Below are 53,164 nucleotides of genomic sequence, written 5' to 3'. Positions count from 1 at the left end.
CCATCTCTATATAAAATACAAACATTGGCCGGGCACATTGGCTCACATCTATAATCCCAGCACTTTGGGAGGCCAAAGCGGGTGGATCACCTGAGGTCGGGAGTTTGAGACCAGCCTGACCAACATGGAGAAGCCCCGTCTCTACTAAAAATACAAAATTAGCTGGGCATGCTGGCACATGCTTGTAATCCCAGCTTCTCTGGAGGCTGAGGCAGGAGAATTGCTTGAACCCAGGAGGTGGAGGTTTCAGTGAGCTGAGATTATTGTACCACAGCACTCCAGCCTGGGTAACAAGAGCAAAACTCCATCTCAAAAAAAAAAAAAAAAAAAAAAAAAAAGGCCAGGTGCAGTGTCTCACGCCTGTAATCCCAGCATTTTGGGAGGCCAACGGGGGCAGATCACTTGAGGCTAGGAGTTCAAGACCAGCCTGGCTAACATGGTGAAACTCCGCCTCTAAAAAAAAAAAAAAAAAAAAAAAAATAGCAGGGCATGGTGGCTCATGCCTGTAATCGTAGGTACTCGGGATGTTGAAGCACGAGAATCACTTGAACCTGGGAGGCAGAGGCTGCAGTGAGCCGAGATCGCGCCACTGCACTTCAGCCTGGGTGACAAAATAACACCGTGTCTCAAAAATAACCATCCAAGCAAGCCAGAAAAAAACCCACTTGTGGGTCTCTCCTTTACTTTTTAAAAAATTAATTTATTGTCAGACTTGACATTCATTAAGCGAGTAATCTTTATTTTATTTTATTTTTTCAGACAGGGTCTCACTTTGTCACCCAGACTGGAGTGCAGTGGGGTGACATCACAGCTCACTGCAACCTCTGTCTCCAGGGCTCAGGTGATCCTCCCTGCTCAGCCTCCCGAATAGCTGGGACTATAGGTGCGAGCCACCATGCATGGTAAATTCGTGTGTGTGTGTGTGTGTGTGTGTGTGTGTGTGTGTGTGTGTGTGTTTTGAGACAGAGTCTTGCTCTGTCACCAAGGATAGAGTACAGTGGCACAATCTTGGCTCACTGCAACCTCCGCCTCCCAGGTTCAAGCGATTCTCCTGCCTCAGCCTCCCGAGTAGCTGGAATTACAGGTGCCCACCACCACACCTGGCTAATTTTTGTATTTTTAGTAGAGACGGGGTTTCACCATGTTGGCCAGGCTGGTCTTGAACTCCTGACCTCGCGATCCACCTGCCCGACTCCCCAGGCTGTTCTTGAACTCCTGGCTTCTAATGATCCACCTCCAATCAGCCTTCCAAAGTGCTGGATGACAGCGCTGAGCACCGCCCAGCCAAGAAATTCACTTTTATTGCATGTGGTGTTATTACATTTAATTTATAGTTTCATAGTTTACACTTTTACCACCCTCCACATCTAAAGATAGCATAAGCCTGTTTGACTAGTCTTAATTCACATAAGCGCCTGTGGTTTTCTAAAGCTAATGAAATAGAGCTCCTTTACAAGTTGATCTTTAGGAATTCCATCACGAGGGAGAAAGTGTTACCTACCTATAAAATAAATATATAAACATAGACGGTGCAATCATGGCTCTTAGAGTTTTCATTTAAAATTTACAGCTATGAGGCCAGGCGCGGTGGCTCAGGCCTGTTATCCCAGCACTGTGGGAGGCCGAGGCGGGTGGATCACGAGGTCGAGAGATCGAGACCATCCTGGTCAACATGGTGAAACCCCGTCTCTACTAAAAATACAAAAAAAATTAGCTGGGCGTGGTGGCGCGTGCCTGTAATCCCAGCTACTCAGGAGGCTGAGGCAGGAGAATTGCCTGAACCCAGGAGGCGGAGGTTGCGGTGAGCCGAGATCCCGCCATTGCACTCCAGCCTGGGTAACAAGAGCGAAACTCCGTCTCAAAAAAAAAAAAAAAAAGAAAAAAGAAAAATAATAATAAAGGAAAAAAAGGAAAAAAAATGCAAATTTCTGTGTTCATAAGTAAAACTTTATTGAAACACGATCGTGGCATTTGTTGACAAAAAGAATGAAACTGTAAAAAAGAGGTAAATTCTGAGCCAAGTATGAGTGACCACTGCCCTAGGCACAGTCTCTCTCTCTTTTTTTTTCCTTTGAGACAGAGTCTTACTCTGTCACCCAGGCTGGAGCCATCTCTGCTCACTGTAACCTCCACTCTCTGGTTCAAGACATTCTCGTGCCTCAGCCTCCTGAGTAGCTGGGATTACAGGTGTGGGCCACCGCATCGGCTAAATTTTGTATTTTTAGTAGTGTCGGGGTTCCGCCACATTGGCCAGGTTTGGTCTTGAACGTCTGTCCTCAGGTGATCCGCAGGCCTCGGCCTCCCAAAGTGCTGGGATTACAGGCGTGAGCCCCTGTCCTCTGCTGGCTCCCACCCTGTGGAGTGTACTTTCATTTGCAACAAATCTCTGCTTTTGTTAACATTTAGTCTTTCCTTGCTTTGTCTGTGAGCTTTGTCCAATTATTTGTTCAAGATGCGAAGAACCAGGACACCTTCAACAGGTAACAGCCCACAGGCAGTAGTTTGTGACTTATTGAAAATTATTTTTCAGGCCAGGTCTGGTGGCTCACGTCTGCCATCCAAGCACTTTGAGAGGCTGAGGTGGGTGGATCACTTGAGGTCAGGAGTTTGAGACCAGCCTGGCTAACATGGTGAAACCCTGTCTAGTCCAAAACCACAAAATTAGCTGGGCGTGGTGGCGCATGCCTGTAATCCCAGCTGCTTGGGAGGCTGAGGCATGAGAATCACTTGAACCTGGGAGGCTGAGGTTGCAGTGAGCGGAGATCGGGCCATTCCACTCCAGCCTGGGTTACAGAGTGAGATTCCATTTAAAAAAAAAAAGGGGCCGGGTGCTGTGGTTCATGCCTATAATCCCAGCACTTTGGGAGGCCGAGGCGGGCGGATCACAAGGTTAGGAGATCGAGACCATCCTGGTTAACCCGGTGAAACCTCGTCTCTACTAAAAATACAAAAAATTAGCTGGGCGCAGTGGCACGTGTCTGTAGTCCCAGCTACTTGGGAGGCTGGGACAGGAGAATCGCTTGAATCTGGGAGGCAGAGATTGCAGTGAGCCGAGATCATGGCTCTGTACTCCAGCCTGGGAGACAAAGCGAAACCTCGTCTTAAAAAATAAAGAGGCTGGGCATGGTGGCTCACGCCTGTAATCCAAGCACTTTGGGAGGCCGAGGCAGGTGGATCACAAGGTCAGGGAATCGAGACCACCCTGGCCAACATGGTGAAACCCCTTCTTTAAAAAATAAAGAGGCTGAGCCGGGCGCAGTGGCTCAAGCCTGTAATCCCAGCACTTTGGGAGGCTGAGGCGGGTGGATCACGAGGTCGAGAGATCGAGACCATCCTGGTCAATGTGGTGAAACCCCGTCTCTACTAAAAATACAAAAAATTAGCTGGGCATGGTGGCGCGTGCCTGTAGTCCCAGGTACTCAGGAGGCTGAGGCAGGAGAATTGCTTGAACCCAGGAGGCGGAGGTTGCGGTGAGCCGAGATCGTGCCATTGCACTCCAGCCTGGGTAACAAGAGCGAAACTCTGTCTCAAAAAAAAAAAAAAAAAAAAAAAAAAAGAGGCTGGGCGTGGTGGCTGACGCCTGTAATCCAAGCACTTTGGAGGCCAAGGTGGGTGGATCACCTGAGGTCGGGAGTTCAAGACCAGCCTGACCAACATGGTGAAACCCCGTCTTTAAAAAAAAAAAAAAGAAAGAATAAAAGAAAAAAATGGCCGGGCGCGGTGGCTCAAGCCTGTAATCCCATCACTTTGGGAGGCCGAGGCGGGTGGATCACGAGGTCAAGAGATCGAGACCATCCTGGTCAACATGGTGAAACCCCGTTTCTACTAAAAATACAAAAAAATTAGCTGGGCATGGTGGCGCGTGCCTGTAATCCCAGCTACTTAGGAGGCTGAGGCAGGAGAATTGCTTGAACCCAGGAGGCGGAGGTTGCGGTGAGCCGAGATCGCGCCATTGCACTCCAGCCTGGGTAACAAGAGCGAAACTCCATCTCAAAAAAAATAAAAATAATAAAAATAAAAAGAAAAGAAAAAATAATTTTTTTTCCTTCAGGAACGGTAAAATTAGGATATAATTTTTTTCTGCAAGAGCACAAATTTGATTGGAAGGAGTTAAAGCGCATCGTATACCCAGACCGTGACTAACACTTCAATTACCATCACTATCCGGAAACTGAGGTAAGAGGACCAGTTAAGGTCAGGCCCAAGGTCATCGTCTGGGCCGGGCTCCAGTTGGGCTGGGCTGCAGCAGAACTGTACCCCACCCCAAATTCCACGAATCTTTTTTTGCAGGATTGGAGTCACCTCGGTGGTTGTAGTGGCCACAGATCGCATCCCTCCCGGTTAAGTCCAGGAGAATCTGGAAATCCGGAGGGCAACCAGGCCAGAAGGTGCTGTAACTAAGATTGACCAACCCCAGCGCGGGAGGCGGGACGACAGTCACTGATTTGCCAGCGTGACGCCGGCCTGCGATTGGCCAGTGCCGTCCTGGGCGTGTCGGTAAAAGGGGCTGCGACTGTTTCCCATAGGCTAGCACAGAAAGGGGCGAGGCAACAAGAGTACAAAGTTACCAATCGGCATGCGCGACGTAACGCAATTCTCTTTCCGATTGGTCCGTGAAGCTCGGGAGGGCGTGTACAGCTTCGTTCGGAGATCAACCTTGGGATAGAACGCCTGCCTTTTATTGGCCAATACTCTTTGGGGCGGGCAATGTGGCACTCTGAGGCTGCCTGCGATTGGTCTACGCGGCGCGGCGCGAGGCGGGCCTGCGGACAGCAGATCCTTATGCGATTGGCCGGGACGCCGGAGGGGCGGGCAATTTGGGATCGACGGTGTCTCGCAACTGGTCCGCGCAGCGGGAACGGAGCGGCACGCCGGCTCCTGGACTTCCGGGGACGATGGCGCGGGGCAGCTGGCGCCGGCTGCACCGTCTGTTGTCCGCGGGGCAGCTTCTGTTCCAGGGGCGCGCTCTGCTCGTCACCAACACGCTGGGCTGCGGCGCCCTTATGGCGGCCGGGGACGGCGTGCGCCAGTCCTGGGAGATCCGTTCCCGGCCCGGCCAGGTTTTCGACCCGCGGCGCTCAGGTGAGGACGACACACTGCTTAGGCCTTCACCCCGGGCGACCTTTGATCCCGACACCAGACCTGCGGGCCGTGACCCCTGACCCGTGGCCTCAGTCCCCCGCAGGACCCTTGCCCTTACTGCGCCTCTCCCCGGGTCTCTGTCTTCCCGCAGCCCCGGGACTCCATCACCTCCCAACCCCCGGGGGTCTCTGCCCGCTACCTAGGAGCCTCTGGAGGCGCGCCTGCTGGTGGGGCTTGTAGTGGAAGAATGCACGGGTGGGATCTTCCCGTTTTCCCGGTGAGGCTGAGGCTCGGGGATGGCACTGGGCTTACCCAGGCCTTAGCCAGGGAGGGAGGGAATGGACTGGGGAATTTCCCGGCCCGACCCAGCCCCCTGATTTACACTCTTATAGCAAGCATGTTTGCGGTGGGCTGCAGCATGGGTCCCTTCCTGCACTACTGGTACTTGTCGCTGGACCGCCTATTCCCTGCGTCCGGCCTCCGAGGCTTCCCAAATGTCCTCAAGAAGGTCCTGGTGGATCAGCTGGTAGCCTCTCCCGTGCTGGGCGTCTGGTACTTCTTGGGTAAGGAGCCTCCTAACCCTTGGCTCTGCCTCTCATAGGTCGGGAGGGGTGGGGCCAGCTTTGTGTTAAGAAGGTTAAGAAGGTTGCAGAGGTGCCTTTCCGATGTGCCCCGTGTTTGGGTGGCCCTGAACTAGGATCCAGGTCACAGTGGGGACAGGACAGGCCCGGCCGATGTGAACGCTGGCGAGTGTAGGAGGGACCAGGACAGTATCTGATGGGGCCGCCCTGGGCGGGAGGCTGAGAGCATTTCCCAAAAGAGGGCACACTCAGTTGAGACGTGAAGAGGGAACCGGCGGGCAGAGAGAACAGCTAATGCAAAGGCCTGATGCCCGAAGGAAGAGGAATTGAGGCTGGACTCCATGGGGTGCAACCGTCCCAGCCCTAGGCTCGGTAAAGACAGCGGTATTCATAGAGGAGTCGCTCATTCTCCACCTCCCAGCCTGGCTTCCTGGTCTGTGATGGAAAAGTAATAAAAATGCCTCGTCTTCAGGGTGTGTCTCCTTGGGGCACGTGTTTGCATGTTTATAACCTCTCTGTCACTGGGACTGACTTGCTCTGTTTTGTCCCTACACCAGCCACTTGATTCTCTGTCTATCCCATCTGAAAGTCCCTGTCTGTCTGTCTGGGGTGGGGGCTCTCAGGGGTCCAATGCCACCCCGCCATCGTGAGCCCCTCTTGTCATCTCAACAGTACTTCCTGGCCTCTAACATTCTCATTTCTTGGTTTCCTTCCCAGGCCTTGGCTCCCTGGAGGGTCAGACACTGGGTGAGAGCTTCCAGGAGCTGCGGGACAAGTTCTGGGAATTCTACAAGGTGGGAGCGCCCGCCCCTTGCACGTCTGGCCCCGCCCCTCACGGCTCTGGCCCCGCCCCTCATCGTGCCCCGCCTCTCCCCTAGGCCGACTGGTGCGTGTGGCCTGCAGCGCAGTTGGTGAACTTCCTCTTCGTGCCCCCCCAATTCCGAGTCACCTACATCAATGGCCTGACGCTGGGCTGGGACACATACCTGTCCTACTTGAAGTACCGGGTGAGTATGGTGGGCATACCAGGCTCAGGGGATACAGGGACGGGGAGGACAGGGCTCAGGAGGGGCCCGGAGGGATGAAGCAGGCTTCTGACCGGATGCCTTGTCTTGTGTGGACAGAGCCCAGTTCCCCTGACACCCCCAGGCTGTGTGGCCCTGGACACCCGAGCGGACTGAGCTGTCTGCTCCCTGGGACCGGATGCCAGACTGCCTCCTGGCGGACCACACGCTCTGCCAGAAGGGGAATGGGTCCCCGCAGCAAGCTGGGGTCCCGGGCCGCGTCCCAGCGTCCCTCCAGCTCCCGGGCACTGGGCTGAGCTGCCCTTTCCAAGCTCACTTCTGGGACTCAGTTTCCCCAGCTAGAACACACCGGTGAAGATGGATGATCATCCCCTAGCCCTTCTCAGCAGGAGCCTCCTGCGACCTGTGACCAAGATGTCCCATCTTCAGCACGGGGCCCACCCAGCCAACCAGTCCCGAGCACCAGCCCGGCAACACTGCCGTCCCGGTGGCTCTGGGCCAAGCCGCCAATCCGGAGCTGCCTCAGGTCCTGCGACCAAGGGGGCGATGTGGCCCATCCCCTCAGAGCAGGCTCAGGCCTGGAGTTGGCCCCCAAAAGTTTCAGGCAGGGCCGGGAAGCCTCTGAGTTTCTTCCCTGGTCGTGAGCTGTAGACAATCTTAATTCTTTCTGTCGTGTAATTGAAACTGCTGGCTGGGTGCAGTGGCTCACACCTGAAATCTCAGCCCTTTGGGAGGCTGAGGTGGAAGCATCGCTTGAGGCCAGGAGTTGGAGACCAGCCTGGGCAACATAGCAAGACCCTGTCTCTATTTATATTTACAAATAAAAGTAACAAAAGCGAATGTTGTGGATGATCAAAGCCAGGGTGGGCAGGGCCCGGTGCTCACAGGGACACGCGTGGTCCATTCGCTTTATTGGATGTATGTAGTGTTTCATGATGTCTCCTAAGGAGCTGGGGGCACGTTTGACACTCATGAGGTCAGAACAGGTCTGGTGGGCAGGGGGGTCCCAGGGCAGTGAATACCCACAGCACACCCCCCACCAAAAGAAAAACCTTGAGGGAGAGGAGCCTGGCAGGCCAGACTCTGACCCCCATGGTCCGCACAGGGAACCCCCCAACAGCGGCCTCGGCCCACCGCAGCAGAGCCGAGGGGCTGGCAGGCCTGGCCACCTCCCATCGCCCGATCAGCCTGCTATAGGGTGTCATCTGGCCCCCTCTTCACAACCGACAACTGTGGATGGGGGTGAATTTAAAAAAAAGGTGGGGGGGGTGTCAGGAGGGGGAGGGGTGAGTTCACGAGGCCACGACACACCACAGTGGCTGAGCGGGGAAAGGGTTATATGTACAGGACGGGCAGGGCTGGGGTCGGGCAGGGGAGCCCGGGCCCCTGCGGGACGTCTTCAATAAATAAATAGCTACAATAATAAATAAGGGCAGCGGGCTAAGTTGGGAGTGGGGGTCTTGTGCCCGTGGCTGGTGGGGGCCGGGTCAGGCCTGGGGAGGTGGGGAAGGTGGGGGAGGTAGGGAAGAGGGGCAAGGGGGCGGAGGGGCTCTCAGCAGGCGCAGTCCTGGTGCGGCGGCACCTGCTGGTCACTGAGCTGCGGGCCCTGCTTGGCGCCTGTGACTGCAGGGTCCGCAGTGTCCAAAGACTCTGACATCTTCTCACAGATGACGTCCACCAGGCGCTCAAAGGTCTGCTTGACGTTAATGTTGTCCTTGGCGCTTGCTTCAAAGAACTCGAACCCTGTGGTCAGGGAAGGCAGGGATGAGGATCCTGGCCACGCCCCACGCCAACTCCTAGAGATGCCTCTCTGAGGAAAGGGAACACCTGGAGAGCCTTGTGCCAAGCCGCTTATTGAAGGTACTGACAAGTCCTGCAGGGAAGCCACATTGAACTGGGTCGACTGCATTTCCTTTTTTTTTTTTTTTTTTTTTTTTTTTTTGAGACAGGGCCTTACTCTGTTGCCGAGGATGGAGTCTGGTGGCGTGATCATAGCTCACTGCAGTCTTGAGGGCTCAAGTGATCCTCCCCCTCAGCTCCTAAAGTGCTGGGATTACAGGCGTGAGCTACCGCAGCGGGCTTCCTGCCCTTCCTTCCTAAAATTGTGTCTCACTGTCCTTAGGGACCTGGCAAGACATGGCCAGCCCCATGCACTGGGCCTGGAAGCCTCTGACACTCAGATCCAGACGTGACCTCCCCCGGCTCACACACCCTCTGTGGCTCCCTATTGCCCTCCAAAGAGTCCCAGCCTCTCAGCGCATGGTTGAGGCCCTCTGTCATCAGCCACATTTCCTCCAGCTGATCCTCATGTTCCAGTCATGTGAAACTTACCAAAACACACAGGATCTTTCTCACCACAAGCCTTTACCCAAGCTGTTTCTTCTGCCGAAAACACCTTTCTTCCAAGCACTAGAGTCCACTGCCCGCCTCTCCAGGAAGCCTGGCTCCTACCATGGGCTCCTCCTGCCCGGGTCCCTCCCTCCACCCCAGAGGTCCCTCGAGGCACCCCTACCTGCCTCTCAAGCCCAGCAATACCCAACAAAGCGTTGGATGGTGAGTATCAGAATAAATCTGTGACTTTCTGCACAGTGAACTCCTACACAGCCCTCAGGATCCAGCTCAAATAGCCCCTGGATGAAGGCAAGTCTGCAGAACGTGTGAATGAATGACCTGGCTTAGCTGTAAGACCTTGGGTGCATGCCCTCCCCTCTCTGGACCTCAGTATCCTTTTTCTAGCCTTGTGGGTCTCCGGCCCGGCCGGGCACTCACCAAGGTGGTCAGCGAGCTGCCGGCCACGTTCTGACGACACCACCCGCTCATCCTCCATGTCACACTTGTTTCCCACCAGCAGCACCTGCGCGTTGTCCCACGAGTAGGTCTTGATCTGGGTGGACCTGCAGGAGGCAGCGATGGGGACAGGTTAGGGCGTCCAGGATCCCAGCTCCACCCTCAACGGGCTGGTGTGGAGCCTGTATCCTTGTCCCAAGACCCTGAAGCTTGGCCCTCCATCCTCCCGACCCCGTGCCCCTCGTTCACCCCACTCCAGCCCCCAATCGACCCATGATTGTGCGTTTGGGGTTTATTTGAGATGGATTCTCTCTCTTGTTGCCCAGGCTGGAGTGCAATGGCACAATCCCGGCTGACTGCAACCTCTGCCTCCCGGGTTCAAGTGATTCTCCTGCCTCAGTCTCCCAGGCAGCTGGGACTACAGGGGTGCATACCATGCCTGGCTGATTTTTTGCTATCTTTAGTAGAGACGGGGTTTCACCATGCTAGCCAGGATGATCCTGATCTCCTGACCTCGTGATCCCCCAGCCTCAGCCTCCCCAAGTGCTGGGATGACAGGCGTGAGCCACCGCACCCAGCCGTGTTATGGGTTTTTTCCTCTGAGATGGAGTCTGGCTCTGATGCCCAGGCTGGAGTGCAGTGGCGCAATCTCGGCTCACTGCAACCTCCGCCTCCTGACTTCAAGTGGTTCTTGTGTCGGCCTCCCGAGTAGCTGGGATTACAGGTGTACGCCACCACTCCTGGCTAATTTTTGTATTTTTAGCAGAAATAGGGTTTTACCATGCTGGCCAGGCTGGTCTCGAACTCCTGACCTCAAGTGATCCACTTCATCCTCCCAAAGTGCTGGGATGACAGGCGTGAGCCACTGCACCCGGCCCAACTGACCCATTATTGAACATGGCAGGCTCCATCCTTCATCGTAGCCTGTATCCTGCCAGTAACACACTTTTCCTCTCTCTGGCAATACTGCTGCCTCCTCCAGGGAGCCTTCCTGGAAATGCCAGCTTCCCGCATCTCCCAAGAACTCCTCATATGCTCTTTCCTCCCTCTGGGTGTTTATTCCAGAAAAGTTACCTGCCTTTTTTTGGAGACAGCCTGATTCTGTTACCCAGGCTGGTCTTGAACTGTACGCAAGCAATGCTCACCCACCTCAGTCTCCTGAATAGCTGAGATTACCAGCATATGCCACTACACCCAGTGAGAAAGCCCCGTTTTCTTTTCTTTCCTTTTTTTTTTTTTTTTTAATTGTAGAGACAGGGTCTTGCTATGTTGCCCAGGCTGGTCTCGAACTCCTGAGCTCCAGTAATCCACTTGCCTTGACCTCTCAAAGTGCTGGAATTATAGGCATGAGCCACCCAGCCCAGAAATCTTTTTTTTTTTTTCTGCCAATTTTTTTTAAATTGCATTTTAGGTTTTGGGGTACATGTGAAGAACATGTAAGATTGTCGCATAGGTACACACAGGAAATCTTCTCTTTTTTTGAGATGGAGTCTCACTCTGTCACCCAGGCTGGAGTGCAGTGGCGCCATCTCGGCTCACTGCAACCTCCACTTCCTAGGTTCAAGTGATTCTCCTGCCTCAGCCTCCCAAGTAGCTGGGACTACAGGTATGAGCCACCACGCCTGGGTAATCTTTTGTGTTTTTCGTAGAGGCGGGTTTCAGCATGTTAGCCAGGATGGTCTCGAACTCCTGAGCTCAAGATCTGTCCACCTCGGCCTCCCAAAGTGCTAGGATTACAGGCATGAGCCACTGTGCCTGGCCCAGAACTCTTTTTTTTTTTTTTTTTTTTTTTTTTGAGACGGAGTTTCGCTCTTGTTACCCAGGCTGGAGTGCAATGGCACGATCTCGGCTCACCGCAACCTCCGCCTCCTGGGTTCAGGCAATTCTCCTGCCTCAGCCTCCTGAGTAGCTGGAGTTACAGGCACGTGCCACCATGCCCAGCTAATTTTTTGTACTTTTAGTAGAGACGGGGTTTCACCATGTTGACCAGGATGGTCTTGATCTCTCGACCTCGTGATCCACCCGCCTCAGCCTCCCAAAGTGCTGGGATTACAGGCTTGAGCCACCACGCCCGGCCCAGAACTCTTTTGTTTTTGTTTTTGTTTTTGTTTTTGTGAGACGGAGTTTCGCTCTTGTTACCCAGGCTGGAGTGCAATGGCGCGATCTCGGCTCACCGCAACCTCCGCCTCCTGGGTTCAGGCAATTCTCCTGCCTCAGCATCCCGAGTAGCTGGGATTACAGGCACGCGCCACCATGCCCAGCTAATTTTTTGTATTTTTAGTAGAGACGGGGTTTCACCATGTTGACCAGGATGGTCTCAATCTCTTGACCTTGTGATCCGCCCGCCTCAGCCTCCCAAAGTGCTGGGATTACAGGCTTGAGCCACCGTGCCCGGCCCAGAACTCTTTTTTTAAAGAGTTTTTACTTCTGAGCAGAAAATGGCAATGTTTGCCACTCTCACCTACGCCAGCTCTCCTTAAAGTTTCTGTCTCCACCCGACACTTGCAGCTATATTTTTTTCTGTATGTTTACAGTTTTACTTTTCTATCTGAAATCCTTCCCTGACCCCTATCTTTTATTTATTGATTGATTGATTATTTTTTAGAGACAGAGTCTCACTCTGTCACCCAGGTTGGAGTGCAATGGCACAATCTTGGCTCAGTGCAACCTCCGCCTCCTGGGTGTTCAAGCGATTCTCCTGCCTCAGCCTCCCAAGTAGCTGGGATGACAGGCGCCCACCCCCCCACCACACCCGGCTATTTTTTTGTACTATTAGTAGAGACAGAGTTTCACTATGTTGACCAGGTTGGTCTGGAACTCCTGACCTTGTGATCTGCCCCGCCTCGGCCTCCCAAAGCGCTGGGATTACAAACATGAGCCACCACGCCTGGCCTTTTTTTTTTTTAAGCAACTTTGTCTCAGAGACCATGGTCCCAGAATGAGTGTGGAAGGCCAGGAGCAATGGCTCATGCCTGTAATCCCAGCACTTTAGGAGGCTGAGGCAGGCAGATCACTTGAGCCAAGGAGTTCAAGACCAGCCTGGGCAAGATGACAAAACCCCATCTCAACTCAAAATACAAAAACTTAGCCAGGTGTGGTGGTGTGCACCTATAGTCCCAGCTGCTTGGAAGGCTGAGGCAGGAGAATTACTTGAGCCCAGGAGGTCGAGGCTGCAGTGAGCCCTGATCGTGCCGCTGGACTCCAGTCTGGGTGACAGGGTAAGACTCTCTCTCAAAAAAAAAAAAAAAAAAAAAAAGAGTGAGCGCGGGTACACTCACCAGTCCTGGACAGCATTGAAGGATTCTTCATTGGTGATGTCATACATGAGGATGAAGCCCATAGCGCCCCTGTAGTAGGCGGTGGTGATGGTCCGGTATCGCTCTTGCCCTGCTGTGTCCTAGAGAGGAAGAGATGAAGGTCAGAGAGGACCCACACATCAGGCCCTCAGAGAGGAAATGAGCTCTGATATCACCCAGTTCAGCCCCCTGGGAGAAGTAAGAGCTTGCTCAGAAGCACAAAGTGTCAGGAAGAGCAGGTTGGGTCACAGTGCTCAGAGTACATGAGTGCTCCATCATCCCACAGAGTCATTCGACACACATGTCCCACGCCGGGTGCTGTGGCTCACACCTGTAATCCCAGTATGATGGGAGGCTGAGATGGGCAGATGGCTTGAACCCAGGAGTTCCAGACCAGCCTGGGCAACATAGCGAGACCCCCATCTCTACAAAAAAATATAAAAATGAATGCAGCATGGTGGCTCACAGCTGTAGTCCCAATACTCAGGAGGCTCAGGTAAGATGGTGGCTTGAGCCCAGGAGGCAGAGGTTGCAGTGAGGTGAGATCACGCTATTGCAGTTCAGCCTGGGCCACAGAGTGAAACCCTGTCTCAAAAAAACAAACGGGGCCAGGCACGGTGGCTCACACCTGTAATATCAGCACTTTGGGAGGCTGAGGTGGGCAGATCACGAAGTCAGGGGTTCGAGACCAGCCTGACCAACATGGTGAAACCCCGCCGGGCGTGGTGGTGCCCCCCTGCAATCCCAGCTACTTGGGAGGCTGAGGCAGAAGAATCACTTGAACCCGGGAGGCGGAGGTTGTGGTGAGCCAAGAGCGCACCATTACACTCCAGCCTGGGTGACAGAATGAGACTCTGTCTCAAAAAAAAATAAAAAATAAACAAACATGGACAGGACGATGATCTTTGCCACACCCTGAACCGGACACTGAGGACACAGTTGTTAACAAATGGGCAGAAATCCCTGCCTTGCTAAGCGACACCCCAGTGCTAGAAACAGAAAATAACAGTGTAAATGTAGCTCCTATGTTGGAGGGTGACAAGGACCAAGGAGAAAAATCAAGCCAGACAAAGATGGAGAGAATAGAACTGTAGGTTTAAAAACTAAAGGAAATTAGCTGGGCATGGTGGCGCGTGCCTGTAATCCCAGCTACTCAGGAGGCTGAGGCAGGAGAATTGCCTGAGCCCAGGAGGCAGAGGTTGCGGTGAGCCGAGATTGCGCCATTGCACTCCAGCCTGGGTAACGAGTGAAACTCCATCTCAAAAAAAAAAAAAAAAAAAAAACCAAAGGAAGCCGGACTCAGGGGCACACGCCTGTACTCCCAACTACTTGGGAAGCTGAGGCAGGAGGATCACTTGAGCCCAGTTCAAATCCAGCCTGGGCAACAGAGTGAGGCTCTGTCTGTTGAAACTAACAAGGCCAGGTGGGATGGCTCATGCCTATAACCCCAGCAGGAGAGGCTGAGGTGGGAGGATCGCTTGAACCCAGGAATTCAAGACCAGCCTGGGCAGACATAGCCAGACCCTGTCTCTACAAAAAAGAAAAAAACTTAGTAGGTGTAGTGGTGCAAGCTTATAATTCCAGCTACTTGGGAGGCTTAAGTGGAGGAATGGCTTGAGCCCAGGAAGTCGAGGCTGCAGAGAGCCATGATCATGCGGCTGCAATCCAGCCTGGGTGACAGAGCAAGATCACCCTGTCTCAAAAAAAACAAAGAGAATGGTGATGAAGTTGCCTGGGCTCAGTGGCTCACTCCTATAATCCCAGCACTTTGGGAGGCCGAGGCAGGTGGATCACGAGGTCAGGAGTTCAAGACCAGCCTGGCCAACATGGTGAAACCCCATCTCTACTAAAAACTACAAAAATTAGCCAGGCACGGTGGCAGGCCCCTGTAATCCCAGCTACTTGGGAGGCTGAGGCAGGAGAATCCTTGAACCCGGGTGGCAGAGATTGCAGTGAGTCGAGATCACGCCACCACACCGCCGCTTGTGAGGCAGAGTGATACTCCATCTCAAACAAAAAAAGAGAATGGGGACCAAGGTCCACCTGAAACCTCATACATGGAAGAACCTGAAGATGGGGAAACCGAGGCACCAGGGTTAGGCACTTATGGGAGAACAGAGGTGCTGTCTGTGTCTGCCGCTGGCACATAGTACTTGATAAATGCTCAGTGTGGAAGTGACTCCAGCCAGGAAACAGATAGATGAGGTTAGGGCTGCTTTTCCAAAGATGGGAACCTGAGCGAGCCGGGAGGGAGCCCTCCAGCTGGGACCCACCCAGATCTGCAGCTTGATCCTCTTGTCATTTCGATAGATGGTTTTGACCTTGAAGTCGATGCCCACGGTGCTGACGAAGGCAGGGGTGAACGAGTCGTCGGCGTAGCGGAAGAGGAAGGACGTCTTGCCCACGCTGCTGTTGCCGATGATGAGAATCTTGAACATGTAGTCGAAGTTCTGGTCCGAGGACTCCTTCTGCCCATAGCGCGAGTCTGTGGCGGATGCCATCTGGGGATACCGGGTATAGCAGAGCCGTGAGGGGGGCACCCTCCATCCTCATGTGTCCAAGCCCAGGCAGAGGATGGGGAGAGCTCCAGAAAGGGGCCGGTGTATGGAGACCACACTTATCCCATCAGGAGCCTCAGTATTCATTGATGGTGCCCCCAGCAGAGGGCAGCCTGTGACCTTGAAATCCTGAACGTTTCAGAAGAGGGGCTAAGAGGGTCGCGGATGGGGACACCCCAGCCTTCCAAGAGGCCTGTGCCCCGGGTGGGGCTGTAACCCTAAACCCAGGGCTGAGCCCAGAGTGGGTGACTGCGGCTGGCCCCGCCCCCTATCAATCTTTCATGGTCTCAGAACACGGCCTCGCAGCCGCACGTGCACACGCGCGCATGGCCCCTGGAGGACGCGCATCTGCAGCCACCTCTCTCCCCAAACCTCCAGGCCAGAGAGCTCCGGCCAAGGCTGCCGAATCATATGATACAGGCGGGGCATGCACACGCTCACGTGCACACAGCCTCAAACACGCTCGTCCGCACATACAGGAGTGTGTAAACGCACTGGGGTGCACAGGACAAAGACACAGACACCTGCTTGCACACCGATTCGCCTATAAAAATGTGCAAATCACCCGTGCGCACAGGCCCCTCCACACATGCAGGCGTGTGCACATCACCCACAGGGACACGGATCCCCGTGCTTGCATGCAGAGACACGCATGCACAGGCGGTTCACACATCTTTACATCTTTCTCCACACGCGTGCAACATGCACACACGTAGGCCCGTGGGGGTCACACGAGCATATCCAGGTACACACGCAAGGGTACACACAGACCCGCTGACACAGGCGGGCGCGCACACGCGTGTGCACACCACGCGCACGCGCACGCAAGAGCCTCCCGCGCGCACAGCTTCTCGCAAGGCGCTTGCCTCCCCTCCCCCTCCGCCGCAGAGCAGGGGGGTTGGGGGGGTAGTCATGAGAATCAGGCAGGAGCGGGGCGCCCGGGCCCTACCCATTCCCAGCCTCGCGACCGCCGCATCCTTCCCCCCATTCAACGCCGGCCAACCTCGTCCCGCACCTCCACCAGCCCGTCAGTCAAATGAAGGTTATGCAGGTGCTCGGAGCCGCTGCACACCCGGCCGCCCAGGAGCTCACCTTGCCCTGCACCGATGCAACGGCGACCCTAGCGGCGGTGGCTTTTCTGGCGGTGGCGGTGACGGGGCCCCCTGTGCGGTGATGTGGGGCTGCGCGGCGGCGGCAGCGGCTCAGGCCCCTGCAGTCCTCGGTGACGTCCTGCAAAGGGAGGGGCGGGGCCTCACATGCAGTTAAATTCGTGACGCCATCCGGAGGCGGAGCCGCGCGCAGAGCGGTGGCCCATTGACGCACGCAGAGCCAGATGGGGCGGGGCTCCCGAGAAGATTGACGCGCCAGTGGGGCGGGCCTAGCGTGCGTATTCACCAGGGGTGGGAGCGGCGCGGGGGCCGACTCCGCCTCGGGGAGGCTTAAGCCCTCGAGCGACGGGCCGACTAGCCAATCAGCGACTGTATGCTCCCTCCTCCTGTCCAATGGTGGCTTCTGGGCGATTGAAGGGCCGAGAGGCTGAGGCCTTGGCTGAGCCCGGGTCTTCGAGGGGCGGTTCCCTTCCCGGCCCGCGCCCACCCCAGGTCCAGGGGACTCGAGGCCGCAGTCTAGTCCAAGGTGCCGTGACCTCTGTTAAATGCCCCCGACTCCCAATTGCGGAAAAGAACAACCGAGGCCCAAGAGATGTTCTATGCCCTCACATATATGGAGTTCAACATAAATACGAAAGAATAACCAGGGATCAAGGGGGGGCCCCTGTCCCATTGCCGAGGCGTGAGACCCCCCAAAGAGGGCGGGGCTAGTGAAGACTCCACCCCTCCCCTGTGTCTGAGGTTTTAAAAAAAATAGAAGAAGTAGAGGTCAAGAGAGAGACCCCTCTCCAGCATTCCCAGAAAAGGAGCAAAGAGCAGATGGACTCTCTGGGAACCCCCTCCCCTCCCTGCGCCCCGTCATCAAGGGGAAGATTCGAAAAAAAACGTTTAGTAGGGAAGGAGAAGCGACCTGTCCAGGAAACCCCTTAAAGCCTGCGGTAAATGCCCCGGGAAGCCTCCAGCCCTTCAATGCTCAGGTCCAAAGACCCGGGGCCTGGAAGAGCCCCTCCCTCCATCCTGGGAAAGCAAACCCCAGAGAATGGAGCCTTTTGGGAGCTAAGATGCTCCTCCGTGTGTATTTTTCCTCCAAATCTTCAAGGGAAAAACTCAGAATGCGGGGAGGGGAGAGGAGCCCGAAACCCCAGCGCCCCCATTCCGGGGCTCCTGCGCCCCCCACTCCAGTTTTCAAACCCTCCAGGCCTGTGTGGCCCCCGGAAGAGTCCTGATCCTCTAGATTCTCCCCCTCCTCCCGCACGGTAGGCGGGGCCGGAGTTGGGGTTGGGGGGGAAACTCGTTCCTGTTTATAAAAAGCTCGCCAGCTGCGGAGGCGCTGAGAGACCAGAATAACTTAGCGCCTCGAGGCCCAGCCGCCGCCAACCCGGTCCCCAGCCCGCCCCCTGCACCCTGGAAGTACTGGGGCGCCCCTCCCACCCCCCCCTTCCCGTCCCCTCTCCATTTGCATTTGGGAAATTTTTGTTTTCTTTTTAGGGTAACATATTGCTCCCTTCCCCACCTCCCACCCCCACCACTAGGACTGCGTATAAAAGTATCACGAATCCACTGCGGAGAAACCGGGAACGTTGAGAAAAACAAAAAATAAAATAAAAAGAAATCCACCGCCCATCCTCCCCGCCCTCGCGCCCACGCGGACACCCCCAGTCCAGTCCGCGCTCTGTGGGGGGCTCCCGGGGAGAGGGTCCAGGCTCGGTCTGCGGCCCCCTTGGAGGGGAGGAGGTTTTAGGCTGCTCGGCACCCCCCACCCCGATCGCCCAAAGGCACGCTTCCTACATGGGTGGCGCTCTCAGAAATACCTCCTGCCTTTTTTTCCCAGGAAGGGAAAAGTCAGCCACGAGAACGTGCAGAAGCTTCTGTCACTGACTTAGTATTTTCAAGTAAAAATAGCCGGGGACGGCGGCTCACGCCTGGACTCCCACCATTTTGGGGGACCAAGGCGGGAGGATCGCTGGAGCCCAGGAATTGGAGACCAGCCTGGGTAACATAGGGAGGCCCCATCGCTACAAAACCATTTTAAAATTAGCTGGGTGTGGCGGTGCGTGCCTGTGGTTCCAGCGACTCCCCAGCCCGAGGTAGGAGGATCCCTTGAGCCCAGGAGGTCGAGGCTGTAGGAAACCGTATCGCGCCACTCACTGCACTCCAGCCTGGACGTCAGAGTGAGACCCTGTCTCAAAACTAATTACTTGGCCGGGCGCCGTGGCTCACACCTGTAATTCCAGCACTTTGGGAGGCCGAGGCGGTTGGATCACCTGAGGTTAGGAGTTCGAGACCAGCCTGGCCAACATGGTGAAACCCCGTTTCTACTAAAAATACAAAAATTAGCCGGGCATGGTGGCAGTCGCCTGTAATGCCAGCTACATGGGAGGCTAAGGAGAATCGCTTGAACCCAGGAGGTGGAGGTTGCAGTGAGCCAAGATCGCACCATGGCACCAGAGCAAGACCACGTCTAAAAAAAAAAAAAAAGAAAAACAGGCCGGGCGCGGTGGCTCACGCCTGTAATCCCAGCACTTTGGGAGGCCGAGGCGGGTGGATCACGAGGTCGAGAGATCGAGACCAACCTGGTCAACATGGTGAAACCCCGTCTCTACTAAAAATACAAAAAATTAGCTGGGCATGGTGGCGCGTGCCTGTAATCCCAGCTACTCAGGAGGCTGAGGCAGGAGATTTGTCTGAACCTGGGAGGCGGAGGTTGCGGTGAGCCGAGATCGCGCCATTGCACTCCAGCCTGGGTAACAAGAGCGAAACTCCATCTCAAAAAAATATATATATATTTAATTTAAATTAAAGAAGAATGCAAGCCCTTGATTGTCCAGAGCAGCATTGGGCTCTGGGATTAGAAATGGATGAGCTAGAGGAGGGGCTGTGGGCTTGGGGCATTTTCTGTGTGGCAGGGGACACAGAGCCAGTGGGAGAAGGGGCTGTGCTTCCCTGCTGGCCCCACTCAGAGGGAAGTCTAGAGGCCTCCCTGAGGCCATGCCCGACTTCTGCACTACACAAATAAAAATAAAAATTTGGCCAGATGCAGTGGCTCACACCTGTAATCCCAGCACTTTGGGAGGCTGAGGCAGGAGGATCACTCCTTGACCTTCAGGTCAGGAGTTCAAGACCAGCCTAGCCAACATGGCGAAACCCCATCTCTACTGAAAATACAAAAATTAGCTGGGTGTGGTGGTGCCTGCCCCGGGAGGCTGCTGAGGAGGCGAGGCATGAGAATCAAAAGAATCAGAGAGGCAGAGGCTGCAGTGAGATGAGATCGTGCCATCACTGATCTCCAGCCCGGGTGACAGAGGGAAACACTGTCACACACACACACACACACACACACACACACACACACACGGGTCAGGCGTGGCTGGTGGCTCACGCCTGTAATCCCAACACTTTGGGAGGCCGAGGCGGGTGGATCTCTTGAGGCCACGAATTCGAGACCAGCCTAGGCAACATGGTGAAATCCTAGCGGTATGTGGTGGTACACACCTGAAGTCCCAGCTACTCGGGAGGCTGAGGCGGAAGAGTCACTTGAACCAGGGAGGTGGAGGTTGCAGTGAGCTGAGATCACGCCACTGCACTGCAGCCTGAGCGACAGAGTGAGACTCTGACAAAAAAAAGAAAGAAAGAAGAAAGAAAAGGAAAGAGACGAGACCAGGTGCGGTGGCTCACACCTGCAATCCCAGCACTTTGGGAGGCCGAGGTGGCTGGATCACAAGGTCAGGAGTTTGAGACCAGCATTACCAACACGGTGAAACCCCGTCTCTCCCAAAAACACAAAAATTAGCTGGGCGTGGTGACAGGCACTTGTAATCTCAGCTACTCCGGAGGCTGAGGCGGGAAAATCTTTAACCTGGGAGGTGGAGGTTACAGTGAGCCAAGATCGCGCCATTGCACTGCAGCCTGGGCGACAAAGCAAGACTCCGTCTCAAAAAGAAGGAGGAGGAGAAGGAGGAGGGCGAGGGGGAGGAGGAGGAGGAGGAGGAAGAAGAGGAGGAGAGAAAAGAAAAGTAATATGAATATCTTATAACGGATGGAGAAAAAAAAAACAAAAGAAGATAAGTCAAAAGTGGATAATCTATGGGTGGTTATAACATAATTTTATTTCCTTCTTTATACATTTTCAGTTTTTTCCAAATTTTCTACGGCGAACCTGTATTACTTTGTAAGAGGAGTGGAGGCGGGGATCTTGAAACAAACAACAACAAATCCTCCAAATCTCTGCCGTCTAACGTCTGGAAGGAAACACACCAAGTTCGTGATCCCGGATGGCTTTTAGTTCTGGCAATGTGGAATTTTATCATTAACTGTGATTAGGATGAATTCGGAGTGGTTATAATATTTACCGACGAAGCCAGCTGCTCTGGAAGCCGAGGGCGGCTGTGATGACGCCTGTGTCTTGTATAAATTTTCAGGCACGCGAGGAGGGCGGCAGAGGGGAGGGGCGGATACGGAGGCTTCGGGAGGCGGGGATCGAACCCGGGGCTCGAGCACGGTGCCGCCCACCAGCAGGACGAGCTGTTCCGGGCGAGGTGCGGTAGGTGGGAGCGTCGGGGCGGGGGGATGCGGCCCTGCGACCCACCCAGCAACTCCCGGCAGGCGCGCCCCGCCTGTCGCCCATGCTCGCCACCAGGGGGCGCCGCTGGCTAACATTGGGTGCCCAGAGGGTGACTTTGAGCCGGGCAATAGGACCGCTCTGCGCCTCAGTTTCCCCATCCGCGAAACGGGTCGGAAGCTCAATTTGGTCAGTCAAATGTCTTAAGATGTAAAGATTTTGCCGGGCGCGGTGGCTCAAGCCTGTAATCCCAGCACTTTGGGAGGCCGAGGCGGGTGGATCACGAGGTCGAGAGATCAAGACCAACCTGGTCAACATGGTGAAACCCCGTCTCTACTAAAAATACAAAAAATTAGCTGGGCATGGTGGCGCGTGCCTGTAATCCCAGCTACTCAGGAGGCTGAGGCAGGAGAATTGCCTGAACCCAGGAGGCGGAGGTTGCGGTGAGCCGAGATCGCGCCATTGCACTCCAGCCTGGGTAACAGGAGTGAAACTCCGTCTCAAAAAAAAAAAAAAAAAAAAAAAAAAAAAAAGATGTAAAGATTTTATTTAACCCCAAAGAAATGCTCAGTACCCCAAATGTCTAGGATATTTCAGGGAGGTCACAGGCAGCAACCCCCAACCTCCAATCAGCGTTTGTGCAAGTGCTAGGATCAGGTTACAGAGGGGGAAACTGAGGCTCAGAATGGGCTAGGATGGCAAGAAAGCCTCTGGGGCCTCCCTCCCTCTAGGGGGTGCCTGAGGCAGCTTCAGGAATCAGGAGACTTAGAGACCTGCTAGGGAGGAACAGTTGTGGGTTTTGTTCCTAGGGAAGGAGGAATGTGTGCGGGACCCAGCCTGGGGTCCCGAGGACAGAGAAAGCAGGGAGTTCCTACATCCAGAGACACCGAAGAGAAAATATAGCGACTTAAAGTAACACCTGGTGCATAGGTTAAATCAGTCTTCAGAGATATGCCAGGCACAGCGACCTACCTTCCCTCCTTCCCTCCTTCCCTCCTTCCTTCCTTTTCCTTGCTTTCTCCCTCCCTCCCTCCCTCCCTCCGTCTTTCTTGAGATGGAGTTTCGATGGTGTCGCCCAGGCTGGAGTGCAATGGCGCTGTCTCAGCTCACCGCAAGCCTCTTGAGCTCAAGCGATTCTCCTGCCTCAGCCTCCCGAGTAGCTGGGATTACAGGCACGCGCCGTCACGCCTGACGAATTTTTTTGTTTGTTTGTTTTTTGGGTTTGGGTTTTTTTGTTTTTTTTTTTTTGAGACAGGCTGGAGTGCAATGGCGCGATCTCGGCTCACCGCAACCTCCGCCTCCCGGGTTCAGGCAATTCTCCTGCCTCAGCCTCCTGAGTGGCTGGGATTACAGGCACGCGCCACCATGCCCAGCTAATGTTTTGTATTTTTAGTAGAGACGGGGTTTCACCGTGTTGACCAGGATGGTCTCGATCTCTTGACCTCGTGATCCACCCGCCTCAGCCTCCCAAAGTGCTGGGATTACAGGCTTGAGCCACCGCGCCCGGCCACGCCTGACGAATTTTTGTATTTTGAGTAGAGACGGGGTTTCACCATGTCGGCCAGGCTGGTCTCAAACTCCTGACCTCAGGTGATTTGCCCGCCTCACCCTCCCAAAGTGCTGGGATTTCAGGCGTGAGCCACCGCGCCCAGCCTCAGAGCCCCCTCTCTTTCTTTCTTCTCTTCTTTTTTTTTTTTTTTTTTTTTTTTTTTTGAGACAGGGTCTTGCTGTGTTGCCCAGGCTGGAGTGCGGTGGTGCAGTCATAACTCTCTTCAGCCTCCAACTCCTGGGCTCAAGCGATCCACTTTGTCTCAGCCTTCTGAGTGGCTGAGACTACAGGTGCACACCACCATGCCTGGCTAATTTTTTATGTTTTGCAGATACCGGGGTCTTGCTATGCTGCCCAGGCTGGTCTCAAACTCCTGAGCTCAAGCAGTACTCACACCTCAGCCTCCCAAAGTGCTGGATTACAGGCATGAGCCTCCACACCTTGCCCAACCTCCCTTTTCTGCCTCCTTCCTGCTCCCTACCACAGCTTCGGAAACCACATCGGGTATGAATGAAGCTTTGGTGTCGAAAATGCCCCCATTTGCAGTCTCACGCTCTTGCAGAGAGCTGCGTGGTAGAAGCAGGTGGGGAGATGCCTTCGGAATGGTCTCCTGACTCCCCACCCCTTGTGCGGGGCTGCTACAGAGGCATAAAGCTGGCACGAAGTCAATGGGCAATAAATATTTGATAAAGAAGGAAAGAATTAAATGACAGATTGGCTCAAGTGTGACCACGGGAGAGGGTGGACAAGAGGCTCTAGCAGACACCACCTCTCCACGCCACGGAGAGAAGCCTGGGAGAAAGACCCCAAGGGCACTGTAAGCGGCTGCCCCTTAGGGAGCTCTTTTAGGCAAGCCTGGGGTCAGAGTGGACCCCAGCCAGGTGCCTCCGATTAGATCCTGAGCGCTGCCTCAAAACCAAGAGCTTGATTGTCTCCCTCAATGGGTGGGAACGTGAAGCAGGGACCACATGGGGCATCTTCCTGGAAAGTCTGCTTGCAAGTCAGAGGGTTTCACCATCCCACGGCCCTCACGGTTCACGCAGGGCTGGCCCTAAGTCCTCTGGTTGTCGAGGGGTAGGTCCCCAGGGTCTGGGCTGGCTTCGGGGGGCAGTTCAGTGTCAGACAACTCCAAGGCCTCTTTGTCTAAAGCTGGCTCTTCCCCCTCCTCCTCCTCCTCCTCTGCCTCCTCCAGAGGCAGCCCAAACTGGAATCTGTCAGGCCCGCCCTGCTCGGGGTTGGTGAGGCTGGAGGGGCTTCGGGGGATCTTGCTCTGGTACCATTCTCGATTGTCCTCCAGCGTGCCCAGCAGGTCCTGTGCGTCTGGGTGGACCAGGTCAGCCCAAGTCTCCCACAGTGGGTGGGCAATGTAGTCAATGAAACCCACCTGTGAGGGACGGGGTGGGACAGGTAGGCATCTGGTGTGTCACAGCGACCCCTAGACCCAATCCAGCCTCCAGATCTTTAGTCAGGTTGTTCCTTCTGCCTGGAATGCCACGTCCCAACTCCTACTCATCCTTCAAAACCCTCTTCAAATAACCCATCCTCTAGAATGCCTCTCTTAGCCCTTCTGGCCTCCTCCAACCCCAACCCTGACCCCACAGGGCTGACTGTATATGTGGGATTGGCTCAGCCCCTCCCTCTCTCCTCCCTCCCAGTGTCTACCAGCTCAACCCAGTCCCTTGCCGACCTGGGACTTCTCCACTGAGGCCGTGTGCTTGTCACACATGGGGCTGATGTCCAGGCCCGACTCACGCTCGCGGTCTCCCTGCTGGAAGAACTCGGCCATGATGCGGTCCGTCCACTGGCGGTACAGGGGCAGCGGCTTGGTGGGGTTGCTCAAGTCGGCACAGTGCACCAGGCTCTGCAAGACCTGCAGAGATGGAGGCTCGGGAGGGCACTGGCAGGGCCAGCCGCGCCGAGACCTGCCCCCTCCCCTCCACAGACAGGCTTGGTGCCACGGACACATCCATCCTACAAGTGGGGAAACTGAGGCCAGGAGCTGAAGAAGTGGTTGAGACACAGGCATGTGACTCTTGCCATTTCTTCAAGTTTGGAATGTAGTTGTTGCCACTTCATAAATGAAGCTGAATGAGAACCGCAGATATGGACGTCCTTGCCCACTTTTTTTATTTTATTTTATTTTTTGAAGTTTCGCTCTTGTTACCCAGGCTGGAGTGCAATGGCGCCATCTCGGCTCACCGCAACCTCCGCCTCCTGGGTTCAGGCAATTCTCCTGCCTCAGCCTCCTGAGTAGCTGGGATTACAGGCACGAGCCACCATGCCCAGTTGATTTTTTGTATTTTTAGGAGAGACGGGGTTTCACCATGTTGACCAGGATGGTCTCGATCTCTCGACCTCATGATCCACCCGCCTCGGCCTCCCAAAGTGCTGGGATTACAGGCTTGAGCCACCGCGCCCGGTCTTTTTTTTTTTTTTTTTTTTTTTTTTTTTTTTTTAAACTAAGAAAGAGTGAGACAGGGTCTCACTCTGTGATCCTGGCTGGCGTGCAATTGCGAGATCTCAGCTCACTGCAACCTCTGCCTCCCGGGGTCAAACGATCCTCCCAGCCCAGCCTCCCGAGTAGCTGGAACTACAGGCGTGCACCACCACATCCGGCTAATTTTTATATTTTTGTAGAGACGGGGTTTTGCCCAGGCTGGTCTCGAACTCCTGAGTTCAAGCAATCTGCCCATCTCGGCCTCTCAAAGTGCCAGGATTACAGGTGTGAGCCCCCGAGCCCAGACTTCTTTATTTATTTTTGAGACAGAGTTTTGCTCTTGTTGCCCAAGCTGGAGTGTAATGGCTCAATCTTGGCTCACCCCACAACCTCCGCCTCCCCAGTTCAAGTGATTCTCCTGCCTCAGCCTCCCAAGTGGGATTACAGGCATGCACCACCATGCCCAGCTAATTTTGTATTTTTAGTAGAGATGGGGTTTCTCCATGTTGGTCAGGCTGGTCTCAAACCCCCAGCCTCAGGTGATCCACCCGCCTCGGCCTCCCAAAGTGCTAAGATTACAGGTGAGAGCCACTGCACCCAGCCTAAGACGGAGTCTTGTTCTGTCGCCCAGGCTGGCATGCGATGCCATGATCTCAGCTCACTGCAACCTCCGCCTCCTGGGTTCAAGCGGTTCTCCTGCCTCAGCTTCTTGAGTAGCTGGGATTACAGGCACGTGCCACCACGCATGGCTAATTTTTTGTATTTTTAGTAGAGACGGGGTTTCACTATGTTGGCCAGGCTGGTCTTGAACTCCTGATCTTGTGATCCGCCCACCTCGGCCTCCCAGTGTGCTGGGTAAGCCACCACACCCGGTTTTTTTGTTTGTTTGTTTGTTTGTTTGTCTGTTTTCAGAGACAAGGTCTCACTCTGTTGCCCAGGCTGGAGTGCAGTGGTGCAGTTACAGCTCAGTGCAGCCTCTCTAACTCCTGGCCTCAAGCGATCCTCACACCTTGGCCTCCCTAAATGCTAGGATTACAGGCCTGCACCGCTGCGTCCAGGCTTCTCTCAAACTAAATGTGTTAGAAGCCTGGCTAAAAGTGTTTTTAATGTAAAACCAGAATTTGAAAAGGAGGCCCCAGTGCCTGCCCAGCTGCGCACCTGGATGCGATCCGGATAGTTGTCCAGAAGGAGGACGCCGAGGCTTGTCACCTTCTTCGTCTCTACCATGGTCTTGAGGTCGGCCAGGAGGTTCATGTGCTTGGACATGTCCGTGGCCAGCACCTGGGGGCAGGCAAGGGACAGTGACAGGCACGAGGACCCTGCCCACCCCGACCCTCACTCCCAACCGCCAGACACCACTCCGGCTCAGAGAGCCCGCTGGGCCTCAGCATCCCCATCTGTGAAACGGGAGGAGCCAATGGCATTCACTGCAAACCCTGCTCGCAAGAGGGGCTCAGCCAGGGACCCCTTTTGGGAGGTCGTTTGGGTTGGCCATGAATTCCACATGTGTGACAGGGTGTAGGAGGGAGGTGATCAAACCTGTGTGTCTGGGACTTGTCAGCCCAAGTCTCCCACAGTGGGTGGGCAATGTCATCAGTGAAACCCACCTGTGGGGCGGGTGGGGCAGGTAGGCATTTGGTGAGTCACAGCAAACCCTAGAACCAATCCAGCCTCCAGATATTTAGCCAGGTTGTTCCTTCCGCCTGGAATGCTGCTTCCCAACTCCCACTCATCCTTCAAAACCCTTTTCAAATAACCCATCCTCTAGGATGCCTCTGTTGACCCTTCTGGCCTCCTCCAACCCCGACTCTTACCCCACAGGACTGGTTAGAGGCTGAGGTGACTTGTGCCTGAGGACAGTGGGGAGGATGAGGTCTGTGCAAAGGTCCTGGGGCTGGGAGAGTTGGGTACATGGGAGAGACTTATAAGAGGGGCTTGTGACTGGAAGAAGTCATGAGAGATGGACTCGAGATTGAGGAGGCTGAGGGCCTCTGGCAGCTGGAGAACCTTGTTCAGAGGTCATCGGAGCCACAGGGGAGTTTGCAGCTCACTGTGAGAAGGGATGTGACTTCAGACCCCTCAAACTTCCATGTGGCCGCCATGTGCCCTGGAGAGCTATTTCTAACTCTGAGCACAGATGTTTAAAAACCAAATTAACCTGGCCGGGCATGATGGCTCACGCCTGTAATCCCAGCACTTTGGGAGGCCAAGGTGGGCGGATCACCTGAGGTCAGAAGTTTGAGACCAGCCTGACCAACATGGTGAAACCTCATCTCTACTAAAAATACAAAATTAGCTGGGCGTGGTGGTGCACGCGTGTAGTCCCAGCTACTCAGGAGGCTGAGGCAGGAGAATCGCTTGAACTGGGAGGCAGAGGTTGCAGTGAGCGGGGATCGCGCCACTGCACTCCAGCCTGGGTGACAGAGCAGGACTCTGTTTCCAAAACAAAACCAAAAAACAGCTTAACCCAACGTGTGCAGAGTCAGCCCAGCCAGGAGTGACTCAGATGTGGTTCACAGGCTTCTCTGAGAATCAATGGTCTCAAAACTTCTCCCCAAATCTCTCATTTATCCCAAATGTGGTCCCCCCACCACTCAAGACCCCAACTCAGGGCGGACGCGGTGACTCACACTTGTAATCCCAGCACTTTGGGAGGCCGAAGCGGGCGGATCACCTGAGGTCAGGAGTTCAAGACCAGCCTGGCCATCATGGTGAAACCCCATCTTAAAAAAAAAAAACCCGAGCCGGGCGCAGTGGCTCAAGCCTGTAATCCCAGCACTTTGGGAGGCCAAGGCGGGTGGATCACGAGGTCAAGAGATCGAGACCATCCTGGTCAACATGGTGAAACCCCGTGTCTACTAAAAATACAAAAAATTAGCTGGGCACGGTGGCATGTGCCTGTAATCCCAGCTACTCAGGAGGCCGAGGCAGGAGAATTGCCTGAACCCAGGAGGCGGAGGTTGTGGTGAGCTGGGATCGTGCCATTGCACTGCAGCCTGGGCAACAAGAGCGAAACTCTGTCTCAAAAAAAAAAAAAAAAAAAAAATCAAATGAACAGATGTGCTTAAATTTTTTTTTTTTTTTTTTTTTAGACAAAGGCTCACTCTGTCGCCCAGGCTGGAGTGCAGTGGCATGATCTCAACTCACTGCGACCTCTGCCTCCCAGGTTCAAGCGATTCTCCTGCCTCAGCCTCCCAAGCAGCTGGGATTACAGGTACATGCCACCATGACCCGCTAATTTTTGTGTTTTTAGTAGACACGGTGTTTTCACAATGTTGGTCAGGCTGGTCTTGAACTGCTGACCTCAAGTGATCCACCTGCCTCAGCCTCCCAAAGTGCTGAGATTACACGTGTGAGCCACCCCTGCCCAGCCTTTTTTTTTTTTTTTGAGACGGAGTTTCGCTCTTGTTACCCAGGCTGGAGTGCAATGGCGGGATCTCGGCTCACCGCAACCTCCGCCTCCTGGGTTCAGGCAATTCTCCTGCCTCAGCCTCCTGAGTAGCTGGGATTACAGGCACGCGCCACCATGCCCAGCTATTTTTTTTTGTATTTTTAGTAGAGACGGGGTTTCACCATGTTGACCAAGATGGTCTCGGTCTCTTGACCTTGTGATCCACCCGCCTCGGCCTCCCAAAGTGCTGGGATTACAGGCTTGAGCCACCGCGCCCGGCCTTTTTTTTTTTTTTTTTTTTAAGATGGAGTCTCACTCTGTCGCCCAGGCTGGAGTGCGTGGCACGATCTCAGCTCACTACAGCCTCCGCCTCCTGGGTTCCAGTGGTTCTTCTGCCTCAGCCTCCCAAGTAGCTGGGACTACAGGCATGCACCACCACGCCCAGTGCATTTCTGTATTTTTAGTAGAGACGAGGTTTCACCATGTTAGTCAAGCTGGTCTCGAACTCCTGACCTCAGGTGATCCGCCCACCTCGGCTTCCCAAAGTTCTGGAATTATAGGCGTGAGCCACTGCTCCTGGCTCCACTGCTCCTGGCTCCACTGACCCATTTCACTGATGAGGAAGCGTAGACTCAGGGTGAGGGCGTGCCTGGGACATGCCCGCCATGCCAGTATCGCCCCACGCTGCTGTCTGTAGATGAGGAAGAAGCGCCTGACCTCCCCTCCCCGCCTCCTGCCCCGCCCTCACCATGTCAATGACCATCCTGCGCAGACTCAGCCGCTGCTTGGTGCTGAGGTTCTGGAAGATGTCGCAGTTTTCTGCCTGCAGCAGCTTGAAGCCCACAGCCAGGTGATGGTTCTCTAGCACCGAGGCGTCGTTGTACATAAGCGCCAGCTCTGAGTCTGTGGGGGTATGGGACTGAGGCCCCCAAGATCCACCCACCCCACCCACTCTACCCACAGGCAGCTTTTGAAAATTCTTAGCGAACTCCGACCCATGCGGTGAAGGCCCAAATCTAGCTTGCCCTCCTGTAAGAAACCATCCAGCTTCCTGGCCCTTCTCTGACTGCAGGGCTGGGGGTATCAGGGTTTCACCCTGCCTATCCAAGACTGAGAAGTATCCTGAGGGACTCACTATGGCCAGAGACAGTGAGTGCTCAGTGATGGTTTTTTCTTTTCTTTTCTTTTTTGAAATGGAGTCTTGCTCTGTCACCAGGCTGGAGTGCAGTGGTGCGATCTCGACTCACTGCAACCACTGCCTCCCCGGTTCAAGCAATTTTCCTGCCTCAGACTGCCAAGTAGCTGGGACCACAGGCATGTGCCACCACACCCGGCTAATTTTTGTATTTTTAGGAGAGACGGGGTTTCACCATGTTGGCCAGGCTGGTCTCGATCTCTTGACCTCGTGATCCACCCGCCTCGGCCTCCCAAAGTGCTGGGATTACAGGCGTGAGCCACCGCGCCCGGCCCTTTCTTTCTTTCTTTTTCTTTCTTGACAGGGTCTTGCTGTCACCCAGACTGGAGCACAGTGGTAAGATCACGGCTCCCTGCAGCCTCAACCCCCTGTCCTCAGGTGATCCTCTCATCTCAGCCTCCTAAGTAGTTGGGATTACAGGCGTGTGCCACCACCGTTGGCTATTTATTTATTATTTATTTTTATTGGAGAGACAGGGTCTCACTGTATTGCCCAGGCTGGTCTTGAACTCCTGGCCTCAAGCAATCCTCCCACCTCTACCTCCTACAGTGTTGGGATTACAGGTGTGAGCCATGGCGCCCAGTCTCTCAGTGCCGGTTAAATAAACCACCGAGTCTGTCTTACTGGACTCTCGGCTCCTTGAGTGAGGGGCTCCACTCTCACCCCCAGCACTCCAGGGCTTACACACAAAAGGTACCCGGTAACTGCCTGTCAACTGAGTGTTTTAGACTCCTCATGGGATCCTAAACTTTAAGATCTTGGCGGAACTGGCCCGGCGCAGTGGCTCACGCCTGTAAATCCCAGCACTTTGGGAGGCTGAGGTGGGCAGGTCACTCGGACCAGCCTGGGCAACATAGTGAAACCCTGTCTCTACTAAAAATGCAAAAATTAGCCCCGCATGGTGGTGCATGCCTCTAATCCCAGCTACTCCAGAGGCTGAGGCTGGAGAATCGGCTGAACTGGGATGTGGAGGCTGCAGTGAGCCCATATCGTGTCACTGCACTCCAGCCTGGGTGACAGAGCAAGACCGTGTCTCAATAAATAAATAGCCAGGCACGGTGGCACACACCTTTAATCCCAGCACTTTGGAAGGCTGAAGCGGGCAGATCACAAGGTCAAGAGATCGAGACCATCCCGGCCAAGACTGTGAAACTCTGTCTCTAATAAAAGTACAAAAATTAGCTAGGTGTGGTGGCGTACGCCTGTAATCCCAGCTACTCAGGAGGTGGAGGCAGGAGAATTGCTTGGACCCAGGAGGCGAAGGTTGCCATGAGCCGAGATCATGCCACTACACTCCAGCCTGGTGACAGAGTGAGACTCCGTCTCAAAAATAATAATAATAATAATAAGTAAAGATCTTGGTGGAACCAGATCAGCTCTGCCACAGCTTGTTACTCTCTCATTTATTAAGCACCTACTGTGTACCCAGGCCTGCTCCAAGCCCCTGAAGGGAGGGAAGACTGTCATAGTCATTTCATAGACAGGGAAACCGGGCTGAGGGCAGGTGGGAACCGCCTGAGATCCCGGCGGGCAGCGTGGAGGCAGGGCCCGCCTCCCCTCCTGCACCCACTCCCCACTCCTACTTACTGGTGTTAATCAGAAACTGGTTAGAGACCCCGGGATGATCCACATCGTGGATGGCGCTTGCAAAGAGGGCAGCCAGGATTTCCAGGTCTGTGAACACAGCCTGAGTGCGCAGAGGGCACAGGCGGTGAGCGGCGGGTTCTCTGAGCCCTGCTCCCGCCCGCCTGCGTGCAGCCGCGGCGCGGTACCTCGAGGGCGGGTGTAGCCAGCAGCACGTGCGTGGACTGGGCCACGTCGGCGGCGTGGAGGCTGTTGTGATAGGCCACGTCAGCATGGTAGTGACCCTCCAGCAACAGCAGGTAGGTGGCCAGTGTGTCTGCTGGAATCTGGAATGTCTTCAGCAGGTCCCGCTCCTGGTCCATCACAGACCCGGGCTCAGGGCCTTGGCCTTGCGGCTGCAGCACATGCTATTCCTTCTCCTCTCTTCTGAACTCCTATCCATGCCTCAAGTGCCCACTCCTCTGAGACGCCCTCCCTGCTCTCCTGAACTCCTTCACTCCCTGTTCTTTGGTGGGCCAACCCTACAGGACTCGGGGTGTCTGTCTCCAGCTCTTCTCTCCAGATTTCTCTCCTCTTCAGGCCCAGGGGCCAGGGCTGAGGCTTCGGGACAACAAACTGTTCACCAGAGTGAACTCCTATTCATCCTTCAATACCCTGCTCAAATTATCCCCTTCAGAAACGTCAGGGAGGATTTGAAAACTGAGTGTCCCTGAGGTCTGGCATAGGAAGAGGTGAAGGAAAGCCCAGGAGTTTTTCCTTGGAAGCCAAGGGCAGGGTAGGTACCTGAAAAATGCTGAATATGATAGCTGTGAGCGGCCGGTTCCCACTTAGCTCTGCCACCTTGAATACGTCAAGTCCCCACTTGTTGGTGTCTTCTAGCTCCTAAGATGTGAAGGGCTAGAGCTCAATTAACCCCAGCCCAACTTCCGCAGACGCTAGAGCCTCCATCCTCCCACCCCAGCTTCCACAGTGAGCCCCATTGCCCAGTATATAGGTGGGTAAACTGAGGCCCAAGATAGGACATCCAGACCAAGCCAGGGACCAAACTTTGATCTTGGCATTGTGGTTGGAGACCCACCTTGGCCAGCTGCTCCTCCTGCTCAGTCTGGACCCCAAAGCGTGGGACGGTGGCTGAGGAGAGGCTGGCATTCTGGCAGAGCCCATGTAAGCCGCTGATTTGGGACACGGGCTTCGGAGGCTCCTCGGCGGTCACCGTGGGCAGCTCCACCTCAGTCTGCTGGTCTGTAGATGGGGCAGGGTGAGGCTCAGAGAAGCCCATTCCACCTGCTGGGATGGTCCTGCCTGGCCTCAGGACCTGAACTTCGCAAAACCCCAGGATCAATCTATTTCCCTTTCTATAGGAACCAAAGTAAGTTTGGAGTAAGGACCCTTTCGGCCGGGCGCAGTGCCTCACATCTGTAATCCCAGCGATTTGGGAGGCGGAGGTGGGCGGATCACTTGAGGTCAGAAGTTTCAGACCAGCCTGAGCAATATGGTGAAATACCATCTCTACTAAAAATACAAAAGTTAAGTCCGGGTGCAGGGGCTCACGCCTGTCATCCCAGCACTTTGGGAGGCCGAGGAAGGCGGATCACCTGAGGTCAGGAATTTGAGACCAGCCTGGCCAACATGGTGAAACCCCGTCTCTACTAAAAATACAAAAATTAGCTGGGTGTGGTGGTGGGAGCCTGTAATCCCAGCTACTCGGGAGGCTGAGGCAGGAGAATCGCTTGAACCCAGGAGGCGGAGGTTGCAGTGGCTGAGATCGCGCCATTGCATTTCCATCTAGGCAACAGAGCAAAACTCTGTCTCAAAAAAAAAAAAAAAAAAAAAAAAAAGACCTTGTCCTCCTTGTAGCTACCTACCCCTCTCCTCTGTTCACAGCTGATCTCAGTGAACCCTTCTGCTAGGCATGGCCCCCCTGGGTGCCTGGGGCTCAGCATTTCCCCCCAAACAGTTCCTTCCATCTCCCAAGCCGGTGTCTGGATCCCTGCACCTCTTCCTAGGCAAATTTCTACTCATGCTTCAAAACCCCGGCTTTAATATCCCCTGCTCCTGGAAGATCCCTTGTTTCTCCCTCTGATCCAGCCCTGACTCATGGGGCTGAAGGTGTCTGTGTCTGGCTGTATCTCCTCATCTCCCGAAGACTGAGGTCTAGAATAGAAATCTTTCTCTCTCTTTTTTTTTTTTTTTTTTTTTTTTTGACATGAAGTCTCACTCTGTTGCCAAAGCTGTAGTGCCGTGGTGCGATCTTGGCTCACAGCAACCTACACCTCCCGGGTTCAAGCGATTCTTCTGCCTCAGCCTCCCGTGTAGATGGGACTACAGGCGAGTGCCACCAGGCCCGGCTAATTTTTTTTTTTTTTTTTTTTTTTTTGTATTTTTAGTAGAGACGGGGTTTCACCATGTTGGCCACGCTGGTCTCGAACTCCTGACCTCGTGATCCACCCGCTTCGGCCTCCCAAAGTGCTGGGATTACAGTGAGCCACCGCGCCCGGCCAGAAATCTTTCTTCCTCTAGTTTCTTAGTACTCCTATAATCTTGTCCAGGCAGTGACTCAACAAAGCTCACCCAGGAAGGTCTGGGAGATGTACTCGGACACCTGGTTCCCGGAGCGGCTGGTTTCAGACAGGTGGGTCAACTCCCGGTTCAGGATCCGCTTGAACTGGGGTGGAGGGAAGGTGCAGACAGTGACCATGGGGCCCCGTGGGCCGAGGCAGCTGGGCTCAGCGATCTGCCCCTGCTCACCTTGTTGGAAGCCATCTCCCCCACCGAGTGCCGGGTCTGTAGAGTCTCCAGCTGATCCAAGCACCAGTCCAGCTCGTCTAGCGTCTCCAGTGCCAGCTTCTGCCCCGTGTCCTCTGGGAGCCGAGGCAGTCAGGGGCCTGCCCCACCCCCGCTCGGGGGCCCCAAGCCCCTCACGCCTTCGTCTCTGCATCCGGACCCTGAAACTGGGGTCCCCCAGGACCCCAGGACTCAAATCCCAGATCTGTCCCCTAAGTGACTGTGTGACCATGTGACCATGAGCAGGTCTGTGGGCCTCAACCTCCCCATATGTAATAAGGTTGTGGCGGGGTCCATCCCCGAGGTATTATTGTTTGATTTTTGCGGGGACGGGGCTATAATTAGCCCCAGTCTAAGGGCTCATGGACTGGGGAGGTCACTATGGAAAGGAAACTCCCAGCTGTCCTCAGCCGGGGAGGGAAGGAACCCATGCATTACCTGCAGGCGGAGGGGGCTGATGGCTGGATGAAAGGTTTCCGACGGGTCCCTGCCTGCCGTACAGCAGCCTCAGGCGTGGATGCCCCGCCCATCTCGCTCCGCCCCCAAATCCTCCAGGTCCCGCCCCTTCCACCCACGTGGAGGTGCCAGAGCCCGAGCCTCAATTTGAAGCCCGCTTTCTGCCAGGCCCCGCCTCTGCCCTCTTCCGGTCCCGCCCCTCCCCGCCCACCTTGTCTCTGCCAGCTCCGCCCTCTCCCCGCCCACCTTGTCTCTGCCGGCTCCGCCCCCGTCCCGCCCACCTTGTCTCTGCCGGCTCCGCCCTCGCCCCGCCCACCTGGTCTCTGCCGGCTCCGCCCCCGCCCCGCCCACATCGTCTCTGCCGGCCCCGCCCCCGCCCCGCCCACCTGGTCTCTGCCGGCTCCGCCCCCTCCCCGCCCACATTGTCTCTGCCGGCTCCGCCCCCGCCCCGCCCACATTGTCTCTGCTGGCTCCGCCCCCGCCCCGCCCTCTACCTACTTGGCGGCTCCTCGGCATTGCTGGTGGGCAAGGACTGCCACGTTGCTCCGAACCGTCCGCAGACTGGCCAGGACCTGTTGGGAGGCGGTGGTCGGCGCTGGGAAGAAGAGGTCGGATCCGGAGAGGATCAGGGCAGGGAGGGCAGGGGATACCCACCTGGGCAAAGGGCGTCACAATCATGTCTTCTCCATGTCTGCGAGGAGACCGGCCATCAGGAAGAGCTCTCTCCCGTCTTCCAGCTTTTACCCACACCACGCCCTCAGCTGAAGAGGCCCTGCTCTCAGGACTTCTCCAGGCGCCTTCTTAGTCCCTGGGCTCCCCTCATGTGACCCTCCCTGAGACCCACCAAAGCCCCTCCAACCGTTCAATCACTTTATTGGCATCTTATAAATGAGGAAACTGAGTCCCAGTGGCAAGTAGGTATTTCCCTTTTCATTATGTCTACCAGGAAGCTCAAATCAAAGTATTTCTTCATTTGCTGCTAATTGGCCTTAATGCGTTTGTTTTTTGAGGCAGTCTTGCTCTTTCACCCACCAGGCTGGAGTGCAGTGGTGCAATCTCCGTTCACTGCAACCTCTGCCTCCTGGGTTCAAGCGATTCTCATGCCTCAGCCTCCTGAGTAGCTGGGACTACAGGTGCGTGCCACCACGCCTGGCTAATTTTTGTATTTTTTAGTAGAGATGGGGCTTCACCATGTTGGCCAGGCTGGTCCCAAACTCCTGACCTCAAGTGACCCGCCCACCTCAGTCTCCCAAAGTGCTGGGATTACAGACGTGAGCCACTGTGTCTGGACGACCTTAATGTTTTTGGATTACCACCCCCACCCCAACAAAAGGCCAAGTTCTCTACACACTTGATTGAGTAAATGAGCTGCCTGGCAAACTCCTACTTAAACTTCAAAACCTTCCTTAAATGGCTACTTGAAGGAGCTTGCTGAATAGAGGAACAAAGGAAGGAGGGAGGGTAGAGGAGGTGTCATCCCACCAACCCCAGGCTCACAGGTCGCTGGCCACAGAGGAGTTCCGCGACATGGCCTTGGGTGAGAGATCATAGTCGCTATCTGAGCGGTACAGGAAGGACTCGCGCCTCTGGCTGTGGTGGACAGGAGCCTGCACGACCCGGCCCAGGCCAGGGCTGGACTGAGGGTCCAGGGCGCTCCTCCCACTCGAGAGCCCATTTTCCAGGTCAAAGCTGAAAGGAGAGAAGGCATGGTCAGAGACCAGGGTCATGACAACGGGGTGCTGGGTTGTGGGCTGCCCCTGGTCTGGTGAGTCTTCCTGGGGTTGCTTGGCAGTGAGGCAGGTGTGATTTCTAGCCTGTTCACCCACCCCCAGCCTCACCGTCAGGAACCCTGCACTCACACTTTGGTCTTCAAGTCTACACTGGACTCCAGGACCTGAGTTCCAGATCTTCCTCACAGTGGCTGTGTGGCTCTGGACAGGTATTGCCTTTCTCTGGACCTCAACCACCCTGTTTCTTTTATATTTTTTCTTTCTCTTTCTTTCTTTCTTTCTCTTTCTTTTCTTTCTCTCTCTCTCTCTCTCTCTCTCTCTTGCTTGCCCACTCTTTCTTTTCTTTCTTTTTTTGACAGGTTTCCACTCTGTCACCCAGGCTGCAGTGCAGTGGTGTGATCCTAGCTCACTGCAGCCTCGACCTCCTAAGCTCAAGCCATGCTCCAGCCTCAGCCTCCTGAGTAGCTGAGACTACAGGTGCACGCCTTGGCTAATTTTTAATTTCTTCTGTAGAGACCGGGTCTCACTATTTTGCTCAGGCTGGTCTTTAGCTCCTGGCCTCAAGCAATTCTCCCACCTCAGCTTCCCAAAATATCGGGATTACAGGCGCGAGCCACTATACCTGGCCTCTCCTGTTTTGTTTTGTTTTGTTTTTTTCTTTCCTTCTTCTTCTTTTCTTATTTATTTATTTATTTATTTTTTGAGATGGAGTCTCTGTTGCCTGCGCTGGAGTGCAGTGGCGGTGCGATCTCGGCTCACTGCAACCACCGCCTCCCGGGTTCAAGCAATTCTCCTGCCTCAGCCTCCCGAGTAGCTGGGATTACAGGTGCGCGCCACCACGCCCAGCTAATTTGTGGGGTTTTTTTTAGTAGAGACGGGGGTCTCACCGCATTGGCCGGGCTGCTCATGAACTCCTGACCTCGTGATTCACCCTCCTCGGCCTCCCAAAGTGCTGGGGTGACAGGCGAGAGCCACCGCGCCCGGCCTCCCCTGCTTCTAGTATGTGCCTGATGTAGCCCATCCCTGAGAGCTCTTCGAGGAGGTTACAGCATCCGAAGACTGCCGCTGGATGCCCATACTGCAGAGACAAACTGAGATCTGGCTCCTATGGTAGACACGTGGACTGGAAACAGTTTCTTGGGCTCTACTACCTGGAGGAGACCGGGGTCCTGCCTAGGTCCTGCGCGCGTTAGAGAGATCCCACTCCCGGCCAACTTGACCACACCCTTGGCCACCTGCCACGCCCCCAGAGCTCCAGGCTCCACCCTCAGCCCATAAGGCTCCGCCCCATGACCATCGACCACGCCCCCAGCTCGCAGCGTCCTGCCCTCGGCTCCCCAACTCCTTGACTTCATCGTCAGCCTCAACGTTCCGCCTGTTCTCTTCCACCTCCAGGCCTTTGCACAGGCCGTGCCCTCTGCCCGGAGCACCCTCCTCCTTCTCCACACCACCTGTCCGGTTCTACCCTCCGGCCACACCCTCGGGCCCCTCCTCTTTGGGCTGAGGGGTCAGAGAAAGGGCTTAGGGCAAGGACTGGGGCGCAAGAAGGGAAGATGGTGACCTGGGGGTGGGGTTTTCAAGAAGAGCGGGCGGAAGCAGCACCGACAGGAAGACACCGGGGACGGCCCGAGGCTCTGGGTTCCCGGCCGAGGACCAGTGTCCAGCTGGTTCGGGCCATGAACTTAGGGTCAAAGGTCACCCTATCCCCGACCACGGGCGGGGTCGGCACCCCCGCGTCGGCTCAGATCTGGGTAGAGGTGGGAGATTCGGCAGCATTCGGTCCGGCTTAGTCAAGTAGGACCGGGTCTGAGTTGGATCTGATCACATCGAGTTGGGCTTGGTCCAGAAGAGTCTGTCAAGAGTTCGGGTGGATTCGCTTACGTCCGGCTGAGCTCGGGAGAGTTCGGATAAGTTCGAGTTTGTTCGACTAAGTCCGGTTAAACTCGGTCTACTTCGAACAAGTCCGGGTGACGCTCGGGCCGAGTCGGGCATATGGGTCACGTCCGGCTACACTGGGGTTAGTTCGGGTATCTCCGACTGCGACCCGCCGCGCTCGGCCTATTCCGTCAGGCTCCGGCGGATTTGGCGGCACCGCTAAAAGCCCCCGGCAGGCCGAGGGGGCGGGGCTTCTTAACCCTTCCCTGCCCAGTCTGGGGCTCGCCCTGGGCGCAGTGGCGCTACCGGAGAGGAGACGCTCTTAGGGGCGTACTGGAAGCGGCGGATACCCCAAATCTGCCCCTCGAGGGGAATGCGGGTGGCGAGACATGCGGGTGGCGACCCCCTACTGCTCTCTCGCCTCTCCCCCACAGGAAAACGCGCCTACAGACAAATAGGGAAACTGAGGCCAGGAGCGGCCACAAGGTGTGCAAATCCGGATCCTGGGCGCGGAGGGTTAAGGGCTGGGTCCGGTTTTTCTTGGGGCGGGGGAGGCTGTTTTTCTTTCTGCTCTAAACTTAGCCAGGAGCGGCGGGGTCAGGCTGTGGTTCCATGACGCGGGCGGCTCGGGGGTAGGGCGCCCCGGCTGTGGGAACGGCGCGGCTGCCTTTTGGCCAGGCGGGTAAACTGAGGCAGGGAGGTCGGACTTGGATTCGTTCGGGTCCGGCCTGCGCAGGGCCCACCTTTGTTCATCCTCACTTCTGGGTACGCGCGATGCGCCCTCGTCGCCCCTGCACTCTCTCCAGCGCCTTCAGAAGGGACCGAGCTTCGCTGGTGTTTGGTGCCCCAGGTCGCTCTCGGAACCCCCACTCCCCTACTCCCCGGCTGAAATGGAATCACCAGGAACCACGATCACGCCGTCTCCTTCCAACCCCAGCTGTGACCTGACAGGGGGGACCTCCCCTCTCAGCCAGACTGCGTGCCAGACTTACCAAGTGGGTGCCAATTCGGCGCGGACCGAGCGCAGGGTGCCAGCCACAGTCGGCGCCCACAAGCCCCACTCCGAACCCCAGCCTCGCCGGTATCCCGCCCCACGAGTTCACAGCCGTTTCTGGAAAGGCGGGGATTCGAACCCAGAGGAGTGCACCGAGTGCTTAGAGGATAGATACAGCGCAAGCAGCTGTGGGGAGCGGGCGCGCGCTCAGCCTGGGGCTCCCGAACACCCTGCCTCGAAAACCCCATCAATTCAGGTCTTCCTCTGTGATCACCCAGGGTTCCTTGTGAGGTCCCCAGGACATCTCTTTGCTGGCACGGGGACGGGATGGTGGCAGGAGGAAACGCCAAGGGGAGGAGTGCCCCTTCCCCCTCCTCCCACTGCCCGGACGCACAGCCTGCCTGCCCCAGGCCAGCGAGGGTCAGGAGGAGACGTGAGCCTCAGCCCGTCCCACTCTGGGCCGCACAGCTGGAAGCGGACAGACGGCTGGTCCCCTGGGCCTATGTTCAGGCAGCGGGTGGAGACAGACAGAGACAGAGAGGGACAGAGTCGCCAACTGCAAGACAGAAGTAGAGTGGAATAGGGGGAGAAAGATACAGAGAAAGCGAGGGAGACGCAGAGCGTCCATGCTCTGACCCCGGCCCCGGCCTCAGCTGTCCCTGCCCTTGTCCCTGTCCCTGCCCTTCCCACCTCCGCACCGGGCGTCCCGGTGACCCCGCCAGGCCCTCTGTCCCGCCTCACCACAGCGGATGGGCCACCGTGAAGCGCCGCTGCAGGCGGATGCTCTGATTCACCAAAAGCTTCCTGAAGAGCCCCGGGGAGCCGCGCGGGGAGCCCCGAGGGGAGCCGGGCCCGGGGGCCGGGGCGGGCGCGGGGGGGCCCTGCATCGCCAAGACCGCGTGGAGGCTGGACCGAGAGCCGGCTGCGCGGGACCTTTTCTGGACAGCTGCAGGGGCGGGGCCCAGCGGGGAGGGGGCAAAGGGCGCATCGGCCCCGCCTCGCGCTGGGACGGCTCCATGACGACCCTCGGGACAAACGGGGAAACTGAGGCATAGAGTCAAACGCAACTCTGCTCCTTTTTTTTTTTTTTTTTTTTTGAGACAGGATTTCACTGTGTTGCCCAGGCTGGAGTGCACTGGCACAATCCTAGATCGTTGCAATCTCAACCTCCTGGGCTCAAGGGATCCTCCTACCACGGCCTCCCGAGTAGCTGGGATGCACGCCCGCACGCCCCCACGCCCAGGCTAATGTATTTTCTGGAGAGATGCGGTTTCCTTATGTTGCCCAGGCTGGTCTCAAACTTCTGGACTCAAGTGATCCTCCTGCCTCAGCCTCCGAAAGCGCTGAGATTACAGGTGTGAGCCATCGTATCTGGCCCAACTACACCACTTTAGAAGGCTGCCCCTAAGATCCCAGAGCCTGGGTCTTTCTCAGCCTTCCTCTGAACACCCATGGCTAGTGAAGCTTGCTGGGCTGATAACTCCTAAAAGGTATAAAATGAGGGAGTCAGAAAGGAAGGTGCCGAGAGAAACAGCTGTCCTGCATTCCCAACGTTTCCAATCGTCCTCTACCCATTTTTCAGATGGAGAAACTGAGGCCCCATGCCACCAAACAGCCCACCAGAAACTATAAACCCTTAATCTTTGCCAAGTGGGGAAACTGAGGCTTCCATGGAGGCGGTCACAGGCATGGGGCTTTGCTGCAGGGTAGTGAGACTCAAACTCAGGTTCCCCTCTCCCAGCAGTCCTCCACGCGAGTCCCCACGTGACCCCCCCCCCCATCTGCTTTGACATTCCCCAGGCCCTGTCTCTGGATGTCTTCGCCTCTCCTGCTGTCTCATCCTGGACAAACATCCGCACACCACCTCCGCCAAGCCTTCCGTCCTGCGAAGCCTCAGCCGCCCACCCCTGCCCTCGGAGGGACCTCACTGTCCCAGGATTGCGGCGGGGGCGGCGGGGGGAAACTCTCGTGTCTGGGAAGATTCCCAGAGTCTGTACCAGGTGCTCTACCCTTGGAATGCTGGGATCGGGCTGGCCCTGTTCCAGTCTGCAGAAAAGGAAACCAAGGCTTAGCGTGTGTCACACATGGAGGAAGGACCCAGAAACATCCCTGTCACAGGCAGAGGCCCGGGGGACCTCCCAGCAGCTGAGGCCCGACCGTGCCCCTTGCTGTGGAACAACCTCTGTCTCTCAACCTGAACCTTGCCTCCAGGGAGCTGCCCCAGTCTTGATGTCCCCAAACACGGTACCCATGTTTCTGGCAGTCCTGGAGAAGCCACATTGATCAGGGCTTCCATTGGAGATCCTGAGTCAACCCTGCTAAGGCCAGATACATGCGATTCTCCCCATTGTACAGATGAGGAAACAGAGGCTCTGAGGAGCGGTCACACAGCCCAGAAAGACAGAGAGTCTCAGGTATCTGGCCAGGAAGCCCCCCTAACCCCCCACAGCCTTGCAACCAGACACCTGGTGGGAACCAGACCTCTCTGTTCCCAAGACAAAAATACCATCTGTGGCTGCTGGGGCAGACCTAATTATAGCCATCCCTAGGGGACAGAGGCTGCTAGGATTGGCCTAGTGGGGACACTGGAGCCAAGGTCTGAGCAGTCTTGACACCACCTCCCCGCCACTGTGACCGGGGTGACAATGGTTGCATGTCCCCAAGGAGAAACTGAGGCACAGAGCGATTCAACCCCTGCCCCAAAGTCACAGACAAAATAGGAGGCTTTTGATTTGCAGTAGCTTTGAAGCTCTCGTGAAAAAAAAATAAAAATAAAAATAGGAAGCTAAGACTCATGACATAAACAGTGCTTCAAACACACGCGGCACTCAGCCAACAGCCGTGAAGGTGAAAGTCATTGGATTTTCAGAGGCAACCTATAAAGTGTGGATAACTATTCCCATTTCGAGGATGGGGCTACTGAGGCACAGAGAGGCGCAGTCATTTGCCCAGGGACACACAGCCATAAGGTGCAAGACTGGAATCATTGGAACCCAGGCAGACAGTGTTCTTCCCAGCCTGGGTCCTCCCCCTCCGAATGTGTTAACTCACTTCATCCTCTCTGAAGTCCCAGATATAACTCTCACGTTAATATTTTATCAATACTTTTACTATTAATGTTTCACTCATAGACTTATTTCTAACAGGAAGGTGTTTTTTTTTTTGAGACGGAGTTTCGCTCTTGTTACCCAGGCTGGAGTGCAATGGCGCGATCTCGGCTCACCACAACCTCCGCCTCCTGGGCTCAGGCAATTCTCCTGCCTCAGCCTCCTGAGTAGCTGGGATTACAGGCACGTGCCACCATGCCCAGCTAATTTTTTGTATTTTTAGTAGAGACAGGGTTTCACCATGTTGACCAGGATGGTCTCGATCTGTCGACCTTGTGATCCACCCGCCTCGGCCTCCCAAAGTGCTGGGATTACAGGCTTGAGCCACCGCGCCCGGCTAGGAAGGTGTTAATTAATAGCTGTTGGGATGGAGAAACCTGGCCCCTACTTGATCCTGGGAGGCCCTCGAAGCCTCACTGGGAAAGGGACAGAAGCTACAAGAGGTTTGGAGAGAAATGCCCCACCCCGACCCCATCCCTGCATTACTGCATGACCAGGAGAGCTGCCCAGTAGCCTCAGGTGCCTTGATTTTTATTTTATTTATTTATTTATTTATTTATTTATTTATTTATTTATTTTGAGACGGAGTTTCGCTCTTGTTACCCAGGCTGGAGTGCAATGGCGCGATCTTGGCTCACTGCAACCTCCGCCTCCTGGGTTCAGGCAATTCTCCTGCCTCAGCTTCCTGAGTAGCTGGGATTACAGGCACGAGCCACCATGCCCAGCTAATTTTTTGTATTTTTAGTAGAGACGGGGTTTCATCATGTTGACCAGGATGGTCTCGATCTCTTGACCTCGTGATCCACCCGCCTCGGCCTCCCAAAGTGCTGGGATTACAGGCTTGAGCCACCATGCCCGGCCTGATTTTTATTTTTAATTGTAGTTTATTGTATATATATTTTTTGAGATGGAGTTTCACTCCTGGTGCCCAGGCTCTCAGCTCACTGCAACCTCCGCCTCCCAGGTTCAAGTGATTCTCCTGCCTCAGCCTCCCAACTAACTGGGATTACAGGGATGTGCCACCACGCCAGACTAATTTTTTTTTTTTTTTTTTTTTTTTTTTGTAGTTAGTAGAGATGGGGGTTTCACCATGTTGGTCTAGCTGGTCTTAAACTTCTGACTTCAAGTAATCCACCTGCTTTGGCCTCCCAAAGTGCTGGGATTACAGGCGTGAGCCACTGTGCCTGGCCTTATTTTTTTGAGACACAGTTTCATTCTGTCACCCAGGCTGCAGTGTAACGTCTCGATCTTGGCTCACTGAAACCTCTGCCTCCCAGGTTCAAGCAATTTTCCTGCTCCTGCCTCAACCTCCCAAATAGCTGGGACTACAGGTGCATAACACCATGCATGGCTAATTTTTTTCTTTTCTTTTCTTTTCTGTTTTTTTGAGACAGAGTTTCGCTCTTGTTACCCAGGCTGGAGTGCAATGGCGCGATCTCGGCTCACCGCAACCTCTGCCTCCTGGGTTCACGCAATTCTCCTGCCTCAGCCTCCTGAGTAGCTGGGATTACAGGCACGTGCCACCACACCCAGCTAATGTTTTTTGTTTGTTTGTTTGTTTTTGTTTTTGTTTTTGTTTTTGTTTTCGTTTTGTATTTTCAGTAGAGACAGGGTTTCACCATGTTGACCAGGATGGTCTCGATCTCTTGACCGTGTGATCCACCCACCTCAGCCTCCCAAAGTGCTGGGATTACAGGCTTGAGCCACCGCGCCTGGCCCTTGTATTTTCAGTAGAGATGGAGTTTCACCATGTTGGCCAGGCTAGTCTCGAACTCCTGACCTCCCAACTTTGGGAGGCTGAGGTGGGCGGATCATGAGGTCAGAAATTTGAGACCAGCCTGACCAACACGATGAAACCCCATCTTTACTAAAAATACAAAAATTAACTTGGTGGGTGGCACATGCCTGTAGTCCCAGCTACTTAGGAGGCTGAGGCAGGAGAATTACTTGAACCCAAGAGGTGGAGGTTGCAGTGAGCCAAGATCATGCCACTGCACTCCAGCCTGGGCGACGGAGCAACACTCTGTCTTAAAAAAAAAAAAAAAAAAATGGGGCCAGGCGCGGTGGCTCAAGCCTGTAATCCCAGCACTTTGGGAGGCCGAGGTGGGTGGATCACGAGGTCAAGAGATCGAGACCATTCTGGTCAACATGGTGAAACCCCATCTCTACTAAAAATACAAAAAATTAGCTGGGCATGGTGGTGCGTGCCTGTAATCCCAGCTACTCAGGAGGCTGAGGCAGGAGAATTGCCTGAACCCAGGAGGCGGAGGTTGCGGTGAGCCGAGATCGCGCCATTGCACTCCAGCCTGGGTAACAAGAGTGTGAAACTCCGTCTCAAAAAAAAAAAAAAAAAAGACAGTGTGAGCCAAAGGTGCCTTTTGAATGTCCCTTCTCTGGACAGACACTTTTCTCCACTGCCACCAGGTGGCCCCAGAGAGATTTTTTTTTTTTTTTTAACTGGGTGTTTTTTGCCCATTTTATAGATGAGTAAACTGAGACGTGGAGAGGGAGATGACTTGCTCAAGTCTCCACGGAGGGGTCAACCAGAATGAGGAGGGTGGGGGCTGAGTCACATGCATAGATGCTCACAGAGGTCAAATCACACACTCCTTTGCTCCAGCCCCTCCCATAGCCCCCCATTGCCCTCAGATCTGAATTCACACCTCCCTAGAGGCTTCATGTGGCCCACCCCTGCCTGACTTCTCTTGGCTTCCTCTGTTCCAGCCTCTCCCTACTCCTTGCTGTTCCCTGAATCAGCCAGGCTTATTCCCACCCCATGGCCCTTGCCTGAATGCCTGTCCCCTGCTGATGCTACGTCTTTTGGGTTACAGTCAGAGAGTCACCTCCTCCAAGAGGCCCTCCCTGACTAGCCAGGTAAATGCCTCAGAGAACCCTCCAGTCATGGGTACCACTCCCTCAAGAACAAGGCCAAATCTGCCTCATTCCCTGCTGTTCCTCAGTACTTGCACTTAGTAGATGCTCAATTAATGCTTTTATCAGCCAGGTGTGGTGGCTCATCCCTGTAATCCCAGCACTCTGGGAGGCCGAGGTGTGTGAATCACTTGAGGTCAAGAGTTTGAGACCAGCCTAAGCAACATAGCAAAACCCCGTCTCTACTAAAAATACAAATATTCGCCAGTTGTGGTGGTGGTCACCTGTAATCTCAGCTACTGGGGAGGCTGAGGCAGGAGAATCACTTGAACCCGGGAGGTGGAGGTTGCAGTGAACTGAGATTATGCCACTGCACCCCAGCCCAGAGTGAGAGACTCCGTCTAAAAAAAATAATTAATAAGTAAGTGCTTGTAGCATAAACAGAGAGGCTCTCTTCCCATCCTCCAGCCACACTGATCTGTTTTCAGCTCCTCACATGCCTGATCCTCTTGAGTCTGAGGCTTTGCACATTCTGTTCCTTCTACTTAGAATACCTTTCCCTTTACTCACCCTGGCTGATCTCTTTCCTTCTGCAGGCTAAGCTTAGATGTCACTTCTTCCAAGCAGTCCTCCCTCACTCCCACCCTGCTGCTGGGTCGGGAGACTCCTCTGGGTTTGTTCCCTGATCTTTCCCCATCACCCTGTGCCTTCTCCACCTGGGATGAGTCTGTCTCCACCATCAGCCTGGGGGGACACAGCTTCTTGGTCCATGGTTGTGTTCCCAACACAGGGCCTGCCACCCAGTAGGTGTTTAAATGCCTTCTCAACAAAATGCTAGCCAGGCACGGTGTCTCACGCCTGTAATTACAGCACTCTGGGAGGCTGAGGCGGGCAGATCACCTGAGGTCAGGAGTTCAAGTCCAGCCTGCCCAACATGGTGAAACCCCATCTCTACTAAAAATACAAAAAAAAAAAATAATAATAATAGTTGGGCATGGCAGGCACCTGTAATTCCAGCTACTTGGGAGACTGAGGCAGGAGGATCACTTGAACCCAGGAGGCAGATGGTGCAGTGAGCTGAGATCATGCCATTGCACTCCAGCCTGGGCAACAGAGTGAAACTTCATCTCAAAAAAGAAAAATGCTTGGACCCTCCCAGACCCCTGTGATCCATTTAGGGCTGTGGAGAAACACAGCCCCAACAGTTTTTAGGGCTAGGAAAAGAGCCGCAAGCTGGGGACCCTGTGTGTACCCGGCTCAGGCACAGAATGTTCACCTCACGGATGATGCTGAGGCTCCAGGAGGCACCACCACTTGCTCAATAGCACCCAGCAGTTTGGCTTTGGGGCCTGGCCTTGAACTCAGTTTCCCTGGGTTTCCCCGCCCCCAGGGTGAACCCCTCCCTCCCACATCAGCATGAACAAGCACAGTGGTCCACTGCATACACATCCACATATGTGTGACTGCAGTGCGTATGAGGTACAGCACAACAGGTGTGTGCACAGACACTCGTGCAGAGGGACACCCGATCCACTGCTCCTGCCTCCCAGAGCCAAGTGGGGGCTTCCCATAGACAAGCTCACACCAAGGCTCTGTTTGTTCTTTCTTGAAAATGGAAAGTTATGAGTCACCAGTAGGGAGAGGGCAGGCGGAGCTTGAAGGCAGGGAGGGGGAAGGAGCTCCCGGGTCACCTGAGAACAGCCCCAATCCCTCCGGACGGCACCAGATGCCTCCCAGGCTGCTGGAGGGCCAGGCTGGGGGAGAGAGGCCAGGCTTGCTGACAGAGTCAGAAGCCTGTGGCCCCTGGGTGAGGGTGGTGGGGGGGTGGTCCATGCACTAGGACGCGATAAAGCCAAGCTCCAGAGCAGGGAAGCAATTCATCCGAAGACACCCTGGACTGGACTGAAACCTGGGATGCTGGTCCCGCTGACTTGGCTCCCCTCCAACCTAAAGAGGGCTTGGAGTTCCTGGACCCTTCTCCCTGGCCCTGGAGCCTCCACCTGGTAGCTGGAGACCCTCAGGTCGGGCCTCCTGGGAATTCTAGTTTACCTTTATGAGTCTCTTCTGTGTCTCTTCGAACCCCACCCCACTCAGCTTACACGAAACAGAAGGAACGGCCCCTCCTTAAGTGAAAGAAATTTCCTGTGCACAAGCTTCCCAAGGGACTTCCCTTCCTCCCACAGGGGAGCAGGGTGGGACGAGGGAGTGGAGGTGGGGGAGGGAGAAAGAGGAGGCTTCTCCCCGCAACACTGGTGGCAGCCTGCCCTGGCTCTTTTATATTTATAATATATTAAATAGGCTGGGTGCGGTGGCTCACACATGTAATCCTAGTACTTTGAGACTAAGGCAGGAGGATCGTTTGAGGCCAAGAGTTCAAGACCAGCCTGGGCAACATGGCGAAACCCCACCTCTAGCAAAAACACAAAAATTAGCTGGGTGTGGTGACATGCCCCTGTAGTTCCCAGCTACTCAAGAGACTGAGGTGGGAGGATCGCTTGAGCATTGGAGGCAGAAGTTGCAGTGAGCAGTGATCAAGACACTGCACTTCTACCTGGGTGACAAAGTGAGACTCTGTCTCAAAAATAAAATCGTGTGCGTGTGCGTGCGTGCGTGCGTGCGTGTGTGTGTGTGTGTATTTATATCCAAGCACCCCAGGGTTACCTCAGGTGCTTGAGGCGGTCACAAACCTCCCCCACAGCCCTGCGGACATTTCTCGGTTCGGAAAACCTTCAGAACCCCAGCTGGGTTAGCGCAGGGACAGTCACACTCAGCCACACACCTACAGGCACCACAAGGAGAGACACACCGGTATACCCGCAACTGCCTGGGGACACATGGACTCATACCCAAGCATGAACGCACAGGAACACCCCAAGCACATCTGATCACTCCAGTCTCATGCGCGCGCGCGCGCACACACACACACACACACACACACACACTTTCGGTCCCAACCGCAAGTGGGCACACCCGGTCACACAGACCCTCAAGCCATGATGACACCAGCACCCTGAGCGCCACCCCTCCGTAGAAATAGCTTTTTCCTTCCAAGCGCCAGCCTCAGCCAAGCAGCAGAGACCCTCCCCCACTCCCGCCAGGCCCCGCGCGCCCCTCCCCCCGCGCTGCGGGAGGGCCCTGCCCCGGCCACCTACCGCCTGCAGGAGGAAATGGGCCAGGACAGCCGCGACTTCCTGATCCCGGGCCGCGGGCTCAGGTCCTGCTCGCGGCAGCCCGCGGACTTGTCCGGGTCCGAATGGAAGCGCTGTTGGATGCGGATGGGGCGCCGGGGTTGCCGCCACAGGTGCTTCGGGGCCCTGGCCGTGCCGTGGCGGCCGCGAGGGCGACTCAACCTGCTGCACGCCTCTGCCCCTTCGCCGAACCCCAGGGTCTCCATGCGCCAGAGAAAGGAGTCTGGGATAGCCGGGAGCAGGAGTCGTCCCCTTGAGCGGGCGCCGAGGAGCGTCTGCGCGCGGGTCCGGCCCAGGGCCGGGAGTGCAGGCGACAGCGAGGAGCTGTCCGCGCCGGAGGTGCTGAAGCGGGGAAGGTGGAACCCAGGGCTCAAGGTGGGGCCGAAACCGAGGAGCTGTCGATTCCCTGATGGTGCTGAAGGGCAGAACAGGGGAGAAGAACGTGGCGAAGGGTGTTGAAGCTAGGGGCTGGAGAGACGCCCGCCCAGCCCCGAGAACAGCCTGCCGTCCCCGCTAGCGCTGCGTGGAAAAGAACCAAGACAAGGACTTGGAATGGAGAAGACAGAAACTGTTCACTGATTGCTGCTAAATGAAGGACAGGGAGACAGGGTTTCAGGAGACCCCCAGGGCCCGAGACGCTGTCCCTCCCTCCCGTGTTGAAAGAGAAAAAGGTAGATTTAGGCGCTCCGGGTGGGAGACAGCGAAGAGCTGTCCGCGACTGGATGGTGCTGAAGGCAGGGGAGAGAGACGGGTTTGGGAGCACCCCCAGACCAGGGCATCATCTGCCCAGGAGGTGCTAAAACCTGAGCAGTGACGGGTCCTCAACCTTCCCCAGCAACAGTGGCAACAAGAAGTCTGGAAGCAGAATCAGCACTCTGGTCTTCACAGGTACGTACAGATAGCGGTCTTTCTGCCAAGCCCAGAAGGTAGGCTCCGCGGTTCAGCCCCAGAAGGGGTCTCTTTGGAGCCCTAAAACACAACGCCCACCCATGCCAGGCAGGGAGCTAAGAAGGACAGAGAAATTGGCAAGGCTGTGACGGGGCCTCCCATGTCTGGGATGAGCACAGAGGCTACCACTGGCCAGACCTCCAAACAGCCACCAGTAGAGATGGGCAAAGAGAAGTCAGGTCTCTCTAAGAAACAACCTAGTTCTGCTTCGAAGACCCTCCCCACCCCAAAGCCACAGTGCAGCTGAGTTGGGGGAGGACTGGCAGAAAACCCACCTTTTGTGGAAGCTGAGGACAGGCAGGAGGAGTATCTCTGAGACTCTTGCGCTTTTAAAGCCGCACCAACACTCAGACCCTCAGCAGAAATGGCAGGATCTCATTCGCCCTGAGAAAGTCCCAGGCCCCACCTCAAAGCCACGATTCCTGCCATCAAATCCCAGGCCTGCCCCTCCCTGTCAGTTCTGGAAACTCAAGTCCCCACCCACCAGGCATCTTAGTCTCAGGGGTAATTTCCTGGGAAGTGGCAAGGAGGGGTGGAAACATATTCCATCATGGTTAACTGAAGTAAGCGTGAACAGCAGCAGGGCTGGGCGGGTGAGTGTGGTGCAGAAGGAGGGGATTTTGTACTCCCAGGGTCACGACTTGGTGGAGGCCTCTTGGGCTGGGGCAGGGAGGCATTTGGGACCATTAGGGTGCCACTTGTTGCAGCAGATTTGGAAAGAGCCTCGATCTTTTTGGATGTCTCAGAAACATTCAACAGGGTGTTTCCCATGGAGTCTGCCTCCCAGCGACCCCAACCATGTCACCAGATTGGAGAAAAGGAAAATGTTTGAGCTGGAAAGTCAGACCGACTGAATTCAAGCTTCAGTACCATCACGTCTTGCTGTGTGATGCATGACAAATGACTCCCTCTCTGTTCTATGCTTGGGTGGTTTTGTCCCTGTTCTCCACTCCCCCGCCACCCCCAAGAACTGACTGTGGGAGACAACTTGGCCCAGTGGTGAGGAACACGGTCACTAGCTGGCTCTGTCACTTCCCCTCACAAAGCTTTTTTTTTTTTTTTTTTTTTTTTTTTTTTGAGACGGAGTTTCACTCTTGTTACCCAGGCTGGAGTGCAATGGCGCGATCTCGGCTCACCGCAACCTCCGCCTCCTGGGCTCAGGCAATTCTCCTGCCTCAGCCTCCTGAGTAGCTGGGACTACAGGCACGCGCCACCATGCCCAGCTAATTTTTTTTTGTATTTTTAGTAGAGACAGGGTTTCACCATATTGACCAGGATGGTCTCGATCTCTCGACCTCGTGATCCACCCGCCTCAGCCTCCCAAAGTGCTGGGATTACAGGCTTGAGCCACCGCGCCCGGCGCTTTTTTTTTTTTTTTTTTTTTTTGACATGGCCTCCCGCTCTGTCACTCAGGCTGGGGTGCAGTGGTGCAATCTCGGCTCACTGCAACCTCCACCTCCCAGTTCAAGGGATTCTCCTGTCTCAGCCTGTCAAGTAGCTAGGATTACAGGCACGTGCCACCAAACCCAGCTAATTTTTGTGTTTTTAGTAGAGATGGGGTTTCATCATGTTGGTCAGGCTGGTCTCAAACTCCTGACCTCGTGATCCACCCAACTCGGCCTCCCAAAGTGCTGGGATTTCCGGCATCAGCCACCATGCCAGACAATTTTTGTATTTGTAGTAGACACGGGGTTTCATCATGTTGTCCAGGCTGGTCTCAAACTCCTGACCTCAGGTGATTCACCTGCCTCAGCCTCCAAAAGTGCTGGGATTACAGGCATGAGCCACCGCGCCTGGCCCTGGCGGTAGGTCTACTTTGTAAATGTTATCCAAATTTCCTCACTGCTCTCCAGCCATGGCTCCCACCCTTGTCCAAGAACCAGTATCTCCTGTGGCCAGAACTGACCAAATCTTCCTCATCTCCTTTCACTCCTGTCCCTGACAGCCAATTCTCCCCAACAGCAAGCCACAGGGAATTTTTTAAATGCCAATACTGATAAAATCTGTCTCTAGAAAACACACTTCTGGCTCTCCAGGGCACCCCATGAGGTCTCGTGTGTGGTTTCAGCCCCTGCCCACTTCCTGGGGCTCCCTTCCCACCCTCCAGCCACACTGGTCTGTTTTCAGCTCTTTACACACCTTAACCTCTTGAGTCTGAGGCTTTGCACATTCTATTCCATCTGCTTGGAATGCCCTTCCCTGCAGTCTCGCTGGTTGAAGTCTCTTTATCCCTCAGGCTAAGGTTTTGTTTTTCTGTTTTTTGTTCTTTTGTGTGTTTTTTGGGTTTTTTGTTTGTTTTTTATTTTTTTGAGATGGTGTCTTGCTCTGTCACCTAGGCTGGAGTGCACTGGTGCAATCCACCTCCTGGGTTCAAGCGATTCTGCTCCTGAGTACCTGGGACTACAGGCACATGCCACAACGCCTGGCTAATTTTTGTATTTTCAGTAGAGATGGGGTTTCACCATGTTGGCCAGGCTGGTCTTGAACTCCCAACCTCAAGTGATTGACTGGCTTCGTTCTCCCAAAGTCTTAGGATGACAGGCATAGCCAGCACCCCCAGCCCTTTTTTTTTTTTTTTTTTTTTTTTTTTTGAGACAGAATCTTGCTCTGTTGCCCAGGCTGGAGTACAGTGGCACGATATTGGCTCACTGCAACCTGTACTTCCCAGGTTTAACAATTATCCTGCCTCAGCCTCCAGAGCAGCTGGGATTAAAGATGCGCTCCACCAAGCCTGGCTATTGTGTGTGTGTGTGTATGTGTATTTTTAGAGAGACAGGATTTCACTATGTTGGTCAGGTTGGTCTCAAACTCCTCACCTCAAGTGATTCCCCCACCTCGGCCTCCCAAAGTGCTGGGATTACATGCATGAGCCACCACACCCAGGCCCTCAGGCTAAGTTTAAATGCCACTTCTTCCAGGTAGTCCTCCCTGAGCCCCCTCCATGTAGGAGCCTCCTCTAGGCTCCTCTGTTCCTCTCCATCACAGCATGATTACTTTGTCCTGTCTCTGCCTGGTATAATCTGTCTCCCCCATCAGCCTGTGGGTATCTCCTTGTGCATGGCTGTGTGCCCAGTGTATGCCCAGTACAGGGCCTGGAACACAGTGGGTGCTTACTTAGTAAATTCTTTCCAGATAAAGTTAAGAAGGGTTCAGATGGATGAAGTGGTCTTCCTCTCCTGAAGCCGGCCCCTTTAATCCCCATCAGCCTCCTCACCTGCCCGGGACCACGCTGTGTCTTCTCTCTGTCCCTTGAGCCTCAATGGTGAACACCACACGGGCACTCGGTTCGACCTCTCCAGGGAGCCCAAGGCGGCTCGGCAGCGGTGGCAGCAAGGGGGGCCCTGAGAAGCCTCTCCGGATGATCCCACCACCATTGGGGCTCACAGGGGCCAAGCCAAAATCCACCAACCCCAGGACCTGCTGGGAGAAACCAGCAAGACATGAGCAAGTTCTTGGGCATGGGACCTCACTAGGACCCTGAAATGCTCTCGCCGAGACACTTGGACTAGCCCAGAAACCATTTTTTTTTTTTTTTTTTTTTTTTTTTTTGAGACGGAGTTTCGCTCTTGTTACCCAGGCTGGAGTGTAATGGCGCGATCTCGGCTCACCGCAACCTCCGCCTCCTGGGTTCAGGCAATTCTCCTGCCTCAGCCTCCTGAGTAGCTGAGATTACAGGCACGCGCCATCATGCCCAGCTAATTTTTTGTATTTTTAGTAGAGTGTATCTCAGTCCCACTGCTGCCCTGAGTCAAATTACCTCTCTGAGCCTCAGCTTCCTCATCTGTGAAATGGGGATCTCAAACTTGGGGGAATATAAGTAGTGCCTGGTCCAGGCCAGGCACAGAGCCCGCACTTGTAATCCCAGCACTTTGGGAGGCCGAGGCAGATGGACCTCCTGAGATTGGGAGTTGGAAACCAGCCTGACCAACATGGAGAAACCCCATCTCTACTAAAAATACAAGATTAGCTGGCCATGGTGGCACGTGTCTGTAATCCCAGCTACTTGGGAGGCTGAGGCAGGAGAATCGCTTGAACCCTGGAGGCGGAGGTTGCGGTGAG

General features: G+C 55.1%; 3 protein-coding genes across 5 annotated transcripts; 1 reads left to right on the top strand and 2 right to left on the bottom strand.

The window, feature by feature from the left end:
* Positions 1-533: 533 nt before the first annotated feature.
* MPV17L2 (MPV17 mitochondrial inner membrane protein like 2) lies at positions 534-7,528 on the top strand. 2 transcript variants are annotated; one of them, XM_074384381.1, is made up of 7 exons: positions 534-883; positions 4,052-4,176; positions 4,291-5,082; positions 5,475-5,645; positions 6,381-6,457; positions 6,542-6,670; positions 6,788-7,528. In XM_074384381.1, exons 3-7 carry the CDS (start codon positions 4,896-4,898, stop codon positions 6,842-6,844), a joined length of 621 nt encoding a protein of 206 aa, XP_074240482.1. In that variant the 5' UTR covers positions 534-883; positions 4,052-4,176; positions 4,291-4,895; the 3' UTR covers positions 6,845-7,528. The 2 variants fall into 2 exon arrangements, with proteins under 2 accessions (XP_074240482.1, XP_003942331.2); XM_003942282.4 differs by lacking the exon at positions 534-883 and having other exon boundaries at positions 4,013-4,176.
* Positions 7,529-7,582: 54 nt separating this feature from the next.
* On the bottom strand, positions 7,583-16,588 carry RAB3A (RAB3A, member RAS oncogene family). Its single transcript, XM_003942281.4, has 5 exons — positions 16,422-16,588; positions 15,045-15,272; positions 12,754-12,872; positions 9,458-9,582; positions 7,583-8,431 (listed from the first exon to the last, which is right to left on the bottom strand). The coding sequence occupies exons 2-5, from the start codon at positions 15,270-15,272 to the stop codon at positions 8,241-8,243; spliced, it is 663 nt and encodes a 220-aa protein (XP_003942330.1). The 5' UTR covers positions 16,422-16,588; the 3' UTR covers positions 7,583-8,240.
* Positions 16,589-20,352: 3,764 nt separating this feature from the next.
* PDE4C (phosphodiesterase 4C) lies at positions 20,353-49,435 on the bottom strand. Of its 2 annotated transcripts, XM_039466890.2 has the most exons (16): positions 49,381-49,435; positions 48,122-48,572; positions 35,890-36,081; positions 35,047-35,083; positions 34,891-34,964; positions 34,375-34,427; positions 33,901-34,013; positions 33,724-33,817; positions 32,231-32,394; positions 31,936-32,034; positions 31,341-31,505; positions 31,156-31,255; positions 29,122-29,276; positions 26,141-26,263; positions 24,233-24,415; positions 20,353-23,929 (listed from the first exon to the last, which is right to left on the bottom strand). In XM_039466890.2, the coding sequence occupies exons 2-16, from the start codon at positions 48,361-48,363 to the stop codon at positions 23,597-23,599; spliced, it is 2,127 nt and encodes a 708-aa protein (XP_039322824.1). In that variant the 5' UTR covers positions 48,364-48,572; positions 49,381-49,435; the 3' UTR covers positions 20,353-23,596. The 2 variants fall into 2 exon arrangements, with proteins under 2 accessions (XP_039322824.1, XP_039322821.1); XM_039466887.2 differs by lacking the exons at positions 48,122-48,572; positions 49,381-49,435 and adding an exon at positions 39,733-40,203 and having other exon boundaries at positions 20,354-23,929.
* Between the last annotated feature and the right edge of the window lie 3,729 nt (positions 49,436-53,164).

The sequence above is a fragment of the Saimiri boliviensis genome, chromosome 14 (genome assembly GCF_048565385.1).
Source record: "Saimiri boliviensis isolate mSaiBol1 chromosome 14, mSaiBol1.pri, whole genome shotgun sequence".
Taxonomy (NCBI): domain Eukaryota; kingdom Metazoa; phylum Chordata; class Mammalia; order Primates; family Cebidae; genus Saimiri; species Saimiri boliviensis.
This window is presented reverse-complemented; position numbering and strand designations above follow the sequence as displayed.

What these genes read in the sequence shown, in the direction of transcription:
- MPV17L2 (XM_074384381.1), top strand. Translation starts at nt 4,896, where the DNA reads ATGGCGCGGGGCAGCTGGCGCCGGCTGCACCGTCTGTTGTCCGCGGGG. An exon ending in GGGCGTCTGGTACTTCTTGG is followed by an intron (nt 5,646 to 6,380) that starts GTAAGGAGCCTC and finishes TTTCCTTCCCAG; the next exon opens with GCCTTGGCTCCCTGGAGGGT. An exon ending in AGTTCTGGGAATTCTACAAG is followed by an intron (nt 6,458 to 6,541) that starts GTGGGAGCGCCC and finishes CCTCTCCCCTAG; the next exon opens with GCCGACTGGTGCGTGTGGCC.
- PDE4C (XM_039466890.2), bottom strand. Translation starts at nt 48,363, where the DNA reads ATGGAGACCCTGGGGTTCGGCGAAGGGGCAGAGGCGTGCAGCAGGTTG. An exon ending in CAATGCCGAGGAGCCGCCAA is followed by an intron (nt 34,428 to 34,890) that starts GTAGGTAGAGGG and finishes GCTGTACGGCAG; the next exon opens with GCAGGGACCCGTCGGAAACC. An exon ending in TCAGCCCCCTCCGCCTGCAG is followed by an intron (nt 34,014 to 34,374) that starts GTAATGCATGGG and finishes CTCGGCTCCCAG; the next exon opens with AGGACACGGGGCAGAAGCTG.
- RAB3A (XM_003942281.4), bottom strand. Translation starts at nt 15,272, where the DNA reads ATGGCATCCGCCACAGACTCGCGCTATGGGCAGAAGGAGTCCTCGGAC. An exon ending in GGATCAAGCTGCAGATCTGG is followed by an intron (nt 12,873 to 15,044) that starts GTGGGTCCCAGC and finishes CTTCCTCTCTAG; the next exon opens with GACACAGCAGGGCAAGAGCG. An exon ending in GCAGCTCGCTGACCACCTTG is followed by an intron (nt 8,432 to 9,457) that starts GTGAGTGCCCGG and finishes CCCTGACCACAG; the next exon opens with GGTTCGAGTTCTTTGAAGCA.